The sequence below is a fragment of the Pleurodeles waltl genome, chromosome 6 (assembly GCF_031143425.1).
Source record: "Pleurodeles waltl isolate 20211129_DDA chromosome 6, aPleWal1.hap1.20221129, whole genome shotgun sequence".
In the NCBI taxonomy this organism is placed as follows: Eukaryota; Metazoa; Chordata; class Amphibia; order Caudata; family Salamandridae; genus Pleurodeles; species Pleurodeles waltl.
In genome coordinates this window covers 185,472,211-185,544,299 of record NC_090445.1, presented here as the reverse complement: position 1 = coordinate 185,544,299, position 72,089 = coordinate 185,472,211, and positions in this window count along the sequence as shown.

Genomic DNA, 72,089 nt, shown 5'->3' with positions numbered 1-72,089 from the left:
CCTGTTGGCACGTGCATTTGCAAACACGCTGCAATCGCTGTGAAAACTTTGTGATCACTTTGCGACCTCTGATATACAAATGTATTTCCCCTATAATTTCTCAAAAACTACTGAATGGATTTACACCAACTGGAAACATGGTCCTGACCGCCAGTAGGTTATAAATAGGTGGGGCCCCAACAGGGCATTGATCATGCCCCCATCCCAATATATATGCAAGCCTTTCAGATGGGGTTGTTAATAGCCCATCACCTCAGGCTGAAGGCAATAGAAATGTTTCTTAAAAGCAGGCCTTTCACATATTTTGAACACAACAAGATGCTTTTACAGATGACAGTTTTTTGCCTGCACTATAATATTTTTCTTTTTGCAGGAGAATTGTACCAACAACAGCAGGGCACAGCCATAGGAACGTGCTTTGACCCTAGTTACGCAAATGTATTTGTAGGCTGGTGGGAGAAGTGTGTGGTCTGGGCTGAAGAGAATGACAATTAGGTGGAACAAGTGGCCCTATGGGCCATGTAGATCGATGACTTATTTATAGTGTGGAAGCGCACTCGAGAATCAGATGAAGAGTATATTGCAAGGTTGAACACCAATGATTTAAATTTGTCATTTACGAGTGAAATTAGTGAGGTCCAGATTCCATTCTTAGATTTATTGGTACATCTCCAGGGCAATCAGATTCATACTAATTTATATAGGAAACCCACAGAGGGTAATTCGATCTTACAAGCAACCAGTCAACATCCAGACACCCTGGTAAGGAGTATACCTTATAGAGAACTTTTATGGGTACAAAGTAATTGTTCAATCCCTATTGAATTTGAGAAAGCAGAAGGGGGGGGGGGTTATATCAAGATTTCTCAAAAGGGATATCCCAGGAGATTGTTAGAACAAGCATTTCAGAGGGTATGGAAAATTGAGAGGAAGAATTTAATAGTCACAGGACTGAGAAGTTCAAGGCAGGAAGATGCAGAACAATACCTCAGGATGATCACTAAATTCTCAGAGGGATCGACAGCATTCTTTAAAGCCATGAAGAAAAACTGGGGGATTCTACAGGCAGGTAATATTATTGGCCCTAGACTCCCCGGTACCCCGTGGTTACTTAAAAACAAGGAACCTCATTAAAAGGTTTACTAGTGCATGGTCACTTTTCGGAAATAAGAAATCCCAAGTAGGTGGATTTTATCCCTGTACAGACTGAAAGGCTTGCAGACATAGTAACAAGGTCAAGGAGTTTGAAGTTGTGGGGGAAAGATGGAAACAGAAAATTCACAAAATGCTGAATTGTAATTATGACTCTGTTATATATTGTTTGACGTGCCCTTGTGAGAAGAAATATATAGGTAGCACCATTCATGTGGCTAGAAAACGAGTATAAAGTATGTGAGGCCAATCAAAAACAATGACTCAACTTAATCTGTGGCAAGGCATTTTAATGAAGTTCATCATGGGTACAGTAATTAGTTAAAGTTTTTTTTGCATTGATCAGGTTGGTAGGGATGAAAGAGGAGGTTATAGAATAAGAAAATTGAGGCAACTGGAGTCACGCTACATAATCAAATTATGGACGATGGTACCTCTCCGCCTCAATAAAGATGAGGAATTATAGACACACATAGAGTAGCAAGGGTCCCAGTCTGATTTGTGCCATTGTTGAGAATAAGGTGGACAATTAGCCCATTTAGGGCATCCAGTCTCCTGGGTAGGAAGAAATCAGGGTGAGATAAAGTAAGGTACATCTTTGCCTCCTTTCAAAGATGGTCAACAAAGAGCCACATAAGCTGGTCAATCATGTAATTGAAAACTCATGGTTTATAAATTGTAAGATACAAGGAATGCCCATTCAGGGATCAATTATGACTGTGCAGACTGATGATTATTTGTGCCGCCCCAAATGGGAGGATCAGATTATTTAGTGTGGCGGGCTGTTGAATGAGTATACTTAGCATGCTATTGATTTGTTATTTGTTATTTTTCTTTATTTTTTGTAACAGTGAATAATTTTGAAATTCTTGATGCAAAACTTCAATGGGCACCTGTATAGAATATGCAGTGACAAGACTATTTTGTAATGATAATGGATTATGAGTTCACCATGAACAGACAGTGATAAGATGGCACCCATTTGCGACCAGTGAAACCACATTGTAAAACTGGACAGTCCATTAAATAATCGTAAGGAAGACAAGAAACTTAAATGTGAAATGGTAGCTCGGCATCTCCAGGCATTGAAGAAGACTGTTGCCGAGACGTGTCTGTCTTATCATTAGCATTCCTGATTCAATGGTGGCATAATAAATTGATGAAAATACAATTGGATTCCGCGAGTGCATGGCGGCTTGCTGAAAAATACACACACACACACACATATATATATATATATATATATATATATATATATATATATATATATATATATATATATATATATATATATTTACATGGAAAATGTCACTTACCCAGTAGACATCTGTTCATGGCATGTAGTGCTGTAGATTCACATGCTTTGCATAAGTCTACCATCTAGTGTTGGGATCGGAGTGTTACAAGTTGTTTTTCTTCGAAGAAGCTTTTTCAAGTCACGAGATTGAGTGACTCCTCATCTCGGTGATAGTGCGCATGGCCATCGAGTTCTTTGTTAGATTGTTTTCCCAAAGGAGGGTGAAGTAAGGAGTGAAGAAATGTACATGTACATGTACATATATATAGTAAGAAAGGAAGATGTCCATGCAATGTATATACATATTTACATAAAGTACTATAATGGCTACAGGCTTCCGCAGAGAAGGGAGGGTGCATGTGAATCTGCAGTACTACATGCACGAACAGATGTCCACTGCTGTCTGTTTTGGAGGTAAGGTGATATTGCTGTTAAATGAATTTTAATAGATGAGTATGCAAGATTTGCTTTTAGTAAGTAAAGCAAATTACAGACAATATCCTGTACTGATGCTTTAAGTGGATCAATGTTTTTGGGTTGACAGTAATATACAAAACGTTTCCATTTAACTGCATAGCACTATCTGGTTGTAGGTTTGCGTGCTTCCTTTAGAATGTCCATACACTCTGATGGAAGCTGTAGATATCCAAACTCTATGACCCCAGTAGACAAATCGCCAAGTTGAGCATGCTGGGATTGGGATGCCAGATTTGACCTAGGTCTGGTCTGCTTGGGAACGTGTAATGTGGTATTACAGATAGATCCAATAGTGTTGTGTACCACTGTTGACGTGCCCATGTGGGATATATGAGTATCACAGTGAGGGAGGTGTGACGGATCTTGTTGACCAGAAATGGAATTAGTGGTAGAGGGGGAAAAGCAAATATCCCTGACCAATTGATCCATAGATCATTGCCCTTGGATTGAGGGTATGGGTACCTGGATGCAAAGTTTGGGCATTTAGCATTTTCACTTGTTGCGAAAAGTTCTATGTCTGGTGTTTCCCACATGTGAAAGTACTGTTGAATTACTTGTGGATGAATCTCCCATTTGTGTATTTCTTGTTGCGTCCTGCTTAAGAGGTCCGCTAGTTGGTTGTGTATCCCTGGGATATACTCTGCTAATAGTTGAATGTGATTGTGAATTGCCCATTTCCAAATTGTCTGTGCTAGAAGGGACAATTGGGATGAGTGTCCCCCCCTTGTTTTTGCACATAATACATTGTTGTAATGTTGTCTGTCCTTATTAACACTGTCTTGTGTGTGATCTGTGGCTGGAATGCTTTGAGTGCTAAGAATACTGCTAGCAATTCCAAGTGGTTTATGTGGTAAGTTTGCTGTACTGAGTCCCATTCTCCCTGTATAGTAAGATTGTTGAGATGGGCTCCCCAACCTGTCATTGATGCATCTGTGGTGATTGTGGTCTGCAGCACAGGGTCCTGAAATGGGCGCCCTTTTGATAAATTGGTGTGATTCCACCATTGAGAGAGTGGTAAGTCTGGCAGTCCAACAACACTATGGGGGTCATTCTGACCCTGGCGGTCATGGACCGCCAGGGCCAACGACCGCGGGAGCACCGCCAACAGGCTGGCGGTGCTCCCATGGCATTCTGACCGCCGCGGTACAGCCGTGGTCAGATACGGGAAACCGGCGGTGTACCGCCGGTTTCCCGCTGCCCAAGGGAATCCTCCATGGCGGCGCTGCAAGCAGCGCCGCCATGGGGATTCCGACCCCCTTACCCCCAGCCTTGTTCTGGTGGTTTTGACCGCCAGAAACTGGTTGGCGGTAACGGGTGTTGTGGGGCCCCTGGGGGCCCCTGCAGTGCCCATGCCTATGCAGGGGCACTGCAGGGGCCCCCTAACAGGGCCCCACCAAGATTTTCAGTGTCTGCCACGCAGACACTGAAAATCGCGACGGGTGCAACTGCACCCGTCGCACCCCTTCCACTCCGCCGGCACCATTCGGAGCCGGCATCCTCATGGAAGGGGGTTTCCCGCTGGGCTGGCGGGCGGCCTTCTGGCGGTCGCCCACCAGCCCAGCGGGAAACTCAGAATTACTGCGGCGGTCTTTTGACCGCGCAGCGGTATTCTGCCGGCGGGACTTTGGCGGGCAGAATGAACCCCTATATTGTGAAGTTGACCCTGTGCCTGAGACCATTGTTGCAAAAGACACCGTTGTAGGGGTCTCATGTTTAGACGTGCATTGAGTACTATTGCTATGCACGATGCCATCATTCCCAAGAGTTTCATAATAAACCTTACTGTGTAAGTTAGATTGTATTGTAGCTGAGATATGAGATTGTGAAACGCTTGAATTCTCTGTGGGTTTGGGTAAGCTAATGCTGACTGAGTGTTCAGAATTTCTCCCAGATATGGTTGCATCTGCGCTGGTTGAAGGTGAGATTTCTGGTAATTGATTGTGAACCCTAGACTGTGTAGGGTATTGATTGTGTTTTGTGTGAGTTGTTGACAGATTTGAATGGTGCTGGCTATAATAAGCCAGTCCTCCAGATAGGGAAAGACATGTACATATTGTTTTCTGAGGTGTGCTACAACCACTGATAGGCATTGGGTAAATACCGTTGGTGATGTTGTTACTCCAAAAGGTAGCACTTTGAATTGGTAGTGCTTGCCTGCTATCACAAACCTTAAGTATTTGCGATGTGCTGGATGTATGGGAATATTGTAGTAAGCATCTTTTAGATCTAATGCTGTCATGTAGTTCTGTTTTTGTAGTAAGGGAATGACATCCTGAAGAGTGACCATGTGGAAATGCTGTGAGGGGATTTACTGATTGAGGGGTCTGAGATTGAGGATTGGTCTGAGAGTGCCATCCTTCTTTGGTATTGTGGCAGAATAGAAAATATGCTCCTGTCCCTTGTTGAGTTATAGGTACTATCTCTATTGCACCTTTGAGTAGAAGGGATTGTACCTCTGGTTTTAGCAAAACTAGGTGTTCTGGAGAAAGCTGAGCGAGGGGGAATATTTGGTGGAGTGGAGATGAGTTCTAGGCAATAATCATTGTGGATAATTGACAGTACCCATTGATCTGATGTAATGTTGTACCATCGATGAAAGAAATGTTGCAGTCTTCCTCCCACAGGAGATGTGTACTGTGGGGGATGCTGAGAAGGTCACTGTTTTGATGAGGTGGAGGCACCTCTTGTGGCAGTGGATTTTCCCCTACCTTTAAAGTTGTTTCCTCTATAGGATCCTTTGAAAGACCCTCTAGAGTAATTTTGTTGTCCCTGCATTTGTTGAGACGTAGAGGCCTCTGATGTTGAGGGTTTAAAATCACCTCTGAAGTGGGGCCTGCGAAAAGTACCCTGAACAGGTGTTGCGTAAAGGGCACCCAGGGCCTTAGCTGTGTCAGAGTCCTTTTTTAATTTTTCTATTGTGGTATCCACCTCTTGTGCAAATAACTGCTGTTTGTTAAAGAGCATATTAAGGACCGCTTGCTGTATTTCAGGTTTGAACACTGAAGATCGCAACCAAGCATGCCTCCTGATTATTATGCTGGTGTTTATACGCCTAGCTGCGGTGTCTGCTGCATCTAGGCCAGATCTAATCTGGTTGTTGGACATAGCCTGTCCTTCTGCAACTAACTCCTGTGCCTTTTTTGGTGTTCCAGTGGGCCCAATCGTACCTGTCTAAAAGAGCCTGAGAGTTGGCAATGCTCCAATGATTTGCAGCTTGAGTTGCCACTCTCTTGCCTGCTGCATCACATTTCTGTTTTTCCTTATCGGGGAGGAGTATCCCCAGTGGACTGACTATTTGTCCTCTTTCCTGCTGCACTAACAATAGAATCAGGTGGCAATTGTTGAGTGATGAAGACTGGATCCGATGGTGCATTTTTGTATTTTTTGTCCACCCTTGGTGTCAGTATCCTAGCCTTTACTGGCTGTTTAAAAATGTCATCAGCATGTTTAAGGATGCCTGGAAGCATTGGTAGGGATTTATACTCTTTGTGTGTAGAGGACAGCGTGTTGAATAAAAAGTCATCTCTATGGGATCTTTTCCCCTTGCAATAGAGTTTATTATGGATTATAATCTTGTTCACTAGAGCTATTCATGACAGACTGAAGGAAAGATTTAGGGCCTCTCGGTAGCGGTCAGGGCCGCCGTTGCTGTGGCGGTCCAACCAACCACATATAGACCCTGGCAGTCAGACCAGCAGGGTTCCGCTGTCTCTGCCGAGATTGGTGATCCTGATGAGTTGGCGGTGGGTGGAGGGCACAATCTGCCAGGGCAGCACTGCCCTGCAGATTACAACCTCGTTACACTGCCATGAAAAGCTGGCAGAGAACAGGTGCTGGGGGCCACATGGGGGCCCCTGCACTGCCCGTGCACTTGGCATGGGCTGTGCTGGGGTCCCCCTGCCCAGCACCCTCACAATGTACACTGTCTTCTCTGCAGAAGTGAACATTGCGAGGGTGCTAGTGCACCCTGCAGGTGACAGCATTGCAACAGGCTCAATTTCAAGCCACAGGCAATGCTGCCATCTGTTTCCCATTGGGCTGATGGCCGGAAACCTCGGTTTCCGCCCATCAGCCTAGGGTGAAACTCCTTATAGGTCCGGTGGGGTGGTCACCACTACAGCAGCAGGCCCCTGTCCGGAGTTTGGCAGATAGGTTATCCCCTCCGTCAAACTCATAATTAGGCCCTAAGTGATTATGAACACTAAATTTACTACAGATAAAGGACAACAAAGTCACAGACCCAGTCAAAACAAACTCCTTCAGACAAAAATGTAATCAGTTATACTAGACACTCCCCCTAGAATAAAATGTAGTAATGGAGGTGCTGCGTGAAGTATAGAAACAATCACCTTCTACAGATTCCATTTGACAACTAGCTCAAGTGAATATTTTCCGTTGGCAGTCGTTTTGCCTTTCTAAGGGTAAATGTCAGTAGAAGTAGCCAAGAGGTATCCAGCTCAGTATGATATGAAGTGTCCAGAGCTAATGATTACATTGAACCCACCTGCTAAGATGGAGAAAGCCCCTTTGAAGGCAAATTGAGTTAGAATATAAAGTATCATCTAGGCTTCAGAACAATTTTAGTATACTGGCGGCAACAGAAGATGTAAATTTGTTATTATAAAAATGAATCAAAAAATAATTTCACTTTTGTTCAATTTTAACTCTAGAACCTGAATATTTAAAGCTCCACATATCGATAATAGGACAGTCCTTAGGTACAGCAATCCAAATAAGCAGCCTCGCTTTACCTATTTCTTAGGGGAAGGAGTAGCTGGGACATTCAAGGTAACAATGTCACCCAAGTAGACACCACTTATTAGCCTTGAGTTTTACAGCAGAATGACATCAAACATTCCAATAAAATTTTATAAATCATGGTTATTCAACTTAGAGTGAAGGCCTGCAATATTCAATAAAACAACATTAGCAGTAGAGTGTTTAAATTCAAAGTAAAATTGGCTCATAATACCATACAATTCTGTGACAAAGTGCTAAGAATAGGTCTTCCTGCAGTCAGTTAATATCAAGGATTCCAGTGGGCTGAATCTCTTCAACAGAGAGCATGCAGGGTCAATCAATCAAACAATCATGATTTGTAAAGCTCGCTAATTGCCCGCCAGGGTAGCCATGAGCTTGCTGGTCCCGGAGAAAGCAGTGAAAATGAAAGAAAAGCAAGAAAGTACATAAAAACCAGGGGTGGGAAGCAAAAATAAAGCAGTGAAAACGAAGGAAAACCAAGGAGAATGCACACAAAAAAAGGGGAAGAAGCAAGGAGAAAGTAATGAGAATGAGGGAAAAGCAAGGAGAAGGCATGAAAAACAGGGGGGGGGGCAAGGAGAACAGTGAAAACAAGGGAAAAGCAAGGAGAGGGTGCACGGGGGGAGAGATCTGAGCGTGCATGGGGACTAGTTAAGCACCCACCTGATTTCAGCCTGGTGTCTGGCACTTTACAGCATTCCTTATCCTGCATCCACCAGCACTGGGGGACACTGACTGGATTCTTACTTCACAGCTGTCAGCCTTTTGCTGTCTGGCCCTGTCTGTCTACCAGGGCCCATTTTACATCACAGCCAGATTTCCCAGCCTCCCCCAGAATGCCCGAAAAACTGTGCAATTCTACCTCGGGTAGTGGCAGGGCACACACAAACAGATGGTGAGACAGGGCAGATTACCTTTCTGCTCTTGTTAGCATCAGGCCCTGTTACTATGCCGATCATCATGCCTCCAATGGACACTCCTGTTCAGTCATGAGTTTCACTTCTCTAACTTTGTACATCGCTTTTCATATTCCCATGACCATACCTGTTTACATATCTTGTCATTCATACATCAACACAGGAAAATAGGGATATCGAAACGGGAAAACTTCTACAGACTGGGAGGGCTGTCACTACCACAGATGCTGTGAGACACAGACACTAAGGCAGTTAAACTTACATGGGAGCAATGTCAATGGAATGATGACAATGAGAGAATGATGCATATTAAGATGTGGATGGGGATATTGGCATGACACACTGACACAGGGACGCTGTAACTGGCAAAGGGACACATGGGGACACCGATATGGGATCAGTGCCATTCGAACACACATAAGGGGACATTGACAAATGGACATTGTAACTCAAATCATCACTGGGACAAGCGGTTCATTGACACAAGTCCCTGACACAGGCACTGAAATGTATGCAAGACCACTGGGACAAGAGAACGGGGGGAGACTGAGACATAGGCACAAAGACTAGCCCGGGGGGGGCAGACTCGGAGAAAACATACAGGTAAACCATCGCAGAGGGCATAATATTTGAGCATGCTGCTCATTTGCAATACTTACCACCTTATTGTTGAGATATTAAGGCAGCCTAATATCTTTCTCTCCTAAGGACGTCTCAGTCCTGCCCTAGCCCCAACAGCTGCCTCAGTCAGTTTGAGCTCTCAAAATAGACCTTTTCAGTTTCCAGCCGTGGGAGAAAGCCACAGATGTTTGCTATCACAGTGCAGAAAAGAAGCTAAGCCTGCTGCATGTTGAGATTGTTGAAAACCAAGGCCTCCTGGTTTTGATTGTACCTTATGTCTTCCACCAACTTACACTTCCTGTCTCATTACCTTGCTCTTCTAGTCTCTTTTTAGTTACTAAAGAGTCTTTGTCATAGTTTCCCTCTTTCCATTTCTCCTTCTTTCTCTGTTTTCTGCCGCCTTTAGCCCATGTACCTAAAATTGAGTGCAGAACCAACCAGCTGCACAAATTAAGCATAGGTCTAATACGCTGGAATGATGGCTGAGTAGCTACCTGGCTAGTTTTTGCTCCTCTGACTAGCAGAAGAGGGCCCACTACCACACACTCTGCATGATTTGTGCCCATTTTCTCCCAACACTCCATACCTACCTTGTGTATCTGTCCTGGAACTGTCCCATTGAGTTCTCTCCAATTGGAGATAGGTAGAATCAGCGCAGCATTGACTGCAAGTGGGACCATGTCTTTGTATGCACCATGTCTGTGTATACTATGTGCCAATGAGTCAATCAATCAATCAGAACATTTGTAGAGCGCGCTACTCACCCGCGAGGGTCTCAAGACTCTGGGGGTAGGGGGGCTGCTACTGCTCGAACAGCCAGGTCTTGAGGTGTCTCCTGAAGGTCAGCAGGTCCTTGGTCTGCCGTAAGTGGATGGGGAGGGTGTTCAAGGTCTTGGTGGCGAGGTAAGAGAATGATCTGCCACCTGTTGTTGTACTGTGGATGCGTGGACGAGGTCAGCGGATCGGAGCTGTCGGTTCAGGGTGTAGAAGGTGAGTCGTTCATTAAGGTATGCTGGTCCGGGTTTGTGGAGTGCTTTGTGGGCGTGGGTGAGGAGCTTGAAGGTGATCCTCTTGTTGACAGGGAGCCAGTGTAGGTCTCTCAGGTGAGTTTAGAATGAGTTTAGAACACCCCTTCACACCAACTCATTATCAATGGTTTGTAGGAAAAAAAAGTGCTTAGAAATGCAGCTTTTGCCGCACATTTCCCTAAACAAACACCAAGGAAGAAGTCAAGTTCATACATCAGTACATTTGTTTCCCTTAAGTTTTTCATAAATTTTACACGCCCTGAAACAATCACAGTGTTTCTGGTTCATTCGGTTTTAAAAGATACCCTTTCCTTCTACTTCACAAATAGTTGTAAAGATAGAATGGTACTCATACTTTTAAAATACGTTAATACTGTAAAAAAAACAACAAAACATGTTACGCTCCATTGAAATTTCACTAACTGTGTAATTTAATATATTGTGAGAAAACCACATCTCCAGCCTAAAGATGCTTTTTATGCTATAGTTGTTCCATGGGGCTACTCTGCATATGGGCCTGTCAGGAATGACCCGATACAAATGAGGACCACCTACCACACCACTGATGGTGATGGTTGTAGTCTCAGCTGGTTAAGCTTTACCCACCTGTGGGATACACTCCCCAGGCTGGGTTGACTATAAGGGCAAAGGTGGGGGGGGCAGAAGTAAGGGGGAATAGTGTGTCACCCTTTATGTAACGGGGTCCGGCGAACCTCGAAGTTCTTGCAGTAGTCCTTTGTGCTGCACTTACCACAAAAGGTTTGATGAATGGAGTTTCTCTGTTCACACAAGCTCCTGCTTGTTGTTTTCTTTTGTCCAGCATTGGGGAAGTGGATGGGTGAGGACAGGTAGTTAGAGTGTAGGTTACCTACAAAATTTTAACATACTCTGTTCTGGGGAAAGCCCTATTCTATAATGCATCAGCAAAATAATATGTATTTTAAGTGACGTTTGTCACTGCAGCTTTGAACAACATATGTTATAAGTGATGTTCTGACATGAAGCTTCCTGAAGCCTGACAATGGGAACTTCAATTGTTAATTTTTTGGCTGAGGTCTTCTTATGAACTTGCAATAGGCCATGAGCCAGGACCCTAAATTTAGGCCATTGGTACCACTCGGGGGATGGGTTCTAACATGATTGTTTTTCAAGGTATGGATACATAGAGATGGAAAATATCTGATAGCAAGTCATCACTCTTTGCCTTTTGTCTGATATTATTGGATTAGCAACCATAGCTGAAAAAAATATTGTTTTTCATACTTCTGATAAATAGCATACAAATCCATTATAATAAGTGGAGAAATAAATGTAATTCCACCAGATTGGTTGAATTCAATATAATTTAAAAATAATTATGATTATCAATTGTAATAATAACAATATAATCCTTAAAATAATACCAATAATAAAATGTCATTGTATTACTCATGTATTGATATGGATTATATGCATAATTTTCACTTACAATTTCAAACAACATTAGTTGTGAAATCTTACATATGCAATGTATTTCATGAATGAACGTAAACACAATTTTACCATTTGTTGTCATCATCTTCTTCGGAATAGGTGTCATCATTCTCTGCGTCTGTTTGATTTTCACAGGTGGCAAGTCTGCACATATCAGTGCACTTGAGATCATTTAGAGAGCAGACGCAAGTTGGCAGTTTGCAGGTCCTAATGCAGTTGCAAGCTAGTAGATCTAACACAGCCTGAAGTGCTGACTGCCTTTCCTTCCAGCCCACTACTAGGTGCACTGCTCCCCCATGTTTTTCCAGCTTCCACCCTCTCCCAATTGAACTAGGTGTCTGTGGATCATTCAGAAAACATGTCTTGCTTACATCAGCTTGGTAATTTGCACGTTCAGCATGTTTCTTCAGACAGCCCCTGCAAGGTGGAAGTTGATGGCTGTCTAGCTCACCCATATCTCAAGTCATTCACGTGATGAACAGAAGATTTTGGTGCATATAGCAAGCACGAGAATAGCTCCATTTTGTCCATTAGTTCTTCAAAGAGATCCCATTCATCTCGGAGCTGTGAACATTTTTCCTTTGTATGTCTGTTGGCAGGCAGGATTTTGAATACACTTACTTTTACTTTTCCTGCAAATGCGTTTACTGTGTCACATCCGGTAAATGTGTAGAGACCTATCATAGCTCGATAAACATTTTCACCAAGAGTTGAAGCTATTTACCAAATGTCAATGACTTGCATGCGTATTTTAGTACCACATTTCAGAAACAATTTAGTCATGATTCTGTCATGGAATCCCAAACACATAATGAACTCATCAGCGTCATCTGAGCTTATCATTACTGTCTCATAACCCTCATTAGCAGCATATGCAGTATGCAGCAACAAACGACCATCTGCTTCTTCGTGTGTACTGTTGAAATCGGGCACTTTGTGGCTCCCTGCAGGTGTGATTTTGTATCATTTACCTACACAGTTTGCAAACAGTGTTTTATTCTCAAGTTTTAAAAAATACTCTGGAGTCCAATTTTCTCCTAATATACTTGGTTGATTAATCTATTCCCTGTATTCCTCTGCGTGTCATGAGTGTTTCAAGCCTTTCTGTGAGAGTCGTCACACGTATTACCTATTTGTTAGGAATAACCACAGTTCTAATGTATTGAAATAGTTCATCATATGCTTCATCTCTCATATTTTTGTAATGATCATCAGTTTGAATGCTAGATGCATGATGTTCATCCTTTGCTTTAACCTTTGTGTAGTTTCTATAAGAAGATCCATGATAATGGGCTTCTGCAGCCACTGTGTCCCTACTACAAACTCCTAAGATCTTTGAATCACAATTAATGGTTGCACACTCTCAAAACTCTAAGCTCTAAGTCAACTCTAAGCTCTGTGGCCTTGATTAATTTCTCACGTGTTGATGTTCCCTTGTAGCATTTTATCTTTCCATAAAATATACATTCTTCAGCATACACGTTTGACTTAATGATGTTCCAGCATCATCACTGACACCTCCATCAGCTTTTCGCTTGATAGTCTGTAAATTTCTCTTCATAGTAAATAGGCTCCTGCACATCTTGTGGTAAAATACTTGGGGAACCGTGTTGCTTTCCATATTTCTCACAATGTCTAATAGTGGAATGTGATTCCTTACTTGAGCTGCCTCTAACAAAGTTTTCCATGATGAGTACTCCTGCTGGCTTGTCAGCGTAACTCCATGTTGGACATTTGACCATAAATGAATTATGCACCGGGGATCAAAGGAAGAGGATTTGCTTTTTTCAGTCTTCTTCATGATGCTGCACGGTCATTCACCACCAGTTCCGGAAAAATAAATAAATTTAAAAATGCATACATTTTACTTATTGTACTTAATATAATAATAAATACTATTATAATTATTGTCAATTTATATGATCATGTTTACTGTAATCGTAATTTTTAATAATACATTTCACAATAATAAAAATTATGAGAAAATTTCCATTTACATCAAGGTATCGTGGGGGTGGAGTGGTAACTTACAAAAAGCAAAGGGTTGTGACTTGCTATCAAATATTTTCCATCTCTAGGTATTCATACCTTGCTAATAAATCATATTAGAGCCCATCCCCCAATTGGTACCAATAACATGGTTGGCTCAGGGCCTGCATGGACATTTCTTTCTTTTCAGTCCCATGAAAGAAATCATGCTTTTGATGAGGTTTTAAAGTTATTTTAATTCAGCAGGGACTCTCCAGTTGTAATAATCAAGTGCTTTAATGTCTTAAGGGGATTCCAGAGCCATGTCGGTGCAGTTTGCAGGCTATCAGCTAGCCTTGCACATTACATCCATGGGATGAGCACATATAATACAAAAAGTATCTGCATTAAAACATCATTCTATAGTGGCTGACGATCGTACAACAGCACTTCACCGTAGTTGCCAAGTGGCCCCATGTCAAGAGTGACACTTTCAGTCAGTCCTTTCTTCATAACCAACAGCATGATGCATGCTAGGACTTACACTTTTATATTTCTTGATTCGCCTACAGACAATACCATTGCTTACTGTAGGCCCTGCATCTGTCCTATGCTTACGACTTGTTGGCTTTCTTGCTACTCATTTGATGGCTTTTTTCATCCTTTTGTATTTTTGCTTGGCCTTCCCCTGAAACATTGCATCTTGATTGGATGACTTGTATCCTTCTACTGCACATCAGAGACTGATTTTTCTTTTCATTTTCTGTCCTTCCTGTGCTGGTCTGAAATAAGTCTCTACCCCTGTGCACTCAGTGTTTCCTTACATTGCCCCCCCCCTGCTTTTCTCTGATCAGTTTAAATGAGAAATGTTTCCCCTTTTTTAGGTTGAGCCTGCAAGTGCACGCACTAGTGTACAGTTAAGTTCTTGGAATCCACCTGTCGCTCACCATTTTTTGGCTTGTGTGACACTCTTCTTTACAGCCTTGTGATTCATCAATGCAAGCCTGGCATAATTTCCGTTCCTTGGTGTGGGGCAGGGACCAAGCACTGATTGATTCAACTTAATTAGTGCCCGTACGCTGCTCCTTACATGATCGAGGTACTATTTTGTTATTTTTGACTTTTAGAGCCGTGCAAACAGAAGGCTTGTGACTGCAAAAACGTGCACAGGAGGACAAACACATCTTTCTTTCTTTTATTTTGCTAAGCGGCCTTTTCTCACTTTCCACTCATGTTGTCTTCTATTTTTGCTTGTAGGCATTCTTCTCAATATATGACAACTTGTTCAAGTGTTTCTTCATTATGTGTAATTTCTGAAATGATGCTTTAATACATAATCATGCAGAACACTGCAATCCACCCCACTACAATCCACCTTACTACAATCCAAACCATTTACCCCAATCCAATCCAACCCATGTCACAACAATACTCCCAAAACACCCCGATCTAATCTGCCCCGCTCCAGTTCACCCCACTCTACTCCAAAACAATCTGCACCACTCCAAAACAATCTGCCTCAATCCAATCTACCCCACTCCAATCCAAAACAATTTTTCCCACTCCAATCCAAAACAATATGCCCGACTCGCATCGGCCCAACTCCAATCTGTCCCATTCCAATCTAAAACAATCTGCCCCACTCCAATCCAGAACAATATACCCCCTCCCATCTGCCCCACTCAAATCCAAAACAATCTGTCCCACTCAAATCCAAACAATCTGCCCCACTTCAATCCAAAACAAGCTGCCCCACTCCAATCCACATCAGTCTGCCCCACTCCAGACTGCCCCACTTTAACCCAAAACAACCTGCCCTACTCCTACTTCCCCACTCCAATCCCAAACAACCCACTCTAATCCAAAACAATCTGCCCCACTCCAATCCAATCCAACTCACCCCAATTCAATTCACCCCACTCCATCCCAGTTCACTCCACTCCAATCCACCCCAATACAGTCCAGTCCACCACACACCAATCCAGTCCACCCAACCTCAATCCAATCCACCCCAATCCAGCCCAATCCAATCTACCCCACTGCAATATAACACACCCCACCCCGCCCCAATCCACTCCTGTCCAATCCAACCCACTCCAGTCCAACACACCACACTCCAATCCATCCCACCCACTTCAGTCAATCCCACCCCACTCCATTCCAACCCACCCTACTCCAATCCAACCCATCCTACTCCAATCAAGTCCATTGCTACCCAACGCACCTTACTCCACTCCAATTCACCCTACGCCAATACACTTTAAATCATCCCACTCCAGTCCAGTCCACATCAATCCACCCCTACTCCAGTCCAATTCACCCCACTCCAAACCACCTTAATCTATCCACCTCAATCCAGCACTCCCCTCTCCAATTACCGCACCCCACACCAATCCACACCAGATGACTCCAATCCACCACACTCCAATCCAATCCACCCACTACCATCCACCACAATCCACTCCACTCCATTCCACCCCACCCAAGTCCAATCCACCCCACCCCTATTCAATCCATCCCAATCCAATCCACCACACTCAATACAATCCATGTCACCCCACCCTAATCCACCCCTCAATCCACCCCACTCAATCCAATCAACCTCATCCAATCTTATCCACCTCTCTCTCCAGTCCACTCAATGCCACCCCACCCCACCCCATTCCGATACACCGCAATCCAATCCACCCAACTCCAGTCCACCTCACTCCAATTTAATTCACCCCATATCAGTCCAATCCACCGCACCTCAGTGCAATCCACCCCAATTTAACCCAGCCCAATCCAACCCACCCTTCCCTAGTCCACTTCATCCCACTCCAACCAACTCAACTGCTATCCATTGCGCCCATGTGAATCCATCCCACCCCAATCCAGCCCACCCTACTCCAATCCAACCTAGCCCACTGCAACCCAATTCACTCCATTCCCCTCAAGTTCACTTCTACCCAATCCACCTTACTCCAATCCAAACTACCCCACTCCAATACAATCCACTTTGATCCATCCCACCCCCAGTCCAATCTACTCCACATTAAACCACCCTACTCCAGTCCAATCCACCCCACTCCAAACCACCCCACTCCAAACCACCTCAATCTACCCCACCTCAATCCAGTACATCCCTTTCCAGTCAACCCACCCCACCCCACACCAATCCACCCCACACCAATCCAATCTAATCCACCCCACTCCAATCCACCACAATCAATACAATCTACCCCACCCTAATCCACCCCATTCAATCCAATCTACCCTACTCAATCCAATCCACCTCAGTCCAATCCACTCAACTCCAACCTAATACAATACACTGCAATCCGATCCACCCCACTCCAATCACCCCACTCTAGTCCAATTCACCCAACACCAATCCAATCCACCTCACCTCAGTGCAATCCACCCAAATCCAACCCAACCCACCACAATCTAACCCATCCCATCCCAATCCAATCCACCCCCTAGAATCCACCCCATTTCAGTCCCCTCCACCTGACTCCAATCCACCCCACGTTCCAATCCATCTCTCTACTCCAATTGATCCCAGTACATCCCAATCCACCCCACACCATCCCAGTTCAGTCCACCACACTCCAATCCAATCCATCCACCCCAACACACTCTAATCCACCCCACCTCAGTGCAATCCACCCCACTCCAATACATTACAATCCACCCCAATCCAATACACCCCACCCCAATCCCATCCACCCCACCCCTCTCCAAACCAATCCATCTCACTGCAGCCCACTACACCCCAATCCACCCCACTCCATCCCACTCCAATCCAATCCACCCCATCCCGCTGAAATCCACATTCACTCCAATCCACTATACTCTACTTCAATCCACCCACTCTAATCCACCCCACCCTATCCCAGTTCAATCCGCCCCACTCCAGTCCATCCAGCTCACCGCACCTCAATCCAAATTCACCCTACCTCACTCCAATCCAATCCACCCCACTCCAGTCAAATCTAATCCACCCCACTCAATCCAATCCAATCCACCCCACCCCACCCCAATTGAGTCCACCCCACCCCTATCACTCCAATCCAAACCAGCCACCTCAATCCAGTCTAGTTCACCCCACTCAAATCCACCCCAATGCCATCCACCTCACCTCATTTCGATCCATCCCACTCCAATCCACCCAACTCCACTCAATCCAGCCCACTATATGCCAATCCAATCCACACCACTTTCTCAACACATCCAACCCACTACCTCCAATCCACCGTATTCCACCCCACTCCACTCTATGACACTCTCTGACACTGAACCACTGAACCCTACTCCCTTCTACCCATATCTATGACACTCTACTCTTCCTACTCCACTCTACAACATTCCAACAATTCCACTCAATGACACTCTGCTCCCCTGCTCCACTCTGACACTCCACACCACCAACTTTCAGCCATGCTGAACAGCTGCCACGCTGATGTACAACATGATAAAACACACTGCCAAAGCCAATAGCTCTTGAATAGGCGAGATCTATTGGCTTTCCCAATGCTTGTTAAACAGTGGTGCCCCATTGATCTGCCCCCGCTCAAGCTTTTCCCATCACTTGTCGGCAATAACTCAGTCCTCTGCCATGCACCCCAAAACACATGGCAGTTACTATTTTTTTTCTTTTTGGAAGGCCCTGTGGCTGTAAGGATACCAACCCGTTCTTCTGTCACACAGTATACATTAATTAAAAAAAAAACAAGCTTTGGCCCATTTTGTGTTTTTTTGCGATTTCAAGATGGGCATCAATCATCTTGTAAAGGCACATTTAAATAAAAAACACAATAACTACAGCATTGTTATATTGCTGTACTTATAGGGGAGTTGATAGGTAGCCCAGCGTCAACTCCCCTAAGTACAAATAAATGAGGACACTTGCGCAGATGTGCATCATCATGCTTTTTAATTGTTACCAGTGCTGGTCAGCCTAGGAAATATGGCAATAATTTTTGTTGTTGTTTTTTGTGTTTTTGAGGACGCCGAAGACCATCAGTAAAAAGCTCTGGCAAAGCCAAAATATGAGACGTATTGGCTTTAGCAATGCTTGCTTTCACTGTAATAATTCACTGAAAAGTAGCAGCACTCTGTTCCCTTTAGAGACATGGCTGGGTGAAGGCATCAGACACGGGGCCTTTTGTCACTAAGCAACAGTAAAACTCCAAGCTTTACTACCAGAACTTTTTACAAATACGGCTGCACTTAGCAGATAACTCTGTGTCATCAAGGACACCATTTTTCACTAGCGGGCTTTCCTTTAACAATCTGAAGCATTCTGGAAGTTGTAGTCTTGGTACTATTCAGAACCATCATCATTTATTTCGGATACTAGATCCACAAAACAACAATAAAACATATACGCAGCTGGAGTGCCGTATACAATAAATACATTCTACCGATGAACTAACTTCCTACATTAAAACATCTAAAAGTGCATTAGTGCAATTCATGCAGTTTGACACATAAAACAGAAACGTGAGATTTAAAAAAATAGCGGTAATAGATCTAAAGTGGATATATTTAAATTACCATAATTAAAATCCTGGCCACACAAAAATCCATACCCAGGTCCCTCATATCAAACGACAGGTGACCATAACGGATAATCCAGGAAGCTTGGAGAAATTTGACAATAGCAATATAAATACTTATATCAGTACGCAGAATTCTTAATGCAAGTTCATATTGTCTAAAACCAAGGTGCCGACACACTGGTTTAATCCATTTCCTACGAGGACATGTGTAAAAAGTACAAAAAAATGCGAAGTGATGCAGCTCTAATTTGAAAGATGGACACCAGCTATTACTGCAGCTCAGTCCCCTCCTCCCCCACGCCCGCCCACCACCCCACCTCCGTTTTAAACAGAAGTTCTGCCCAGGTGAAATACCATACCTAAATTTGAGGTAAAGCTGCTCAGCCATACATCCGGGGATATCAAGGAATGTTTCATATTCAGGAATTATTTTCAGATCTAGAAAGTTGTCAGTTAAGCTTCCCAATTTAACTCTTTTTACTTCCTACTCCGACACATGCCTTAAACTGCTCTTTAATTTGTGTTTTAGAAGATCTTGGTGGGACTCCCGACATCCTTCCGTGGCAGAGTTTACAAGTACTCCATTAAGCTGACGGATTCTCACCCATCCTATTTAGATGTATGCCGGCTGAACCTCTGTTCATGTTGAAAGAGTGTTTTCTGTTGCGTAACCACTGCACCACCAACGGTGTGGCGGACTCCTCTGCTGGCTAACGTTACTCTGGCTGTACTCCCTTCAACAGTCGCTTTTGCCTGTGACACCATTGAGAAGGTGTAAAATTCTGGCAGAGACAGCAGGACGTGGACTGACTATTGTCCATGGCCCCAAAAGCATCTAAATACAGCGGGCGGACCACCAAGTAGGCAGACGGATTTTCTGAAGGACAAGCGATGGTGGGACCAATTCCGCCAAGATCTAAATCTGGCCCTAAACTTGCTTCTTCAGGAGATTCCTAAAGACCAATTTTATAAGACATAGTTTTAATATATGCTAACTAGGGAATCTTCTTATGGCCATGTAGCCTCCAGTTCCTCGAGAGATCATAATCTGTGCCAGTACAATAACCGTCTTATCACAGAATGGTTTATCGGATGAACTCCGGTGTCCAGAATTTGAGGGAGTCGGGGAGCATTCTGCAGAAGGTGAAGTATCATCCTAATAAACCTGCCCTGTCGAGTTCATCAATCTTTCCATATCCCTACAGCTCCAACCCATACAATGCCAAGGTTTTTGCCTTGACATTATAGATCGCTATCACGGCTGCCAAGAAATTCACCTGCAATTTCTTAAACATCCTAGTCAAGCTCCTGACTCCTGTTGTAATATTAAAGTACTCTTGCTGATTTGCAGGGACCAATTTAATTTATTTGACAGGATGACTCCCAGATATACAACATTCTGCACCTGTTCAATGGGAACCCCCTGGATCATAATCCTTGACCTCACTTCTTTGTGTGGAGTAAAGATCAAGAGTTTGGTCTTGCTAACATTTAGTTCCAGCCTGTCACTGCAAAAGATTAAAGAACAATCTAATATGGCCTGCAGGCCACACAAGGTTTTAGATATTAAAAGATTGTCATCTGCGAACAAAGAGTAGGCATTTTAGAAGTTCCCAGTTTTGGGGCATCATTATCAGGGAAATCTAGGAACTTTGATAAATCATTAATATACAGCATGAATAACATTGGGGCCAAGACACAACCTTGACAGATTCCCATCTCAATCTTAAAGGGATCAGTTAATTTTGCTCTATTTGCATATCTAACCCAGGCATAATTGGATGTGTGAAGTCTTATTAAAATCAACAAAAGACTGTTAGGGACCCCCATTTGTCTTACCACTTCCCAAAGTTTTGCCCAAGGAATCAAATTAAAGGCAGATTTCAAATCAACAAAAAACACAAATAGGTGGCACGTATTCATCAATACAGTTTTCCAATAGATGGTACAAAAATGGAATATTTGTTCAACCGTACAGATTTTTTCAAAACCATTTGAGCTTGTACCCTGAAAGCAATGATCCATATAAGTCACTGTGAGGTTAATACAAGAAAGTCCACCTAGTTTTGTAAAGATTGACCTTAGCTTTGAAGTTGCCCATTTCATTGTTTCAAATGACCACATCTTGGCTTATAGATCAAACAAAGGGGGTCATTCTGACCCTGGCGGCCGGTGACCGCCAGGGTCACCGACCACGGGAGCACCGCCAACAGGCTGGCGGTGCTCCCTCGAGCATTCTGACCGCGGCGGTTCAGCCGAGGTCAGAAACGGAAAGTCGGCGGTCTCCCGCCGACTTTCCGCTGCTCGGGGGAATCCTCCATGGCGGCGGAGCGCGCTCCGCCGCCATGGGGATTCTGACACCCCCTACCGCCATCCTGTTCCTGGCGGGTCTCCCGCCAGGAACAGGATGGCGGTAGGGGGTGCCGCGGGGCCCCTGGGGGCCCCTGCAGTGCCCATGCCAATGGCATGGGCACTGCAGGGGCCCCCGTAAGAGGGCCCCACTTAGTATTTCAGTGTCTGCTTTGCAGACACTGAAATACGCGACGGGTGCAACAGCACCCGTCGCACCTTCCCACTCCGCCGGCTCAATTCTGAGCCGGCGTCCTAGTGGGAAGGTTGATTTGCCCTGGGCTGGCGGGCGGCCTTTTGGCGGCCGCCCGCCAGCCCAGGGCAAATCCCAAAATACCCTCAGCGGTCTTGCGACCGCGGAGCAGTATTTTGGAGGGGGAACATTGGCGGGCGGCCTCCGCCGCCCGCCAATGTTAGAATGACCCCCAAAAAGTGTTCCACACTAGGACTTTATCAGTTCATGTTTAACACTGTAACTATAAGCTCAAAATCCCAGCACTAATCATCCACTTGACTATTTATTTAGTTATTTTATAATGCACTATGTCAGAGCTAGCATTTACTGAAAGTGTCACATCACTTTGTTTTTTGTTACACGTGGGCTGGGGCCCCATAGCATCTCTAGTAGAAGGTTAGGTCTGCCAGGTCACTCTCACTTATGAGCAGTTCTGATCTGATCTTTTGTGCTACAAGTCAGCTTTCACAGGTGCATTAATCCATTTGGTTTAATAGAAGCAAATCAAGATTACAGTTCTTAATGCACATTACGTACACAGTGTCCTGTAGATCAGGGCTTGTATGAGGCCTCTTTTAAGTACCTTTTCAAATGAAGGTACATATCTTTTCTAACAAAACTACTCAGATAAAGTCCATACAATCCAGAGAACCCTCAGGTTCCAGCCCTCACCACTTCTTCATTGATGGACAGCACCCCATCAGCACAGCCCTCACCCCCAACCATGTGTGACTTAATCATCACAGCCACCTACTAGCATGCCTGGAAACACACCACAGTACTCCCCCTCCTCAAGAAATCTTCAGTAGATCCAAAGACGATAGCCAAGTACATGCCTATCTCCCTGTTACCCCTGTGGCAAAATTCATGAAAAAGATGATAAATGTCTAGTCACCCATCTAAATGATAATCACCACCTGAACACCATTCAATCTGGATTCATGAACATACACAGAACAGAGACTGCCCTCATCACTGCTACAGATGATGTCTGGATGATCATGGACAGAGGTGACACCCCAGCCCTCATCCTACTCGACACAATCTATCATCTCTTCCTTATTCAACGACTGCATGCAGCCAGCATCCAAAAACCTGCACTTCACTGAATTTCTTCCTTCCTGACAGGCCTCACCCAGTTGGTCACCTTGGCCCCCTTCATGCAGGGTGCTGTTAACCTTCTCATGGTTGTGGGAGTGGGAAAGGGTGGCAACTCTTGCTGGGTCACCATTGGTACTGGGGGACCAGCGGCTACTGTTCCCATGTTGGGGGCATGTATACATTTTAACTGTGCATATGCAGTTAAAGAAAACTAGAAATTCCTGGTTATGGGCATTAGGAATAGTTTCACAAATTCTCCCTACTTAAGCTTTGTAAAGTATTAAGTGCCCCAACTTCTGCCCTCCCTAGCTCGTACTGGTGACTGGTGGGAGAAGCCAGTTGCCATAATTTCCTCCATCAGTTTAAATGATCTCATTAGCCCTGCCTCCCTTCACAGTACTTCTCTATCTATGATGTCCATATGTGAAACATCAATCAAATGAACTCGGGACCAGGGAGGAAATTAAAGTAGTCTGCACCATTCCATGGATCGCTCCTGGTAAGTCCAAAAGAGAGCATGATGGCCCGGACAATCTTGTGGGAGGTGTCAGGGTTGAGGGGTGCCAGTTCCTGGGTGGTGGAGCTTGAGTCTGTGTAGACCAGTAAACGTTCCTCGAACCAACCTTTGCATAGTTTTGGGCAGGCTGTGCAGGATGTGGCAGTTAGATGCTGAGCAGCAGCAGTCTTCCCAAATACTCTTAGCTGTTTCTCATTTTGTTAAATTAATACAGCAACATCCTTTACTTGGCTTCCCATAGCTTTAAAATATGTGAGGGGTTGCCTGCTGTGAGGCTAAGAATCTCTGCACACCCCTCTTGTAAACTGGGTAACTGGTTGAGGGGGATGAAACTGAACTCACGCAGCAATCACAATCCTTGTCAGGGTGAAGTCACAAGCCTACCATAAATTAACATGTGCTCAACCCTCGGGTAGCTTGACACAGAGCAGTAAGGCTTTGCTCAGAAGCAATGTGTTTAGCATTTATGCTCCACTTCAAACAGTAATAAAGACAAAACACAAAAATCCCAAACCAATTTGGAGAAATGCAATACATTTTATTAAATATAACAATATTAAAATGACAAGAATCCAATTGGTACAACCGGAGACATGCAATTTTAATGATTTCAGTGAATATAGCGCCAAAATGCACACAGTGCCAACGTGGATATCTGGTTGCGCTACACCAGCCAAAAGTCAGAGGGACAGGCAGCCTGCAATTGAGCACAGACCTGCTACAACCGAATAAAAGTACCTTACAACCTGGTTCTGGAGCATTGCAAGGTCCAGCGTCAGGGATGTGCTGCACAGCCGAGGCACTGCAAGGTCTGGGTCAGGAATGTCACAGAGCGTCAGTTCTAGGGAGCTGAGAGCCTGTGATGCGCAGTCCTGTGTTGTCGCAGTTGATGAGGGGCTTGCAATGTGAGGGCCTGTGTTGGGTATGCCTCTTGCAGCTGTGGTTCCTATGAGGCTGCAGGCTGCGACGGTAATGCAAAGTGCTTGGGTCAAGAAGGTCCATGCAGCAGAGGCAATGCGTTGGTTCTGCTCAGGGTTGTGCCATGTCACTAGGTCCATAGATGGGCTGGCAGAGCACATTCAGACCCACTTCCAAGGGTCCAGGACTGGCACCATTTGGCAGGGTAGGACTCACAGTTGCAAAGTCAAGGTGCTGGTTACAAGATACTAGAACATGGAGTCACTTGGTGATCTTGGGTACAGGTTACATGTACAGTACTTCTCACCCAGACAAGAGGACACCAGGGCAGCAGTGCTTCAGCACAGCATTCCAGCAGAGTGGTTGTCCTTTCAGCAGCACAGTAGTCCTTCTTGCTGGCAGTCTTCCATAGGTCCAGAAGTGTACCGAGGAGCTGGTGTGTGAGGTCCAATATTTATACATTGTGCCTCTTTTGAAGTTGGATAAACTTCTAGAGGATGCCCTTTAAAGTGCTCTGGTGTCCTGCCTCCCCTGTCCTGGCTTCAGACTCATTACAGGGGGTATGCAGTCCTTTGTGTGAAGGCAGGGCCCACCCTATTCAGATGAAAGTGGGGCTGTGCACATCTCCTCCCCCATCCTGCCAGTGATGGCCCATGCAGGCACACATATGCTCTCTATTGTCTGTGGCTGTCGGGGCGGAATACACATAGTCCAACTGCCAACTAAACCTAGTCATGTGACCCAGAGACAGCCTGCAGGCACTAAATGGCTAATGTAGGAAAATGGCAACTTTATAAAAGTGGCATTTTCAAAATTCTAATTTGAAATCCAACTTTACCATAAAAGAGGATTTTTCGTTACAAATCCAAGGTCACCAAACATGAACAGTTCACCTGTTCTCATTTGTAAGTTATCCTTATTAAATGTAAAAATGTAATGCCATTATTATCCTATGGGAGAGGTAGGCCTTGCAATATTGAAAAACAAATGTAAGAGTCTTTGCATAGGACATGCAAAAATTAAAAGTATGTATTCTACTTTTAACTACATTGCAGCCTGCCCTGTGGGCTGTATAGGGCTTACCCTAGGGGTGACATGTTAAAAAGGATGCCACGCAGCAGGTCACAGCACAACCTGCGGCTCACTCCCGTGCCTCCCGGGCATCCCACGTTATAAAGCAGGATACCCTAAACACTTACCTGCAGCCTGGGGAGTCCTATAAGGGGCTGCGGAGGGCCATTCTTTGCCAACCTCGTCAGGTGGGCTGGAGGCATTCCTCTCCTTTGGGGCCGTATTCTTGCAGTTTGTAGTTTCTTCTTCCCAGTATTCCTGAGGAAGGGTTTTTACTTAACCAATCTGTCATGGAGGCTCTATCATGTTTACTACCAGCATTTCTCAATCCATCATGGTGGCCTTGCTTCTTCCTCTACGTCATTTCCTGTTTTTGGGTATATAAGGAGCAGAACTGCTTTTCTCCCTCTTTGCTTTTGGTGGTGTATCTTCACTCCTGCTGGTGCCTCCTCACTCCTCCTAGTGATTCTTGCTCCTGTTGCTTCCCTTCCGAACCTTTCTATTCTCCTGGTTCTTGGCTTTTTCCATTGGCCTTACCTGAGCCTTCTGAGCCTTGCTGCAGTCCTGGTCTTCTACCATCAGTACCAGTCGACATCAGCCTCCTGGGAGTCTCCGATTGCCATCAGAGGTTTTTTCCCTTTATGGTTTTTTCTCTTGGGGGCTCCTTTTGGAGGGCACTATTTGCTTAAACTTTCCATTATCAGCAGCATTGTGTCACCCCTATTTTTGGCAGAGAAGGACAGACAAAAATTGGACTCGTAGAATTTCCACATCACTCTAAGGCTGCAAATAGAAGTCTTCCACTGAGGAATCTGACAAAGGAAAATTTAGGCCTAGCAAAAGGTTAATTCTGCCAGGAGGAAATGGCAGCTTTAAACTGCACACAGAGACTGGAGAGGCTTGTCTGAGAAATGTTTAACCACTTGGCCACCATGGACGTAATGATTACACCCGGTGGCGCAGCATTGAGGCGCCACGGGAATAACCATTACATACTTGTACCGGCCCTCGGGGGAAGCAGGATTGAAAGCATTTCTCTTCCAATTGGTGGGCGGAGACAGGCAGAGAGTCATGAAAGGAAAGGCCTTTCCTTTCCTTTCATGTCTCTCTTAGAATTTCTGCAGCCTGACCGTGAAGCAGTCGGGCTGCAGAAATGCCCACTAGACACCAGGGATTTGTGTTTTGATTATGCAAGCAATAAAGGGGAGCGACCCCTTTCGCAAGGGTTGCTCCCCTGGGGGGAAATTATTTATTAGGCCTTTTCTGCCCCCCATGGGGGCAGATTGCCTATTTTAATTAGGCTGATCTGCCCCGGGGAGGGCAGAAGCCACTAGGCACCAGGGACAATTATTTTTATATTTTTATTTTAGGTAATTTCTGCTCACCTTGGGGCCAGATCAGCCTATTTATCTTAGGCCAATCTGCCCTGAAGGAGGGCACAAACCACTAGACACCAGGGATTTTTTTTGCACCAATTTCACGCAAGAGGAGCAACCCCTTAGGCAAAGGTTGCTCCCCTACAGGGCCAATTTATTTTAGGCCATTTAAGGGGGCAGATCAGCCTTTTGTAATTAGGCCAATCTGCCCCCAAGGGGGACAGAAACCACTGGGCACCAGGGATTTGTTTTAAAAAGAAAAAAGTACAGATGGGGAGGCAAGGGTCGCTCCCCTGGGGGGTAAATTTATTTTAGGCCATTTCAGCCCCTCTTGGGAGCATATTGGCCTATTTCTATTAGGCCGATGTGCCTCCAGGGGGGGCAGAAACCACTTAGGCATCAGGGCTTGGTTTGTGTGTTTTGGGGGGCAGCCCCTTGGGCAAGAGTTGCTCCCCATGGGGGCACATTACTGTTGCCCATTTCTGCCCCCCTTGGGGGCAGATCGGCCTATTTTTGTAAATTCCATCTGCCCCTAAGGGGGTAAAAAGCCCAGCAGAGACCAGGGAAGATGTTTTTTTTTTTTTAAAGATGGTGGTGGGTATGTCCATACCCCCGCCCCAAATAAATGAGGACAAAGTTGTTCTGCCCACCGGTGGGCGGATGGGGCAATTACCACTGATCCACTCGCCGGGGGGGGGGGGGCAGAAAGCCTACTAGATGCCCGGGTATTAAAAAAAAAATAGTGGGGTGGTGGCTACCAACTAGTATGGGCATGGTTATGCCTCCATTCCAGCTGAAGGGGATAACAGTCTTTTAGCTCTCCCCCGCACTAAAAGATCTTATCTCAACGACAAGCAAGAAGACATTTGATTATTTTGGATTTCAATTTACATTTGGGCCATGAGAGCTTGTCTAACTCTCAAAATCGTCCCACTTGGAATGGTGAGGGCTGCACTTTTTGGACTTTGGGACGCTGCCATGTAGAAAAAAGTACGAGACCTAGACACATCTGAAAACTAAACATCTGGGTGAGTCCAGGATGGTGTGCTTCACATGCACCCCCCACCATTTTCTTACCCATAATGCCGTGCAAACCCCCAACTTTGCTTGAAATCACACATTTTTCCCACATTTTTGTGATGGAACCATCTGGAATCTGAAGGAATCCACACAATTCCTACCACCCAGCATTGTCACATGTATACCAATACAAATTCTGCCCCACTTGTCAGCCTAAAAATGTTTTTTTTCAAACTGCCTTTTGGACCCGCTTTGGCCCCCCCCCCCCCTCAAGTTCGACACGTTTTTGGCTCTTCCCTGTCACAGGCACTTGGCCTACCTACCCAAGTGAGGTATAATTTTTATCGAGAGACTGAGGAGAACATTGGCTGGTAGGAAATTTGTGCTGGTGCACAGAAATGGTGGAAAAATTTGATTTTTAGCTAAATTTGAGGTTTGCTGAGGATTCTGAGTAAGAAAACACTGGGGGATCCCTGAACTCCCACAGGTGTCTAGTTTTCAGAAATGTCTGGGTTTTGTAAGTTTTCCTAGATGGCTGCTGAGCCCAAGACCGAACACGCAGGTGCCCCCGCAAAAACAGGTAGTTTTGTTCTTGATCATTTTGATCTGTCCATGTAGTGTTTCGGGGAGTTTCCTGTCGCGGGCACCTAGGCCTACCAACACATGTGAGGTACCATTTTTATCAGGAGACTACGGGGAACGCTGGGTGGAAGGAAATTTGAGGCTCCTCTCAGATTCCAGAACTTTTTATCACCGAAATGTGAGGAAAAAGTGTTTTTTGCTAAATTTTGAGGTTTGCAAAGGTTTCTGGGTATTCTAGGTATTCTGGGTAACAGAACCTGGTGAGAGCCCCACAACCCATCTTGGATTCACCTAGGTGTCTAGTTTTCAGAAATGCGCAGGTTGGGTAGGTTTCCCAAGGTGCTGGCTGAGCTAGATGCCAAAATCCACAGCTAGGCACTTTCCAATGAAATCATCAGATTTCAATGTGAAAATGTGATGTGTCCATGTTGTGTTTCCTGTCGTGGGTATTAGGCCTACCCACGCAAGTGAGGTACCATTTTTATCAGGAGACTTGGGGGAACGCAGAATAGAAGAACAAGTTTTATTGCCCCTTGCCTTGCTCTACATTTTTTTCTTCCACATGTAAGACAGTGTGTGAAAAAGATGTCTATTTGAGAAATTCCCTTTAATTCACATGCTAGTATGGGGACCCCGGAATTCAGAGATGTGCATATAACCACTGCTTCTCAACACCTTATCCTGTGCCCATTTCAGAAATACAAAGGTTTCCTTGATACCTATTTTTCACTCTTTATATTTCACCAAATGAATTGCTGTATACCCTGTGTACAATGAAAACCAATCGCAAGGTGCAGCTTCTTTATTGGCTCTGGGTACCTAGGGTTTTTGATGAACCTACAAGCCCTATATATCCCCGCAACCAGAAGAGTCCAGCAGATGTAGCGATATATTGCTTTCAAACATCTGCCTTAGCTGGAAAAAGTTATAGAAGAAAACGTGGACAGAAATGGCTTTTTTTAACTTCAAGTTCAATACTTGTTTATTTTAGCTGTTACTTTCTGTAGGAAAACCTTGAAGGATCTATACAAATGATCACTTGCTGAATTCAGAATTTTGTCTACTTTTCAGAAATGTTTAGCTGTCCAGGATCGAGCATTGGTTTCACACTCATTTCTGTCACTAACTAGAAGGAGGCTGATAGCACAAAAAAATAGTAAAAATGGGGTATGTCCCAGTAAAATGCCAAAATCGTGTTGAAAAATGTGGTTTTTGATTTTAGTATGCCTGTTCCTGAAACCTGGGAAGATGGTGATTTTAGCACCGCAAACTCTTTGTTTATGCCATTTTCAGGGGGAAAAAACACGTGTTTTCTTCTGCAGCCCTTTTTTCCCATTTTTTTTTAAACAAAATTTTAGCTGTATTTTGGCTAATTTCTGGTCTCCTCCAGGGGACCCCACAAAGTCTGGGTACCTCTAGAATCCCTAGGATGTTGGTAAAAAGGACTCAAATTTGGTATGGGTAGTTTAAGTGGACAAAATGTTATGAAGGCCTAAGCGCGGACTACCCTAAATAGTCAAACAAAGGCTTGGCCCAGGAGGGGGAAGATGTCTGGCAGCAAAGGGGTTAAAAATGCTACTTAAGTGGGTGGCCCAATAAGTGCAGCAGGCCCAATAGCAGCATTTAATTTATTGGCAATAGGTACATGTACTACCACTTTACTGGGGAGTTGAAAGTAAATTACCAATTGTGTAGAAGCCAATTTTAACATGCTAAAAGGAGCGAGCACCCACGTTTTAGCACTGGTTAGAAGTGGTACATTGCACAGAGTCCCAAGGCCAACAAAAACAAAATCAGAAAAATAATGAGGAGTAAGGCAAAAAGTTGACGGGAAGACCAGGCTATGTCTGACAGGTCTAATACCTCTTATTTATTTATTTTTCCACTATTAAACTAAAAAGACATAAGCACATAGTAATTGACAACAATCCTGGGGTTCCCTTCAGTAGTTATAATAATTATGTTATGTGGTAAGTTCTACCACAGTCTTAAGGGAAATAACTTCTTATCAAGATACCCACCTCTTCCATCTCTACCAGTAGTAATGATCACCATCACTATCTGAAGGGCCTTTTTCATATTACATTGAAGTGAAGGTGCTGGAGCATTATGATGGACGTCATAACGTGATGGTGAGCTGCAGTGTGCGCGGGCATGCATGCGAAAGGGAACCTTCATGCACACTCTCATACAGGAATAGAGCAGTGGGCTCATCACAGCATCGCCAGTCCTTCAATGGGTCTTGTGGTGCCCCCTTAAGTGTGGGCATGGACTAATACTCACAAAGCCAGCATGGACAGGCTTTATGACTTTGTCCATGTGCACTCTGGCTACCCTAAGAGAGGTGGACATGGTCTCCACAGCATGCGGACAAGCTCTCCACTAGAGGTTGGACTCCACCTTCCCAGGCCTTGGGTGGAGGGAGGAAGCAATTAGCTAATGTTCACTATCTGTTGGATGGCAACATTCACAAATCCCCGGGCCTGGTTTCTCATATGCATTGTTCTGTAAAGAGAGTGCACTGGCAAATGGCATTTCCATATCTGCATGGGGCATGCCATGTGCAAACAAGGAGTCACTGAAAGGGCACGCACAGTCACAGCTGGGCTACAATTAATATTTAAGGAGTGCCTGTGTGCCCTTCTGTAATATTGATGTTTAGCACCTTGCAGGTTAAGAGGCATATGTTGTAGGGTGGCAGTCATGTAGCCCAGTTCATTGTGCCAACTCCCATTCAATATGTAGGAGGGCAAGTGAGTGACAGAGAGAAAGAGTGTGTAAGATACTTTAAATGTAGTAGGACCAAGAACATATAGGACTGAAAAGTGTGAAAATGTGTGTGCTTATGTGTGTGTGGCTGAGTTTTTTCAACATCTGGGCAGGTTACAGAAACCAGGGTGTGATGGGAAAGTGTGGTGAGAACATCCAATTAGGACAATTGGAAATTTATTTTTACATAATACATGTTTATCATTTCAGACATAGGTGGATTAACAGATTTGCCACAATCTTTTGGTAAAGTGTAGTTGCCAGGGATAGAAATCAAGTTGATATTAAAATGGCAAAGTATCACATATCACTAAGATACATTATCAGCCTACCACTGTGGTGGATCAAATAACTGATTGGCCAGTAGGATTTCTCATCACACAAGCCTAATGTGACATTGTAACAAGTGCTACAGAATACTAGAGAGTTTGCACTCAGGACACATATGCTCCAGTAGCCTCTGATGTGCCAGAGGATACATTGTTCATGAACCTGAACTACACGTCTTCCCACTGCTCCCACTCGTACAATGACTCCGGAACCAGCAATGATGACAGCAAGCATGAGTACACACACTTACCTGTCAGTGTCGCATAATGCCAAGGTATAAACGCACACACAACATACACTTCTTGAACGGGTTGCAATGGCGCACACACATGTACCCCCACACTGACATGCACATTCACACACAGCCACATACACACACGCACAGACATAGTACACACACAATGGCCAACACACTTCCAAAACACACACCAACCCACAGACACACAGCACCAGTACAGTCAAACACAACAACACACAACACTCCCAAACACACAACTCCACAAGAACCGCAGCACCTCAAACACACTGTCAAGCAACCACTATACATACCTCCACCTGACAAAACATACAAACAACACAACTTAACACCAGAGAACCAATACACACAATCACTCAGCCATATAATGAGGCATACGTCATATAACGCATATACACAGTACACAATGTTAATGACATACCGATTAACACACACGCACGCACACAGTACAACCACAGTAGGGCACACAACACTCCAAATAACATATGTCAACACAATCAATAAACACAATATCAACATCAATGCATGTCCCAAACACTTATATGTCCAACACACAATACACAACCATCACTGAGGGACAAATGCAAAGCACACACACACGTGCTGGCCAGACACAAGTGGTAGCACAACCACCACACACACACACACACAACTCACTCACACACAAACGAAAGTTGGCAAGACCATACCAGGGAGGACAAATATGCAACCTTGGAACCAATAACTGGTTGGCCAAGATGTATATCAATAAATAAATAAATATATAAAAACAGAACTATGTACAAAATTAAAAGTCCATAAGCCAGTCCAAACAAAAATGTGCACAATGAACATATGGCACATCTGTGTGCCCCTACATGACGCCTGACTGCTAAATTACCTCCACTGGTAGGGATATCAAGGGGGCAGGCAGGCACCTCAGGGATTGGTGGGATGGTGGGGGGTTTCGGCTTTGGTTTGGGAGGGGGCTCTTTCGGTTTGGGCTTGGGAGGGGGACTTAGGACGAGGGTTAGGGGAGGGCTGGGAAGACTTGGGAGGGGTGGATTTCTTGGGGGAGGGGGATGGGTACTAGCAGGTGGCAGGGGAGGACTTGAAGGTGGTAGGGCTGGACTTGGGGTGGGAGACAGACCTTTCGGGGGCCACACAGGGTGGGGGAGGAGTAAGGAAAAGGGACATCTCTGAGAGAAAAAACTTATTGGACACACGGGGACGGTCATGGCAAAAGGGTTTGGGGGTGGAAGGAGAGGGAGGGTTGTATGAGGTATTTTGGTGGATGTTTTGGGTGCATGTGCGTGCAAAAAATGCTTTTGTATGCTGTGTGTCTGTCGGGTGGGTGAGTGTGGGCATTTATGTGTCTTTGGAGCAGGGGAGAGGAGCTGGGATATGCCATGGTAGAGGGTGACTGTCTGTTGGGGTGGTGACTGCAGGTATGGTAGATGTGCTGCATGTGGGTGTGTCTGTGGTTGTGGTGTCTGCCGAGGTGGTGATTGGGGTGTATGTCTGTGGGTCTGCTATTGTGGTGACTGTGGGCAGGACTGGAGTGGTGTATCTGTGAATGTCGGGGTGGTGTCTGCAGGTGTGTCCGGTGTAGTATCTGTGAAGGTAGAAGTGGTGGGGGAGTCTGTGCAGGTAGTGGGTGTTGGTGTGTCTGCAGGTGGGTGTTGTTTGTGTGCATGCCGGTGGTGGGTCTTGTGGTGCTTGTGTTTGTCAGTGATACCCTTGGATGTTGAGGTGGGTGCATGCTTGTCTGTCTGTGAGCTTTGGCTGGGATGAGAAAGAGGGGTGTGGGATTGGGAAGAGGAAGGTGGAGAGGGGACGGAAGACAAAGGGTGACTGGCTGCCGTCAGTGCAGAGGCCAGAGCCTGAAAGGACCTCTGTAGGCCAGCCTGTGCACCGTGAATGTCCTCCAGGAATGCATTGCTCTGCTGGACTTGAGTTGCTAGTCCCTGGATGGCATGCATGATGGTTGACTGACCCATAGAGATCAACCTCAGGAAGTCAATAGCCTCCTCACTGAGGGCAGCAGGGCTGACAAGGGCAGGGGCCGAGGTGCCTGCGGTGAAGGAGACGCCCACCCTCCTAGGTGAGTGGGCACAGACAACTGGGTGGGGAGCTACAGGGAGGGCAGTGGTAGTAAAGGGGTGGCAGACAAAGATGGTGCTGGGGTGGTCCCAGAAGGGTCCACCACCACCAGGGAGTGTCCACTGGAGGAGGATTCTGAAGCTGATGAAGCAGAAGATCCGGTCTCCCCCGTGGCACTCCCCTCGCCCTCAGGGCCACTGCGTCTCTCTCTGTCGATGGTTAGGTGGTTGAACCACTTCGGGTCCCGTGGCCAGCAACTTCCCCACTTGCCTGTGCCCTGTCTCCTTCACTGGCCAATGCTGATGCACACAAATAGAGTTCACATTCATAGAAATGACAGGATGGTGTCACACATGTGACATTATCATTCGAGCATTTCCACATGCAGTGATAGAGTAGACTTGATACTGGTAATCTAAAAGTACATATAGCAAACCATTATGCCACATCTATATCTGATACCCAGCCAAATGTGGGGACTACTTATTTCCACTAGTCTACAGACATGTAGCACCTACCCCATTGTCACAGAAGGTACAGTGAGACGGCAAGCACCATACAACCAGAGCCAAGTACCAGGATACAGTCAGTACTTTTCCCCTTGTGGCTGCTGTCCTCAAACGCCCATCTGCCAAAATGCGGGCCATTAGGAGGGTCAGGGTTAGACGGTCACCCCTCCCTCATTGCGAGGACTTCCCCAGCTGGCCCTCTGTGATCTTCTGGGCCCAGCATCTCAGGTCCTCCCACTGCTTACAACAGTAGGTGCTACGCTGGCTGTGTACCCCCAGGGTCCACACTTTCTTGGCAATGGCATGCCAGATCCCCTTCTTCTGATGGGTGTTCACCTGCATGGATGACACAGACAAAAGGAGAAAGTCATGTACACATGCACCATACCAACAGGAGTGCTCACTACACATCTGTCATAGCAAGTGCCCACACATACCCATCCTCTCTGCTCACACGCCTTCACTATGTGCCATCAGCATGCATCTACTCCCTCACCACTACACATGCCTGATTCAACATCACACTCAACCCCTAACACACATGGCTGGGGCATTGGACTCACCTGCTCCTCAGGTGCCCCATATAGCTGTCCATAAAGGGGTAGGACCTTCTCTACCAGTTTCTCCAGCTCTTGTTGGGTAAAGGCAGGGACCCTATAACCTGCAGGATGTGGCATGATGGCTCCCAGAGGCAGTACACAGCAGCTCAATTCTTGGAGGTCATGCTTGCAACAGTGAAAGGAGCCAAGTGAGTAAGACTGCAGAAAATGGTGGTCATGGCCGCCACGTACGAGACCATCACCGCCAGCAGTCATCGCCATTGGACGAGTCCACCAAAGGCAGCAATGTTAATCAATGACAAGTTGCACGGTGGTTGTGACTGCCTATCGCCATGATGACTTCCGCCAGCGGACTTAGGTCACTTCCAACTGTCCACCACAGTAGGTCAAGTGGCTGCCATTTTGAGCACATTTAATCTATGGATGTGCTTAATTAAGTGCGTCAGACACTTACTCGCACAAATATCAGTGTAACCCAATATTGGGTTATCATGGTATTGCAACATAATGTGACAATATTGACACAATGACGTGTTGAGGCTGTACATATGTTGATAGCTTTGTTAGTCTACTCGGAGGTACATAGGTGGCATCTATATATAGGTTGATTCCAAGAAATATGTGTGATCAGTACAGGACTGCTCAGTCACCAACACATGTTCAGTTACATCTTTACATATTCCTATCAGACATACATGTTAGCCAATGTGCTGCAATAAGGGTGTAACAGTTGCATATCCAAGATCTGTATTGTACATGTCAGCAGTGCTATGCATCCCCTACAGATGTTAAGTGTGATCTGAAATACCATGTGCTGCTCATGTGTGCCAACTGCATGACTCATTGTACATTTTCTGCTCTCAACATAGATATCCTGCCATGAGGAGAGTGAGGCAACCACCAGTGTACCATCCACTAATAGACATGGCAACCATGGAGGTCAGGCGTGTCATCCAGACATATCGTCTGAATCGTCAGACCATCATAAATCTATGTAGACAGTTGGAGCCAGATCTGATGCCAGGCAACCTCAATCCCTATTTCATACCTCACATTGTACAAGTATTGGCAGTGCTACACTACCTGGCTACAGACTCATTTCAGAATACTGTCACCTTAACAGAAGAGATGTCTCAGATTCATATCAGGTTCCCACAAAGAGCAAATTTGGCATATGTGAAGGCAAACTTTTATGAGACAGGACACATTCCTCATGTGGTAGTGGCCATTGATGGCACACATGTTGCCCTGGCCCCTCCCAGTGCCAATACACAGGTGTACAGGAACAGAAAGAACTACCACTCTATCAATGTGCAGGTGGTGTGTCTGGCAGACCAGTACATCTCACAAGTGACAGCCAAGTTTCCTTGATCAGGGCATGACTTCTACATATTTCAGAACACCAGTGTCCCACACATTGTGGCACAACTACACACAGAGAGGGCCTGGCTGCTTGATAAGTATGCAATTTTATGTGTCTCAATTTTATGTCACCTGTCATCACATACTGGCCAGTAGCTGAATCTCTTCTTTCAATTGTCCAACCATTGTGTTCACAGGTGACTCTGGATATCAAAACCTTCCTTGGCTGTTGACACCAGTGAGGTACCCAGCCATGCCAGGGGAACTCAGTTTCAATGAGGCTTAGAGGAGGACAAGGTGTGTAATCAAGCAAACCTTCGGACTCCTGAAGGCAAGATTCAGGTACCTGGACCTATCTGGAGGTGCCCTCCTCTACTCTCCTCACAACGTTTGTCAAATTATCATTGCCTGCTGCATGCTGCACAGTCTAGTCCTGATACATCAGATACCATTGCTAGTTGATGGGGGGGGGAGGACAGCTGGACCAGTGGCTGAAAATGCTGATCTGGCAAGTGATGAAGAGCCAGAGGAAGAAGGAGCAGCTGACTCTAGGGCAGAGCTCATCAATCAGTACTTTCAGTGACATACAGGTATGTTGAGTGGGCCTTTTGATGTCTTGAATTTGCACATTCTCAAGTGGATTGCTGACATTACACCTCCTGACTTGATTAATCCGTGAGGGTGTAATGAGGCCCAATGCCTAGGTGTGAGTTGTGGAAGCAGACAGATAGAATGTTAGGTGTACAGTAATAGTGATTCAGCTCTAACGTGTTAGTTCAACAGATTTCAATATACACTTCTCTACTGGACTGTCCAGTACTGTGAAATGTTTCCTGCATTCTCCTATTCATTACCTTCCACTGATAGTGGAATTCATTCTGTGGCTCTGCTATCTATCGGTTGAGGTATTAATTGTCAGTAGCCAATGGTAAGTAAATACAGACATAAGAGGTGTATATGAGAGCTGGTGAAATGGATTAAGTGAAGTGCCTATGACAGGTGATGTTTAGGTCCAATTTGGGTGCCCCTGCTTTGGAGGTATTCTACAATGGTCACAACATCTATGAGCTGCATATTTGCTTTGTGTGCCACCATGCCTTCTATCCTGATGGCACTCTCTGTAATCCTCTAATTGCATGTCGGTATGCGAACACTGCCCTGGTGTCGCTCTGGTTTTCTACCTCACTCTCTGACATCAGTCCAGTGACATCACTGTAGTCATGTGTGTCCTGCTGAGAGAGCCTCTGTCTGATAACCATTACACTGCCAGTTCGAATCAGGGGGGCATTACCAGACCACAGTTTGGAAGCATGATATTTTTTGTTGTATCAATAAAGACACATTTACAGTAGCTGTGTACAAGTGTGATTTATTGTGCATTTAGGAATGGTTACAGCCACAAGAAATGTGAATAATAAAACAAAAAGTGGTGAGTGGTGACATGGTAGATGGATTACTCAGAGTAGATGCTACAACAGTTGGTTACACAGGTCCTGTGTTCTTGTGCCATGGGAAAATGGAGTTCTGTCTCAGAACAGTCAACAGGGTGTATCAGTGGCACACAAGGGTAACAAATCAGGAGACGGTCACTTCCTGGCAGTGGGTTATTCCTTGGCATCTGCTCCAGCCGGATGTCTGGGTGGATGTCCACGTTTGTGGGGGATTCTTCAGCTACAGAGGGTGGGGTGTCTGAGGCATGTGGTTCCCCTGGCAGGGCCTCCATTCCACTAGCTGCTGCTGATGTAGCTGAGGCAGATGTACGTTGCTAGTGGAAGGGGCCTGATGGTGGGTTGAGAAACCAGGCAGGGTGGTGTTGATGTCCCTCAGCAGCCCTGCAATGGAGGCCATGGTGGCATTGTGTGCCTTCCACTGCTGCATGACCTCCAGGTGGTATTCCCTCTGCTGCCTTTGATTTTTCCCCAATATGGTGATGATCTAACCCATCCTGTCCTGGGAAGTTTGGTATGCTCCCAGGACTTGGGAGATGGTTTCCTGGTCAGTGGAGTCCTTTGGGGGCCTCATCCTCTGGCCCACACCATCCCTCCCAAGCACCCTGCCCCAGGTGCCTATGCCCCTGTCACGGTGTGTCCACTCCAGGTGTTAGCAGGACCATCATTGTCTGGGATGTGCAGGTTTGACTCAGGTCCCGGTACTGTGGGGCACACAATAGTCTGAACAGTCCTTGGGACACAGGATTGGGGGTGAATGGTTGCCTGTGATGTTGATGCAACAGGGTTGGGTGGGAATAGATGTGGGCAGGTTGAGGCAGGGAGTCGTAGAATGACTAGGTGTCCCAGATGGGCCAGGTAGGTCGTCACTGTCCAGACATCCAGGTGTGTTGTCCTCACTGGGATCTTCATCCTGAAGATGACTGTCAGTGTCTGGTATGCTCTCCATTGTGGCACTGGCAGGGTTACCTGTAGATTGAGTGAGACACAGAGTTCAGTTTAGAAATTGTGTTTGGTTGCCTCTTTGTCAGATGCATACAGTGGCTTAGCATGTGTCCCTGCAATGACTGCACAGCATACCTTGGTGGTACATAGAAGTCTGTGACATGAGTTCCATACTCTATGTTGTGAGCTGTCATTCAGGTTTGGTACATATAGCACTGCATATGGGTTCTGGTTCTGTCTGATACTTCACATGACTGTTCATCTCTGTTACCTAGTGAATAGTCAGGCTTGCTAGATGTCACACAATATGCCAGCACATTTCACCATGGTGTGGCACACAGTATGTGAGTATGCAAGGGTAATAATCCTGTCTCTGGATGTTGTGCATGTGCGTGGAGTCTGCCATCTTACTTTGTCAACCATGGTCAGTCCATTTGAGGCCTGGGCATATGGATCAGTGGCCAATTAGATTAGTCACTGAGCTGTAGCTGTGTTTAGCCTAGGTTGTCATAGTGGTGTGCCATTACATTACTGTCATTGCCATGTACTAGTCCTCAGTCGTACAATCTAGTTGGTGTAGCTAGTACAATAGTCATACATGCATGACATGTGATGTGATGCACATTTCAGGTTTTCATATTGAAGGATTAGTGCATTCTGGGAGTCATAGTGATTGGATCGACCCACATCATCAGTGCCTTTGCCAAGAGCTGTGAGGGCAGTTGGGCTGTGTGGAGTGGTGGCATGCAGGGGAGGGGCATTAGGTGATTAGCAGGTAGGTGTAGTGGGACATTCAGTTAAATAGGGAGGAAGCATGCAGGACACTACAATTGTGTGACATAATGTTGTGGGTTCTTACCAGACTCCAGTCCCCGGGGTATTCTACTCAGGCCCCCAGAATGCAATATGTCCAAGACCTTCTCCTCTCATGATGTGAACTGTGGGGGACGAGGTGTGGGCCAACCGCCAGTCTTGTGCACAGCAATCTGGTGTCATGATGCCATGGAACGCACCTTCCCCCTAAGGTTGTTCTACCCCTTCCTGATGTCCTCCCTTGTGCATGGATGGTTGCCTACTGAGTAGATCCTGTCAACTATTCTTTGCCACAACCCAATTTGCCTGGCAATTGATGTTTGCTGGACCTGTGCTCCAAGCAGTTGTGGCTCTACCCTGACAGTTTCATCCACCATGACTTAAATTTGTCGTCAGTGAAATGTGGGTGCTTTTGTGGGGACATGGTAGTGGTTGTGTTGACTGTGTGGGGGTTGGGGGGTGTTAGAGTGCTGTGTTGGGTGATTGATGGGGTGTGTGTGGTACGTTATGTGAGATAGTCGCTTCTTGTGAAATTTGTCTGTGCTTGTTATGTGTGTTATGTGTTAGTTGTGCTGCTGTGTGGTGTGTACCTATAGTGTAAGGGTGCTCTCTCTGTTTAATTGCCTGCTGTCGGTGTCTCAGATTGGCGTTTTGGTAGCAAAGGATTATAGGTTGTGTGAGGGTGTGTTATATAGTGCAGTGTGTAGGTGTGTCGGTGTGTGGATGTGTGTCAGCTGTGGGGTGTTCAAACTGTCCAATGTGGTGGTGTGTTCTGCCAGTGGTGGGTTCTGACCGCGGTGGCTTGCGCCACCAATGGTTTTCCGCCATGGAAAAATCACTGTAGTGATTTGTGAGATGTAATCTGGTAGGTGGATTTTTGTCAAGCTGGCAGTACTGATGGTGAGACCACCTCTTTTCCATCCTCCAGTGTCCTGGCAGTTTTGGATTTTTGGCTGTTTCTTTGCAGTCTTCACAGTATGAGTCGTAATTCGGCCGTTGGATTACCGCCAACATGGCGGTCTTTTGGTGGCCGCCACCACGGCGGCCTTGCCAAACGAACGCCAAACTGTAATGAGGCCCTATGTCTTCCAATTGTCCCACCGAAAACTCTTTGCTTTTTGGATAAAAAAGATAAACAAAAAAAGGGGTCCTGCCCTAAAAGTACTGAGAAGGCAGGGTTTCTACAAGTGCTACCGCTTATCTATGTGGGCCATGCAGGCTTGATACCCAACACAACATACAGAATCAACGCTGTATAGCACAGTTGTATAACGAAATGTAAGGAGGCTCCACCTGCAAGATAAAGTGAAGGGGCCTCCCACACTCACATCAGTAGGAGTGTAGGGACTGAGGGGCCCCCTCCAGTATGGGTAAGCCTGCCCCCCCACACTCATGCACTACGGGGGCTATGGGGGCTTCTGTTACACACCTGGTAAAGCAGATAAAAAGTGCAAACAGTTCTGCAGTGCAACTTTGCCACTAATGCATTTGGCCAGCTATTCTTAGATGTCTCAATGTTTGGATTTTTATTTTTAGCCTTTTTTGCATTACGGTGAGAGGTGGCCTATTGTGCAATGATTCCTGGACTTTGTTCCCTACCTTCCTGGCTTGTGATCAGGCAAATCACTGACAATCCCTTTAGCGTGCCTGTGCTGGCTGGCCCAGTCAGCTGCTGTCAGTCCTCCCTGTGGTTTGGTGGCCTGCAGTGTGGCTTTTGAATGTTTTGTCAGCAGACATTGCATGGACCTACAGCTGCTTCTGCTTGTGAGGATGCACATATCAGAACATTCTGAAAGCAAATCATATTCAAAATAATCAAAGCAGGTGCAGGCTGGAGGCAGAGCCTAACTCATCTGAGATAGGTAGTACCCAAAACAAACTTTTCAGGGAAGAGACATGGTGCACAATTATGTTTGGTAATTACGCTATCACTTGAACATATTTTTATGTTTTTATGGAATTTGCTAAATTTTCCATTAGTATGTCTACTACTTGGACAGTGAAAAGTCATGTGACATGTTTATACTGTTTTTTTTTTTTTCTCCTAGTAAAGACCTTAACGTCTGAATATTGGTGGTGTTGTATTCCCCTTTCCAGCCTGGAAAGACTGCGGGCCGTGGAGGCAAAGCCAGACCAGATGGGGGCCTGCGGCAAACTCCTCTGGAGGGCGGGACCGACATGGCGAGAGGCCAGGTAGCCTGCGAAAAAGAATAGTAGTGATTGGTGGGCATGATTCAAGGTAAGGGGACCAGGTCGGGTGCCAGGTTCATGAAGGGGCAAGCAGCCTTGTTGGTCACCTTCTGGACCAGGATCATCAATACACCACAGCAGTGGGTGTTGCAGCCATACCAAGGTGTGAGACACTTCGGCAGGCGGGATGGACACTCAGTCAGCACATAGAAGCACAATAGCCTAAAAGGAAGAGTCACTCTGACAGTGCCCTTGAGATGCCTAGTGGCAGGGGCACGAAGGGTGTAGGCAATGACCGGAGAAAGGGAGCAGCAGTGGGTGGACACAGCACTTGCACCCGGGCTAGGCCAGGAGGCCTCCACAGAGTCTTTGTAGCAAGGAAAGCCTAGCCACTGGCATACAATGAAACCCCAATGTGTCAATACACAGGAGGCTGATGACAAGCATATCGAAGAAAAGAGTAAAAGGTTTTCAGGCAAATATGTTAATGGTTTTAACATGGTGCATATGTATGATCGCATGGTGTGATGTTTTATGAACCATGTAAATATGATGCTGTAATAAAAATGTTGAAACTTCCAATAACGTCTCCAATTTGTATTTTATGGAAGAGGGGAGGCAATAGATGGCAGGGAGTGGGGCGATCACTCTCACGCATGGGGGTGGGGTGGTTAGAGATTTACTGCAGTCCATGACTGGCATAAACCTGAAACCTTTGCTATTTCCAGAGTGGGTAATGGTCAGAAAAGAGTTTATGAATGTTCACAAAGTGACATGTTTGCAGGGGTTCACCAACTCACAAAGTTAACCAAGCTATGCAATGCCCACTATCCACCCATCGGTGGGAGTATTTTACACAGGGGTGGCCTACAATTAAACAAGAGCAAAATGGATTTGGTACATTTTTTTTAAAATACCCAACAGACGTAAATTTAGCCATTTTCAGCTGTAATTTTATGCTTACAACTAAAATGGTCTTCGGGAAAGGGTCCATTGTCTGTTGTTCAGAGGTCGGCTGTGGAACCAGGGAACCAAGTTCAAGTCTCATAATCTCCACTAGACCAGACTTAGCCAGTCATTACGACCCTGGCGGTCTTCAGACCGCCACTGTGGTGGTTGGACCGCCACCAATGTGGAGGTCCGGCAGCCACATTACAACCGTGGCGGTTGCGCCACAGTCGGACTGCCTGCACTGACACTTTTCAGACGCCCCACGGCCTGGCGGTACACACGGGGATTACAACCCCCCTCCGCCAGCGTTTACATGGCGGTTGCTCCACCATGTAAAGGCTGGCAGAGATGGGGTGCAGGGGCTCTCATGGCCAGCCACATCACGCTCTTCACTGTCTGCTTTGCCTGTTCGCACCTCAACATTGCCGCTGGCTCAATTATGAGTCGGTGTCATTGTTGTGGGCTGGGTCAGCAGGAAACTTGTAATGGGGCCCATGGGAAGGGGACCGCACTGACAGTAACCTGACCGCTGGAGTTTGATGGAAGGCCTTTTCCATCCGCCAAACTTTGGCGAGGGGTTAAAATGACTTGTGGCGGGAGACATGCTACTCTGGGAACCCAGGTTCGTGGACAATCCAGGGGTTATTCTTGGTAATTAGTTAGTATTGATTATCGGGATTAGTCTTGTGCTATCAAAGAAATGATTTCATGCATTTACTCCTGTTATATATTTACGGGGTATATTAGATTGGAGCTAGATGTAATCATTGGGGGCAGCAGAAATATAATAGAGAGTAGGCTGACAGGTATGAGGCTCAGCGTGGGCTATACTCACAGAGAATAAGACATGCAGAGGATGGAGGGTAAAGAGAGGGTAATTCAACAGAAAAGAATGAAAGAAATGCAGTTGCTATTTTTAAGCCAAACTCAATATTTCATGTTAGGTTTTAGGAATACATAAAAGGCATTTTGAGCCAGCAAGCAATCTGAGGTTGCAAAACTATAGAAAGAAATGGCAATATTTGCATGAAGCAGTACTGAGAGTACAAGAAAATTAACTTCAAATAGAGATGCATTAAAACATAGTTAAATACATTTTGTTAGCATGATGACATAGAAGAAACGTTAAAGATGAAGTACAAAAGATGCAAGATAAATCCAAGTAGCAGGGATTTAGAAATGAGAAACGAGACGAAGTGGCAAATAGAGCGTTTTATGAAGACCTGTCTCTTACCTGAAATCACTGATCAAATGTGATGAGCATGGGGCAACCTATCACACATGTAATCAAATCAAATCAAATCAAATCATTAACATTTATAAAGCGCGCTACTCACCCGTGCGGGTCTCAAGGCGCTAGGAGGGGAAGGGGGGGTTATCGCTGCTCGAACAGCCAAGTCTTTAGGAGTCTCCGGAAAGCGGAGTGGTCCTGGGTGGTCCTGAGGCTGGTGGGGAGGGAGTTCCAGGTCTTGGCCGCCAGGAAGGAGAAAGATCTCCCACCCGCCGTGGAGCGGCGGGTGCGAGGGACGGCAGCAAGTGCGAGGCCAGCGGAGCGGAGGGGGCGGGTGGGGACGTAGAAGCTGAGGCGTCTGTTGAGGTATTCCGGTCCCTTGTTGTGGAGGGCTTTGTGTGCGTGGGTGAGAAGACGGAAGGTGATCCTTTTGCTGACTGGGAGCCAATGCAGGTGTCTCAGGTGTGCGGAGATGTGGCTGTTGCGGGGTACGTCGAGGATGAGGCGGGCCGAGGCGTTTTGGATGCGTTGCAGGCGGTTTTGGAGTTTGGCTGTGGTCCCGGCGTAGAGGGTGTTGCCGTAGTCCAGGCGGCTCGTGACGAGGGCGTGGGTCACGGTTTTTCTGGTGTCGGCGGGGATCCAGCGGAAGATCTTACGGAGCATGCGGAGAGTGAGGAAGCAGGCGGAGGACACGGCGTTGACTTGCTTGGTCATGGTGAGAAGAGGGTCCAAGATGAAGCCGAGGTTGCGGGCGTGGTCTGCGGGGGTCGGTGCGGTGCCGAGGGCCGTGGGCCACCAGGAGTCGTCCCAGGCGGACGGGGTGTTGCCGAGGATGAGGACTTCCGTTTTTTCAGAGTTCAGCTTTAGGCGGCTGAGCCTCATCCAATCTGCAACGTCCTTCATACCCTCTTGTAGGTTGGTCTTGGCGCTGGCGGGGTCCTTGGTGAGGGAGAGTACAAGTTGGGTGTCGTCGGCGTAGGAGGTGATGATGATGTCGTGCTTGCGTACGATGTCGGCGAGGGGGCTCATGTAGACATTGAAGAGTGTCGGGCTGAGCGATGAGCCTTGAGGTACGCCGCAGATGATCTTGGTGGGTTCTGAGCGAAACGGAGGGAGGTAAACTCTTTGGGAGCGGTTAGCGAGGAAGGAGGCGATCCAGTCCAGGGCCTGGCCTTGGATCCCGGTGGAGCGTAGGCGGGTGATTAGGGTGCGGTGACAGACGGTGTCAAAGGCAGCCGAGAGGTCGGGGAGAATGAGGGCGACTGTTTCACCGTTGTCCATCAGGGTTCTGATGTCGTCTGTGACTGAGATGAGGGCGGTTTCCGTGCTGTGGTTGGTTCGGAATCCGGTTTGTGAAGGGTCGAGCAGGTTGTTGTCTTCCAGGAAGGTGGTCAGCTGTTTGTTGACGGTCTTTTCTATTACCTTGGCTGGGAAAGGTAGAAGAGAGATGGGGCGGAAGTTTTTCAGGTCGCTTGGGTCAGCCGTAGGTTTCTTTAGTAGGGCGTTGACTTCAGCGTGCTTCCAGCATTCGGGGAAGGTAGCAGAAGAAAAAGAAGAGTTGATGACGGTCTGGAGGTGCGGGGCGATGATGTCGTCGGCTTTGTTAAAGATGAAGTGCGGGCAGGGGTCCGAAGGGGCGCCGGAGTGGATAGAGTTCATGATGGATTTGGTTTCTTCCGTGTTGATGTGGGTCCAGTTGTTGAGGGTGATGTCCGGGGAAGCGGGTTCAGTGGTGTATGGTTGGGTCTGGTGTCCGAAGCTGTCGTGGAGGTCGCTGATCTTGCGATGGAAGAAAGTGGCGAGGGATTCGCACAAATCTTGTGAGGGCGTGACGGCGTTGGCGCTGGCGCTGGGGTTGGAGAACTCTTTGACGATGCTGAAGAGTTCTCTGCTGTTGTGGCTGTTTTTGTCTAGTCTGTCGGTGAAAAAGTTCCTTTTGGCAGTGCGGATCAGGTGGTGGTGTTCTCGTGTAGCGTTCTTGAGGGCGGTCATGTTGTCAGCGGTGTGGTCCTTGCGCCAGGCCTTCTCAAGGGCACGACAAGTTTTCTTTGATTCTTTGAGGGTGTCGGAGAACCAGAGAGGTTTTTTGGTGTTGGTCTGTCGATGCGTGCGTTTGAGGGGAGCAAGGTTGTCAGCGCAGTTGGAGATCCAGTTTGTGAGGTTGAGAGCTGCGTCGTTGGGGTCGGTGGTGAGGGTGGGTTGGTTGGCGGCGAGAGCGGAGAAGAGTTGCTCTTCAGGGATCTTGTTCCACTGTCGATGAGGGATGGGTTGAGTGCGGAGGTGGGAGGTCTCGCGTCGGAATGTGAAGTGGACGCAGCTGTGGTCGGTCCAGTGTAGGGCAGAGGTGACCTTGAGCTGGGTAGGTCCCAATAAACCAAGATGTTATGCAATGTTGAGCAGACTTGTTAAACCACACTGTAGTTTTTGTTTACCATTGTCCAATGTAGGCAATTATGAAGCTTTTCTTCGTCTATAAAACACAAAGCACCCACTGTATTGACCAAGGTTGTCGTCCAGAGTGCTAGCACAACCGCTTTGTAGTCATTTCAACTCAGGACACCACGCAAAACAGTAATAAGAATGAAACTAGGAACTGTTGGCCAAATCAAGGCACGTTTCCCTCAAGATTTGTCGAACTGAGTATTGTTTTACAAGTCTTACTAATGTATCCCTCCATGTATGTGTCACAGAAATAAACAGCTGCTGCCCCTCCATGGCTCGTCAAAAACAGCAAAGTACAACATATCTTCCTGGAGCTGCGCCTAATTAAAGTGGTCCTCATAGTAGACACGAAACTTTTCACGTGAACCTCATTGATCTATGGAATCTCCCTCCTGCGCTCATGCAGAGTTTGAACTGCACACTACAAATAAAATACGTTAGTAGTGTGCGGGGGCGATGCTTTTCAGTTATTCAGGACTGTTGTCCCTGCTGCATTTGGCAGTGCTGGGAAAGTAATCTGAGCACCTAGAATGCTGGTAAAGTTTATCTTCAGTGGCATAAGTTGACATTAGTCATGTTAACAAAATAGGAACACTGACACTTTTGTTCTCTGAGAATCCGCGGGACTTCTTACAATATAGAGCTGCAAAGCCTCGTACAAATCAGGCTTGGAAGGAAATAAACTGGCAACATTTGCTTGCTCGGTGTGCTTCTGTTACAGAAGTGCTGCTAGTGTTCCACAGCGATGACATTTTAAAGCTGCAAAGGAGTCCTCACTCCACTCTCCCTACAAAATCGTCAGAGGAAAAGGTATAACGAGTACTGACGATTTTGGTGAGGTAGAAACTAGGACAAACTTCTAGAGGGACATGCCGAAATACTTTTATCTGACATCTTTCTGAGGTATGCGGGGGTACTTACATGGCTTGGCATATAAATGGGGAATTCAGAGGTGTAGGCTGCGAAGATTGAATCCAAAATATATATTATTATTCGGTCCGCAATATTGAGGGACAAAATATCAAGAGGCAAGGTTCTGTGCATGTTCTATACCTAATTCCACATATACATACCTTGGTGATATAAATCTTAAAGGTACGTATATGTGGAGTTAAGAATAGTCAATCCTTACCTCCCTCTGTGCACTTACTTGCATGATATTTGTCCCTCGATACTGTGGTCACGATATTGTGAGCAGACATTATTTTGGATTCGATATTCCCTACTGCAATTGTTTATTATTATGGCTGCTCCAATTAAATTGATAATTACCTTCATTCTGATACATAAGATTTATGTATGAATGACACTTCAGAAATAATCTTTTATTGTCAAATTCCAACACCTTTGTCTATTCTTTCTAGGGGCCATGATGGGGAATCGTAACTATACAGAATAATCCACCTGCAGATGAGAGTTACTCTCACAGGGTTATCTAACTACTAACACTTTTTATCTGTATGAGTATAACTCATTGTGGTGAGGTGTGAGGCATCTGTCCATTCTCCCTTTCTCTGAAGAAGGTACATAATGTATTACTCACCTTGGGACTTAGAAGATCTTCTTTGGTGTGCACCCCCCCACCCCCAAGAACTGGTATTGACAACACTGCAATATATTTCCATGGACACAACCCAGAAGGCAAATTATCATATCCCCTACTAATGCATAGGACAATTACTTTCAACAACAGATAGGGATCATTCCATACTTCTAACACTACTAATGTAGTGTGGCTATTGAATGCCTATAAAATCTCCTAGTGGTAGACAAGACATCCAAAAGCTGACCACCTAAGTGAATACTGCACTAATAGATGAAGAGATAATTCTAAACCCGCAGTGCAACGCTTCTCTGAACAGAACTCTATACTTCCTGTGGTTCATAGTTTTTGGAATAAATCTACCCTAGCGTGACAGGGATCATGAACATGATTAACTTGTGAACAATAATGTGTATATGTTCTGAACACCACCCACGAAAGCGTAAGAAATCACAGTGAATGGTACAGTAGTATATAAAATTAAATTACTTTTTGGATGTTGTTCACTGCTGATCGTTCTTAGTCACATTCCCTTTTTCATGGTCATTCATGTGACTTACTGCTTCGCACTCTTAATTCTATGATCATCAGTATGGCTTTTGAAGTTACATGAGCAGCAATACACGTCCCTGCTAGGTCCCCACCTATTAAAACCCAAATCTTGGGCAGGCAAGTAACCAGCACTGTCACTGTGTTTTTGTGCTTTTCGCGTGAGCAGTTGGTTAAGTCTTAACCTACCTAGATATACAAATTACCAGCATCCACAGTCCTTTTCTGCTAGTTCTTATACAGTTTCGAAACATTGTATACTTAATAAGCTACCAGGTGTGTCTCTTAGTGGTCTCTTTTTCACATATTTTAACCTTGAGCTGGGTAGGTCCCAATAAACCAAGATGTTATGCAATGTTGAGCAGACTTGTTAAACCACACTGTAGTTTTTGTTTACCATTGTCCAAACTCCCTATACAAAGGCAAGCCTGCACAAATTATCTTAAGTCTTTGGAAAGACTAATGCCAAACTGATTAATTCTACCCTTGTATCACATTACGGGTTCCTCATCTAAAGACACCAGTGCATTAGCTACTTCAAAGCCAGGAGGCTGACTTTTATTATTCTTTAATACTTATTGCAATAATTGTTTGTCTACATGTTTGTCAGTAGTCTTATTTTATTACATCCAGCTCAAGGGCGTAGCTTCCATTGGTACAGCAGGTGCAGTGGCACCTGGGTACAGAGTCCTAAGGGTCCCACTCAACCCTGATTATTGCTGTATTTCAGAGTTCAAGCAGTGGGCTAGGGGCCATTTCCTTTTATGCCCTAAGGCCTATGACACACGAGCCAGGTGAGGTTAGTAATATAGATATCCTTTTGGGGCATCGCAGACAGGGCGACTGAACGCTAGTGTTTTCTGAGTGCATTCACATAATATCCTACACTATATATGTCTGGTAACGATTTGTCATTATTTTTTGTTTTGCTTAAAATATATTAATTTTCAGTGCATATACAAAAATATAAAGAATGATTTGTCACGTTAAGACCAACCATGGTTAATGACGCTCACTTTATGTTAGCCATAGTTAATGTAGGCCCCACTTTAAATGACTCACACTAACTTGAAAATGCATTTTGACTGCTGTGGTTGTGGGAACAGAACCCAACACCGATATTTAATGCACCTCAAAATATAAATGTCCAAGATTTACCCTAGAAGTTTCACTCCATCACCCCTGATCTTGCATTAAAGAACACCCTCCTCAACATCAGGCCCAGCATCAGTTTAGCAAAGTTGGAAATAATTAACTGAAACCACTCAACAACACAGTTCTAGATTAAGCAAAGTTAAAGGGTTTTATTAACAAAATCTCAATTTACTCAGTATTGAAAAATATAAGATATTGCATGAAGTCTCAAGTTGAGTGTACAACATCAGTTAATCAGAATTATTCTAAGTCTGAATAAACAGCAGAATCATAAATTGAATGGACAGAAGTATCCATAGCTGTTCAGGATGTCTATTTAATTCTGGCTCACCCCAAGAATCACGGGGTTCTTATACATAAATTCAACATTTCAAATTTGCAATTTAGCAAAACCATAGTTTCAAGTTTCAGCATGGCATGAACCCATGTATCATTTTCTTTTAACAAATCAGAGAAATGCATATAATAACGTTACACTATCCCATTTTCTAAGAAAACACTGAGTAGTTTCAGCAACACATCATAGTAAGAAGTTCGACTAAATGCAGTACGTTAAAACAATTAGTCAAACACCTGCAGAAGAGTGCAAAGACAGCAACAGTACAGCAACACAACAGAAAGACATTCATGTGTTACAAGTTACTAACAAACACAGACAGTTCTTTTACAATACATGCACATTAGAACAATACACTTTGATATCAGCTTGTCTCTTGTTCCCCAGAGCCTGTGGGGAGAGAAGACATTGCAGCAGAATGGGATGAGATGGTGAGAGCAGGAGTAGAATGAACTGCATCTCTATTAACTAATATGGTGAATTTATGAAAATGTGGCACAACTAAACTACATTAATAAATATACTTTTGCACAGCAAATTGAAACAGTTTCAAGTACAGTCATTTTATTGTGGTACCGCAATTAAACCTAACATAAAATCCTTATTTATTCACGAAAACTATTTATGTCTGAAACACTACCACAACTTCCCACCTTTGATTATTGCATAATCACTATAACACATTAACAAAACCTTATTAATCAGAAAATAATTTATTCGAAATTTTCATAATTCTATGCTGCATTCTTGAATTTTCCTTTGCCATTGTCATCTGGTTGTAGACATGATCCTCAAGCTCGAGCTCCAAATCTAATGATCTTTTCCTTTTATCCCATTTTCGCTGTTACCTTTATATTTACATCTACTAATCATACACTCAGAAATTTCCGCAAAAGAAACAGAATAGTTACACAACCCTTTATGGACCCAGCCAAATGCAAATCAGTCTTGGCCCTGTTCCCTACTTGCTTTCCTTATAAATACACATTCTCCAATCATTTTGTATAAATATTATCCTTAAATCCATTAAGCACATTTTCTTTATGCACTAGTACATCATGTTCTTATTCATTTTTAATAGTAGTAAACTCAACTTTATTGTGATTTGAAACATATCCCACATGAGTACGCAGGCACAACAATCCCACTAAAACTAGTAATATTATTATTAACACTAGCCCTACAATTTGACAGCATTAACTGTATTCCATCTTCTTCCTGAGACAAAAAGAATTACAGTAAAATTCAAAACATCAACAAAAAATGTCTTAAAACTATAATATTTTCTTCTTTTCACCTTATTTTAATAAAACACTAATCAAAAACAAAGTTCAAAATATTTTTCTCAATTTCTTTATCATAAATTGTTTTTCAAAATACCATTTCAGGCTTCTTTATTCAACAGCAGTTTCAAAACAAATTTTATCTCAAAAAGTCTATTTTTTCTATTCAAGGTGGCGGTGCTTCTATTTTAAACTCAGTATCTGATTCACTCTCAACCTTAGCTGGCATTGATGCCCCAATCAATGTGGAATGTGCAATACCATTTCATCATCATCTTCTTCTGAGACTGTAGTTAGGTATTCCCATTCAGGCGAGGCATATTTTCCGTTTGATACTCCCCTTCTCGTTGATCTTTTGGCTACTGGTGATTTACTTCAACTAATTTGTGAATCTAGTTGTCACTCAGGTTACTTTGCTGGTTCACAGTGTCCTCTTATGCAAGTTCTTTTCCTTGGCATATTTCCTTCAGCTAGTCTTTGTTGAGCATCAATCTTTATCAAAGTCTGTTTATTCTCCAGGGAGCTTTGACTCTAACTCCAGCTTGAACTTTTAACAACTTTGTGTGCTCTGTTCACTGTGAAATTCTTCTTTCTTCTTGGAGCCTTTGTAGCTTTGATTTTCATTGTTTTGAACTACAGTATTCATCATCAGAATTACTTGAAAAGGACCCCTCCACCGCTTCTCTAAGCAAGCTTTTCTGACATGTTTTTCAATTGCAGTCTAGTCATCTGGCCTTAGATCACGACAGGGAATATCTCTTGTTTCTTCTGTTGCCACATTCTCCTAACGAGAGACAGATTTCACCATTTCAGCCGGACATTTGCAATAATCTAGTACAAAGTAATCAGTTATTGATACTAGTGCAGCTGAACAAACACATGCAATTATCATTGCTCTTCCCATACTAATCTCATGGGGCAACAAACTGGTCTTTCTGTCAAGAGTACTTCTCTTGGTAATCAAAACAAGAGGAAGGGCATCAGGCCACGTTAAAGGTGTTGAAGCACAAATTTTCACCAGTGTATTCTTGAGTGCCATTGGCCTTCTCCACAATTCTTGAAGAACCTGTTCAGTAACTATAATGGAACTTCTTGTTGATTTCAAACGCTGTCCAGAGAATTCGCAAAATCTAATTTCTCAAATGAGTTCTACAATCTGTTTCAATAGAAGTAGGAAGACCAAAACGTGATAACAACTCCCTCAACAACAGCTCTGCAACTGCAAAACTATCTGATCTCCTGAGGCTTCAATTAATTTAGAAAACAAGCAGATAATTGCCAAGTTATACTTCATACCATTACAATTTGGTACCTCAATAAAACTGTCTTGGAGTCTTGTAAATGGGCCCTTTGATTTGCCAACATGATTCATGATAGTAACTGTCTTTTTTAATATTTGTACAATACAATCTCTCCCTGTATTTGATCTGTTGTGCAAATACTTGCACATTGGGTACAACATGGAATATGGTAACACATTTATGCTCAGCATTTCCATGCAAATTCTGATAATTCCTCTTCTAGTCTAGTCTTTCCCATTTTCTTTTCTCATCTTCTGAGGTATCATTCTGTAAATCTCTCAGTTCACTCAAAGAAGTCTGAATGGAATTAATATAAATATATAGGTGTTTTGAATTTTGTGCTAAATTAATTCTCAATTCACCATTTTCACCCTTTTGTACAACTGTCACTTCCTGCAATGCACAATAGTTTGCTATTTGGTCAGCATATTTTTTTAAGTGTGATCAGGTCATTTCCAGCCTTATGGGCAACACACTGGACCACAGCAATCTCTCTTAGCAAATCCAATATATAAGCATTATTTTAAATCAGAGCTCCTGAGAATGTCATAAAACTCCTTTCAGACGAAAATTGACCCTACTGGCTGTCTGTATAAATCGTCACATCCAAATTTTCAGACAAGCAGCAAGCTTGTGTAAATGCAACCAATTCTGCCCCTTGTGCTGAAGTGACGTTTGGCAGAGAAGATGTTTCTAAAGTTTAAGAAATAGAACATACTTCATAGGAAGCTTTTAATTCTCCATATTAGTCTCTTAAACAAAAACAATCTACTAACAATGTCAGGTAAGCCATTTCCAAACGTGTCTCATTATTGTCTGGTCTTGGTTTTGTACATAATTCAGCAAATTCAATCAAATTGTAGTCTGGTCATCATCAATCTCGTCATTTTCCCAGTCTTAACAACTTCTGTCTGAAACAGGAAGCAGTATTGCTGAATTTAAGATATTACACCTCCTAATAGAGATGTTCGCTGCTGCAAGTATGACTTGCATATAACGAATCAGCCTGCTGTTAGTTATATGCTGCGTCCTTGTGGTCAAATGAATTTCAACTGAATGTGGGACGTATACGTTTAAAGTATGGGCCATCACAATTCCTCCACTTTGTTCAATGAAAGTGCAAACAGCTGTAACCAATTTCTAACAACCTGGAAGACTTACAAGTAAGCGACTGGGCACATTAGATCACCATGTTTCTATGTAAGTATCAAAAGTGCACATCCACTTTTCTCATGACAAAACAGAAAAAACTTCAGACTGTAATCAGGCATCGTAAGTGCAGGCGCATCACAAAAACTTGCTTTAAAGTTTTCAAATGCACCAGAGCATTCTTTGTCAAACGGTAACAGAATCTGAACATCACTACATGTCAACCCTACTAAAGGGTTTGCAATGAAGGAAAAGTTTGGAATCTATTTATGACTGTATTCAACAACTCCAAGAAGCATCCAAACTTCCCTCTGAGTGGTCAGCTGGCTCGGTATCAGAATTGCAGAAACGGATTCTTTCAAGAGTTTCCTCACACCTTTTTTAATGTGGTGTCCAAGATCAATGACTTCCTTCTTACAATACTGCATTTTGTCTGGGGGGGTCTTTTGCCAATTTTCAGCTAGATGATTCAACAAGACAACTGTATCAGGTTTACTGTCCTTCTTGGTTTTAGATGCGATGAGTCAGTCATCAATATAATAAACTAAGAACAAATTGCATCGCAACCTCAAACTCTCTGCAACTTTCTTCAGGTTATGGCTAAAATTCAAAGGACTTTCTGTATACCGATGTGGAATTCTACATCACAAGATCTCTATTCAAGAATTGAAATGCAAAAGGGAATGGTGATTTCTTATGCAAAGGAACTGAACAGAATGCTTGGCATAAGTTGATATTCTGCATCTTGATAGAATTTGAAACAAAATCACTACTGGATTCAGTATCACTAGCCAACCTCAGCAACAATATTGTTATTGTTTTGGAGATCCTGCACAATTCTCCACTTGCCATTCAGCTTTTTATTCCCATCACATGAGAGTTACAAGGACTACCAAGTACCTCCTGGAGGATTCCTTGCTCAATAATTTTTTCAATCGCTGGTTCATTCCTTCTTCTGCCTCTTCGATAAACCTATATTGTCTAATTTTAAGAAATATTGCATCTGGTTTTACGTTTATTTTAACTGGCACTGTTCTTTTAATCAATCCAATGTCTTTTTCAGTGAAGTCCCGCCCCTCACATTTGACAGTATATCTTAAATCCAGAGGAAGATCTTCACTTGTTAAAACTGGGAATAATTCAACTCTCAAATCTGGTGAGTTTATCTTAAACATTGAATCCTCATCTTGTATTTCAACTGCAACTCCATATGGTGTGCAGTAAATCACACAATTCATTTTGCACAGCAAGTCCCTTCCTAATAAGTTCACAGGATTTGAATCACACAAAATAAATTGGTGCTTGTTCTTCATCTGACCAGTTTTAACTGGGACATCTGCAGTAACCTGATAAACAAATTGTTTATCAATGATCCCCACAACTTGAACTTCTCTCCCCAAGGGTGGAAGGTTTGGAACTTGTACAGAATGAACTATAGAATGAGTAGCTCCAGTATCGAACACAAATTAAATGTGATGGCCATTAATGTCTTGTCGACATATGGGCCACTTTGATCTACCTCTAGAACTGCTCCAAGTAAGCAACCATCCTCCCCCTCATGTACCATTATTGTGAATTGCCAACTCATAATTCAGAATCAATACATTCTGTTGGTACCCTACATTTTAGGGCATCTTGTTTCTCATGTTTTGCTGGGGCTGAAGGCATTGACATTAAAAATGATTTCTCACTCTGCACCCTGTTCAGAATTTTGAATATTCACAACCACTATATATTTTCTCTATATTTGTGGAAGCCATTCTACATTTCCCTGAATCCTATTAGGATTTTGATGACACTCCCTCTTCCAGTGCCTGATTTTCGCATAGAGGTGACAAGCTGTGTTCTTTTTCATTATTTCAACATTCACGTTTGTACTATTACCTCTACCAACATCTGCATTTGATTCACTCCATTCATACCAGACTGAACAAAATTCATATTTGAACCAACTCTATTCCAAGACCTTTTTTCCATTTGCCATGTCTGGGCAATAATTAACTTATCCTTAATTCTTTTCTGCTTCACATCCATATAATCACTACTATATTTCGCCAGAATCTAGATCTAATCTACACTCTTTGCTTGCCAATACAATTCACTTCACTGGATGTGACTCTGTGCTAATCTCTAGCGTCAAACCTATCATGAAACCAAACACAAATCCAGTGATACCATCTTTTTCTGGGTCATCAACTATGTTATGTTTCTTGAAAATCTGCATTAGCCTCTCATAAAAAGCATGCACTGACCCTTTCAGATCTTGGGGAAAACGTTATACCAACGTATATCCTTCTCTGGAACTCATTTTTTTAAATACTCAACCACATTCTTGTATTTAGTAGATACTTCTTCAAAAGGAGCACTGCTAGGCATATCCCTACTCATTTCTTGTACAGACCATCCAACAACAACCTTACATTCAATCTACAATCTCTAGGAACCACAACTTCAAACAGCAAATTTAAATCTGTAAACAAGATCTGAGAAATGTTTATCAACCTGTGTGCCTCTTTATACCGTTTTCCTGGTCTCCCAAATTCAGGAAGTTAGTAGTATATGCACATACATCACTCTGGGTCAAATGCACATACACAAAATTACTTCCAAGACTTTCTCTCAGGGGAAATTCCCAAATGTTGAGTCACTTGCCACACCTCTCGTACTACCTTCAGTCCTTGTCATTCTCTTTTCATTTGCTGTCCCATTCCTCCATGTTTCCAAACATTTCTTGAAATCACTCCATTCTCTGGTTTTGTCAATTAAATTCATAATATGGGCTCTCAGTGTGTTTAAACCTATCCCTCTATCTTTGTCAGGTGTCAAATCTCTTTTGTAGTTTTGTGTCGCATTTTTCACCTATCATCTTGCTGATGTCAAAATGCTTCCAGTATATCATGTGCTTCATTTGCACATCTGGCTGCTTCTTTGATCAAGTATTTCATTTCATCGGCATTATAAGTCAACACTCTAAGTCAACACACCCCTGCTACATTTCACCAAATTCAATTTTTAAAATATATTAATTTCTTTAGGAGCCTCTTTCACTACCACTGTTCCTACAAGTGCTGCAGCTTGAATCTGTACACCTGATTGCATATCTCCACTTGTGCTAGGCACAGTTGTAATCACATTCTCGGTCGGTGCACATGGTGCCACCACAGTAGTAGCTGAACTCTGTGCAACTGTACCACCATCTTCCCCAGCACCCTTATCAGGTTCTGAGCTACTGTCACTTGTCCATGCTGGACTTGCTGTATATGGAGGAGGTCCATCCTCCTCATCAGAATCATTATACTACTTCCCCCTTTTATTTGTCTAGTCTTTATCAATTGTTTCTTTAACTATGGCAGGAAACATCTTTACACATTCAATCAAATCCTCCCTTGAGCATTTCTCATGTTTGTCCCACTTGTTCTCGGCCCACTGTGGTCCTTCACCTGCTTTGTCATTTGCGTACTCTCTTTTTCTGTCGCCATTTAATCCTAGCTATTTAGAGATTCAAATTGTGTAGGCCTGACCATCGGATTCATATCATACACAGTCTAAGGAAATCTAGCTTCTTAGTATTAAAAGTACCCTCTAAAGGAAACTGCAAATCTTCGTTAGAAGCAGTATCATGATGCCATTCGGAACTCCAGGTACATGTATGAAACGCAGTGTCTATCATCATTTCAAATGAAGGTGGCCCTTCTGCACGCATTTTCCTACCCTTCTTAGTAGGTACAACTGAAACCTTAGGCTTTTTCAAAGTGTTTCCCATTATGTCTACTTAAAACAAACTCAAGATCACCTCAAAATCACAAACAACCCAGCAAACAAAACGCAACCACAGTGTGGCTCTGTCGAAGGTCAACCTGTTACAGTGTGGTTTAGTCAGCAACCAACCAGTCACAGGACAGCTCTGTGCTGACGTCTCACCAATCCCAGTGCGGCTCAGTGGCTGACTATGCAAAACCTCTTTTAAACCAATAAACTAAAGAAACCCTTGTCTCTTTATCCTAGATACAAAGAAAAATATACCAGTAAGTCAAATAAGACAATTCAAACCAACTATAAAACTTCAGAAACAAGAATAAAATTCAAAACCAAGAACAGAAAATCCAGTTTAAACCGCAATTCAAACCGCTCAGGGGTAATCCATCCTAGTTAGTGCCTTGCTCCTATGCACTGAAGAGCAAATTGCACCAACCTAAATTAAGCACACAACCTAGAAAGGAAAACTTGTTAGTTCAGAGTCCCTGTCTATGTGTATGCAGCACCTCACTTTACACAAAACCATATACAGACAAGTAAAATCAATATATCTTGAGATCGTGGATTTCTACAAATCTGATAACCAAACCAACAAATACAACTTTGAGTGTGATTTACAAATATGAATAATACATCAACACAACAGTGATTAACCCACCAATTGAGCCTACGTTTATCATCACATATCCAAACAACTCACAACAGAAGCAGAAATCCAATCTTCAAACACGTACTTCAACATACCTCACAAATACATACACAAATGCATTCACCCTATTCATACCTGTACTCCAAATAGCTCAGGAATACACTCTCTGCACTTCTCAGAAGTCTCCCACGCTGACGGAGAAACCTGAAGGAAATCTTCTGGGGAACCCCTACAAAAAAAGGAAGTGCTCTTGCGCAACTATCCTCTGCTATATGTTTTGTGGGAACAGAACCCCAACCCACAGATTTATTGAACCCCACAATTTATATAAACAAGATTTACCTTAAAAGTTCTGCTTCATCAACCTTGAAAATGCAATAAAGAACACCCTCCTCAACATCATGCCCACCATTACGTTAGCTAAGTATTAAATACATATCTGGGATCATTTAATAACTGAGTTCTGGATTAGGGAAAGTTAAAAGGTTTTATTACAGAAATCAACATTTAAATGGTACGGTCATCCCGATGCGGGACTTTGGCCGGCGGCCTCCGCCGCCCGCCAAAGTCATAATGAGGCTGTAGATGTCTCACTTTGCTCCTCCTCAAAGAATTAGACTTCTGAGCAAATCCATTCTCATTTACCTGACAGTATATTTATTTGATTATGCCGTTTAGAGGCTTTAATTGCTGACACTATCTGCTTGACTTCTCACATGGATTTTCCTGATTTCCTTTTGTTTAGACTATGAAGGAATTATCCCTTCATGGGAAACATAATTTGCTCAATTTCGCTCTATGATAACTATTAGAATTTTCCTTTGTATTTGCTATATTTTAATCCCTTTGATTTATACTGAAACAACACAATCATATAATGATCATCGATTTAGGATGATGATAATTGAATGATTTGAGATTGTAACTTTGCTAACCTGCTAATAAACCTTAATGGTTTGCAAATCTACTACTCTCTGTCATCCTTGTGGGCCTAATGTGCTTCACTCTTACTGCTGCATTGTAGATTTGTTGAATTGAAACCTCAGCCCAGAACTAAAGGTCCATGTGTTTGAGTGCAGCTTGTGCTTATGTTTGCACCAACAATCTGCACGGTGCAAATCCCATCCCCACTGCAGCATTTCTATCAACCTTTCTATACGGGCAGCACTCTGAAAAGAAGCAATCCCAATTCTGCAGAAGTTTCCCTTTTGAAAATGGGACACAATGACTGAAAAGAGAATGTAGGTAACTGATAGCTCTCTGGCCTATGATCAGCCCGAGATAGTGGCAATGTGGTGCTCTACTAAAGCTGAAGCAATTGCGTACTTGTGCAAAAAGGTGGAGCGTTGTTCTGATTTGCTTCAGAATGAGAGGGAACAAAGCAAAAGGTATGCAAAGAATGCACTACTCTTAGTCTGAGTAATGAATTTATTAAGGCACTTCCCAAGTTTCATATACACGAAAAGAATATCATGAGCACTTAATATGAATCCACCAACACACGTGCAACTCTTCAAATAATTACAGCAGTGGAATAATAATGAAAACAAAATGCAATACATCATCAATGAATACAAATAGTGACTACGTATATTTATGCATGCACACGGTAAAGCTAGATATCAAGAATTAAAAATGCATCACCATGGGGCTTGAATCTAACATCATCCTTTGTCTGCCAACGTCAAGCAGTGGAACTCGTGACAGTTCAGACAGAAGAGACCACCCCAATAGGATTACTTTGAGCACAAAATGGAGTCAGTGGTCAAGATGGAGTCGGGGTTCAATATAGATTGCATTACAAGTGTGCTGCAGGGCTTTGCGTAGATCCTGGTCAATTACAATGCATCAGGCATACACCATTATCTGGAGTAGCCTGAGAAAAGCCCAAGCTGCGAGGCAAAAATGAATAATGACAGAGGGCCTGATATAGATCTTTGCGGAGGGGAATACTCTATCACAAACATATCGGATATCCTGTCCACCATATTACAATCCCATTATATCCCATGGAGATCGTAATACGGGGGACGGTATATCGGTCATGTTTGTGACAGGGTTTTCCATCTACCGAGATCTAAATCAGGTCCAGAGTCTGCCTGGACCTACAATACAAAAGGTGCAGGGTCATGGCTCCACATAGTAACAGGAAAGGTTTGCAGCCCTGTTTCGAGGACCCACAACAGCCTGCTACGTAATTTTGCCCAGAAACAGCAGATCAATTAGAGGTTGTGTCTGATGGGACAGGAGGCTCCATGCATCCTGCAGCCTCGAAAGGTAGAGAATTTAAAAGATGAAACATCACTGATATACGAAGTGAGACCATTATAAAACTGGTCCCCTGGACACTGGAGATTTGAGATATGTCAATCTATCTAGAACATATGAGCACCTCAACATGTAAGTCATCTGTTAAAACCGATCACTAGAAATCCTATTCCTCCCATGGAATGTGAGGCCATTACGCTTGTCAGAGGCACAAGTACTATCCCCGGATGGCTCCTGAGATAAGATGTAAGAACCAGGCACCTGTAAATAGAAGTAGAACCCCTGAGTGTGCACTGCCATTGGACTGAAATGGCCCATCAGTTGACTAAATTACTAGGCCATGGGATTCTCAAACAGACAAAATATATCTAACCAATTACATAAAACAGTCTGCACAGCTCCAGCTTGTTCTGTGTGAAAGGGAATTCAGAACAATAACCAACTGTTCCAGACAACAAAATGATGAGAGCTTATTCTGGCTCACACACACACACACTTAATCTTCCTTCTTGCCATTAAACACATGTAAATCTCCCTGAAAAACAAAAACTGATATTGCAGCTCTGGACTTGGGTCCTCTAAGGGGTAATTGGCAAAATGTTTCTGCTCGAGTGACAGAAGCACATTTCAGGCTTACCTCAGTGGGACCTGAGGTGCAAGAATTGCATAAAAAGAAACAAGAGACTTTCAGGAATGGGTCTGCTGCTTGCAATATAAGGAGACAATTCTGAGGCTACTTCAGAGGAATCAAATTACTATTGGATTGTCAGAAAAAGTTGAATGAGAGAATAGAACTATACTTCGAGGCCTGGTTCGGAAAACAAAATGCATATAAAAACTTTACCTACATCTTTCACGCAGGAGAGGTCCAAAGAATTCCCACTGGCAAAATAAAACAAGGGTGGTGTTCGTCCGATTGTTAAATTATAGTGATTGTGACAACATATTACAGTGAGCCAAACAAAACAGCCATTTTCAAGTGGGCAGCTATGAAGTTTTAATTTTTTCTGACTTTACATCAGCAGTGCAGTGCTAGTGCAAATGTTTTCTTGAATTCAAAAGAAGATTCAGAACAATTTATACCAAAAATATACTAATCTTCCCCTGTGAAACTCAAAGTGATTGCTGGAAGAAAAGCAAACTTCAACGAGCTGAAAGAGGCTTGGGACTGGGCAGACCAGTGGGCAGTCACAAATGACAAGAAAGAACAGGAATCACTGGGGCAAATTTAACACGAGACAAAACAGGAGAGCACACAAAGGAATGTCAAAACCTACTTAGAAACACATAGGGCCTCATTACAACATTGTAACCGCCGTGCGGCCGCCAATGTGGCCGCACTCCCACGGTGCCCATTTTGACATCCCCGCTGGGCCGGCGGGGATGTGGGCCGCAACATCGGAGCCGGCTCCAAATGGAGCCGGCGGTGTTGCGGCCGTGCGACAGGTGCAGTTGCACCTGTCGCGCTTTTCACTGTCTGCGTAGCAGACAGTGAAAAGCCACATGGGGCCCTGTCAGGGGCCCCCAGGGGCCCGTGACTCCCCGTACCGCCAGCCTTTTCCTGGCGGTTCAAACTGCCAGGAAAAGGCTGGCGGTAGGGGGACTCAAAATGCCCCCCATAGTAACTAGAAGAATCCAGTATTCATCTATATTGGTTGCAAATTCAAATATTATCACACCTGAGATGGCATGGGATGAAGAAGAACCACAGATGGCAAGACGGGCACCACCAATGGCTACTACAAAGACTGCAAATATTTCATGAGCTGGTCCTTTCGAAGCGCTATGGGGAAAACATTTGAGTGCAAGCACTTATGACTAAGCACCGAAGCCAGCCCAAAGACAGAATCCTTGAGACAAGGTTTGAGAGCATATCTACTGAGCTATGCAATACATCCAAATTTGTATTTCTGGTTATTTGTAAAAAGCGCATTCAGACCAGAGGTATTGAAGCACTAAGCAGGTAAGAAGAGGCTGAAGTGGAGCAGCCACCTATAATGCGAAAAGCCAAGTCTTTAGATGCTTTTGAAATGTGGGGAGGGATGATATCTCTCTCATTTTTGGAGGGAGCGAGTTCCGGAGCCTGACAGCTGCCATTGAGAAGGCTTTGTCCCCACAGTTAGCTTTCTTCCTGCCTGGGCCAGCCTAAGCCCAGCTGATCTTAAAGGGCGGTTGGGAGTGTACCAATTAATGGCAGATTGCAGGTATCCTGATCCTTCAGAGTGGAGGGCCTTATGCGTCAAGCACAATGCCTTAAAGCTAATGCAGTTTCTGATGGGAAGCCAGTGCAGTTTCTTCAGACCTTTTGTAATGGAGGAGAATGTCGAAAGACCAAGCACTAGTCAAGCAACAGCATTCTGTATTACCTGCAACTTGTGAAGGGATGATAGGTTTATATTTAAATACAGGGGATTACAGTAGTGCAGTCTGGAGATTCTGAGGGACAGCACCACTGTCGCCCTGCGGTCTGTAGGAATGAATGGCAGAACTTTTTTGAGAATTCTAATTATCCAAAGGCAGGTATTGGGAACTTTATTTATCTGTGAATTGAAAGTCAGATCTGATTCGAAAATGACTCTGAGGTTCCTGGCTTTCGGAAATCGGAGTGGGAAGGGTCCCACAGATTTCAGGCAACCAGCTATGATTCTAAATGGAGGTGTTTGCCACAAAGATGATGACCTCCGTTTTATCCCCATACATTTTCACCCAATTATGGTTCATCCAATTGCTGATTTCTTTCATGCAGGGTCGAAATCTGTCTGCCGTGATCTGTATATCATCATGAACATTGACAACAATTTGGGTATCGTCAGCGTATGACGACACCTGGAAGCTAAAAGATCAGATGATTTTAGCCAGAGTAGTCATGTACAAATTAAAGAGGACAATGGGGCATAGTTTTTTAAGGTTGTCCGGTCTGCCTCCAGGTTTTTTCTTAATGGGTGCGATTATTGTTTCCTTCCAAGTGGGTGTTAACACCACGGAGTCTAGAACTTCTGCAAAAAGTGTCTGCAGTGGCACTGTGATAAAGTTGCTTACTAATTGGAGTACTCTGGGTAGGCAGGGATCTCTGGCCGACCCCGAGTGAATTCAAGCTAGAAGGGAATTAATTTTGCTGGTACCTAGAGGAGCAAATTATGTCAGTATAGGGCCTCCATCCATTTAATCTCTGGTGCTGGGGCAAAACGTATGGAGATCTATGCTTGGGGGAGAAAATATGGAATGAAATTTTAGGATTTTATCTCACACTAACTCGCCCACTCTATTGCAGAAAATTTGTGAGTTTTCTAATGCCTGAGAGGAATGGGGTGCAGCAAGTGCCTTAACCACTTTCAATGATTATTTAGGGGTGTTGGAAGCACATCTGATTTTCTGGGAACAAAAACATGATTTGGCAGTTCTAATGGCCCCTTTGTAAGTTCTCCAAAGCTCCCTAAGTTTCGCTTTTTCCAACGGACCATAATCTAATTTTCATTTTCTTTCATGTTTCCTACATTGCCTCTGAAGGGCCTTGAGATCACCTGTGTAACAGGGGGCTAATGCTTTTTTCTCTGTCTTTATTTAAATCTCCCCTAGTGGTGCAATTTCCTCAATGGCTTCCCTTATCCAGGAGTCAAAGTTCTGTTCCTGTGAACCCTGTTCCCCTTCAAGTCTCTCCTGATGCCTCAGTAAGGCCAGACGCAAGTCTTCCTTTTTGACTCACCCCCAATTACGACTCCAAATATTAGGTTTGTCCTTGGGGTGCGGACAAGTTTGGTGTGTAATTCTGATGGGGCTCAGACAATGATCCGACCATTCTAGCTGCTGGCATTTGCCCACTGTGACCAGTTCCTGTACGGAGAACACCCCATCCAGTAAATGACCTGCCTCATGTGTGCTTGAGATGACCAACTGACTCCAGCCAAAACAAGACATGAAATCCAGAAGGGATAGAGTGTCCTTATCCTCTCTAGCCTCCAGGTGGAAATTAAAATATCCCAGTATCAAACACTGTTCAAGCAAGAGGAGAGGCTCAGTGATTTGAGGCCAGTTCTCTAGGAACTTTTTCTTGGGACCTGGTGGGCGGTAAACTAGGAGTCCTTCCAGCCTTATCAGATTTCCTTGTTTTAGTTTAAAATAGGCTCCTTCGAAGATATCCGAGGGAGTACCTAGGGGATCGAAATTACAGCATAGGCTATCTCTAAATATAGCTGCCAACCCTCCACCCCTCTTGTGTTGTCGATCTAGCCTTTCCACTCCATATCCCACAGGAAGGGCAGTGACAAAGTCGGGATCAGAGTCCTCTCTAGCCCAGGTTTCTGTCAACAAGAGAAAGTCAAGCCCAAAATCCAAAATGTTTTTTTGTATGTCTGATTAAGGAACAGGCGTTTAACAGCCCACATCTAAGGGGGTTCTGCGAGCCCAGCAGTTCTATCTGAGAGGATACTCCCAAGGTAGATTCTTTAGGCCTGGTTGAAGAGCACGTGTAGGTCTTTTACCTGGGGCTCCTACCTGCATCTCCAGGACCCACCCTCTATTGGGGGAAAGGGGAACACATCCTGTGCCTCGCAAGCGGTTCTAGGGAGAAAGTTAATGTGTAATGTACCCGGGGGAGGAGTCCCTTCCCACTGGCAGCATCCCTGGCCCCTGGGCCCAGTCGGGTGCAGATGGGTGCCCACGGGCTTGCCTTAGGTGCGCCGCTGCGCGCCTCTGCGGCTCGACCGGCTTAAATGCCATCTGTCAGTACATGAGGAGGTAGGGGGCGTGTCCCAACGAAAGAGACTGGTCCGCTTACTACATGCTCAGTCCCCATCACACCAGTACACCTAAAATGGCTGCAATAGAAATAGAAGACAGGGCTCAAACTGGCCCATTAACCCCTCATGAACAAGCGCAACAGTAAGGCATACAGGTTAAGATTGACACCAATCCCCTGTATAGTGGCCTCAGTTACAGGATGGATCTGACTGCTTAATAGAAGGAACAGAGTTTACATTAAATCACAACACATTAAAGGTGAGGTGAATGGGTAAGACACATAAGAAAGAGCTACCCATCACCTTGCACTTCGCACCCATGACGTGGGTTGGAAATGCAATCTGCTATGGTTCATTAGGTCTGTCTGGGACTAGATTTTGGTGAGGCCAATTTCTTTTTTGGGAAGTTATGAAAGCAGGATCCAGCTACATTTGAGCAGCACTTTATACAATCTACCTACCTTAATTCTTACATGACTGTCTGATTATCATTGCTTAGAACATCCTACAAGTGTGAGATTTATCATACTCATGTGTCTCCCAGTAGGGAAACAGCATATGAACAATCTCATATATATCTTTGGTGACTCATTTAACAAGATATGCATTCCTCCCATTGAGCTTTAGTGGGTTGAATAGCACATTCAACAGGCACAATATCGATATTCCTTGACTACAAGAAACACAATTAACTAAGGATACTCTTTGTTCTGCTCATACAATAAGGAGATAACAATATGGATTAGGCCAGGGGTTCCATATGTGACAAGAAAGGTAAACATTGATCTGCAAAGCACATATGTGATTGTAGAGAACCATCTATCCAGATAGAGACCCATTGTTAATTATATGCTTGTATTTTACAGGTTGCAGCCTTGGAACTTTTTAATAACCAGATCACAAATCTGGTAGGTACCTCCATGATTTGTGGAGAGGACCTTAATTCTGTTCCAAGTGTAGACTAATTATTCCCACCTCAGCCCACAACTATGAGGTTAGTATCAGCCATATTAAGCAGAATTATTGCACAATTAGTACCTTCATCTGGAAGGCTTTACATCTCCAAAGACAAATCTCCATTCTTGGCTGACCTGTTCCGTTGCACTGCACACTTGAAGGAAGCATTTCACAAAGCTGAATATCTGGGTAAGGCACTTTCAGATCATAATCCACTACTGTTGCACAATTTATTTAGGGACAAATGAGTGAAAAGCATCCCCACTTGAAGAATGTGGGCGTGGTCCCTTTGACATGGAGCATTCAGTGGCCATCAATCAGGAGAACATTAGTGTTAAGTGAGATAGTAAAAACACAGTGCGTGTTTATTTTGTGTTTTTAAGGATGTAAGCTTCTTACCAGCCTCCATTTTAAAACCACTCTTGCTTTTCCACAGGTATCTGTTCACTGCATCAAATCCCCAAACCTCAGCACCTCACCAATGGCCTATTTAAATGCACTCCCAGCGGGCGTCAGGTGTGAATTAAAGCACTTGGTGGCCTCATCAGCGGAGCTAATTGCCATATAAATTCAACAATTCTATGGAATTTACCATTTTATCCTCATCACTTTCTAGGCGGAGTTCAAGGAAGAATATGTAAATAACTCCGAGTAAAATTCAGGGGTTTCCTCTCTTAACATTTCAGCAGTCCACTGTGCTTCAATATACGAAGCCAGCTAAGTTTCCTGCACTAACTCTGACGTTGCCTCACGATTCGTTTCAAGCAGTTCATGCTATTTGCATTGAGTTATTCTTACATCATGTACATGTCCGGTAGTGCGGTCCTTCACAGGAAACCCCTCCCAGAAGAAGACAGACATATCACGCAAATAGCATCCCAGCCCAAACAGGTCAAAAAGCAGCAGAGTTAGGAGGAGGCGTGTCTCAGTGTGGTCCAGAAGGTGGAGCTTAAGAGGTCACCACCTTTCTCTGCTACTCAGTAAGACCCCTGTTGGTCACATAAACCGTATGCACAAGAGAGACGATATGGTCTAGTGTCCAGAAGTTGAAGCATAACCAAACGAAATCAAACGAAATCAAACTAATGAATCGTGGTGCATTCCTGGTCCGAGAGTAAATGGAACACAAAAGTAACAAATATAGTTGAAAAATAAAGAGAAATCTTTCCCAGCCTGAAACAAAAAGGACCATAACTATCAAAATTATTTTAATTAAAAAGTAGTAACAATGAATTCCTGCTCATTTGTCTTTTGCTAGTGGCAAAGATGTGGGCTGTGAAGCCAGGAGATCTGTTTTTTTCTTTAAGTTTAGAAGTGTTAACACTTTATTGTACTTTATGTACCACGTGTGCAAGCTGGATGTCTAGTAATACCGGAGCTAAACGTCGGACTAGTATATGTGTAAGTAAACAGTTTATATTGGTTTGTGACCACCGCAGATAATCCTGTATTCTCTGCATCTTGTAGGAATAAGTATCAACAATTTATAGGGTCTATAACCTCAAAGGATGGCTCGACTTAATCTTCCATTTTGGTAAATCTTTTTAACATTTTAAAGCGATTAACATAATCTGGTGCTCTTGTTAAGCGCTCTAGTGCCTTCTGGAGAACCCATCCAGATTTGAGCTTGAGACCAATAGGTCAAATACATACCTGGGAGAGGTGCGTTTGCTGACTGAGCCACAAGAGTTGGCTTTGAACACCACACAGCATTTGTATGTTACTAAGAAAACATTACCAGTATTCTGACAAGTGGTTATACCCCTTCTGGTGTATGCCTCTGCCCATTCGGCAGTAGAAACATTTCCATGAGTCCCTTCGCTTTCGAGAATGGCCCAGCCTTACGTGACCACAATATCAGTGGAGTTCATGTCTCTTCCCAAACCTGCTGTGGCAAATACTTTTTTTCTTGGGCCTTCCCATAAAAGCAGAGTTTTAGTTAACTGGATCTTCACATCATCATTAAAAGGCAATGTTAATGGCGTTCATTCCAACTAAGATAAAATTAATTTATAATGTGTCTGAAGGTGAAGATTAAAGTGTTAATGCAGCTGTAAATGTCAAGACCAGAAAGAACATTTACAACATGCACAGAGCCTGCTCTGAGTTTTATGTTGTTTATCTGCCTTACTGCTGGAAAATGTTACTGTTGCTTTGGTTGGTCCAGCTTAGAAGAGGAGGCTAATCACAGTCTATTCACCCGACTTCTCCATTTGGGTCTTGGAAACCAACACACAAATCTTAATGGTCGGTAAAAGAATAACTACCTGCAGCATGCAACACTCTTTCTCAGAATGATGCAACAATGAAGCAGTCCTGCATAGGACTCTATTAAATAATGGCCAACTTGGGATTTGTGCGACTGCATGTGGGTTTCTACTTTTTATGCAGGCAGGTGAAATGGGGATGTTTCTCGCAGGGTGGACGGCATGGCTCCCCTTACCCCACTGCTAGTGAATATGTCATCGTTTCTTTTGGAACAGCGCTCACAAAATCCTGTGAGCACACTGAAGACTGAGATAGCTACGGAAGCATAGAAGGTAAAGAGACTGGGCTGCTTTTAGGAACTCTATGAGGCATATTTACAAGACACTGGTGCATCAGTGCTAAAGCGCCAGTTTTCTTGTGTCACCTCTGCCCCACCTAACAACACCATGGGTGCGCCGTATTTACAATATGGCACACCACGGTGCACGTTAGACCAATAACGTCAAAACATTTTACGCTATTGTGGTGCTTTGCTGCACTAAAGTAAAAAATTCTGACGCTAGTGCAGCAAACTCCAAGGAGGCCCATTGATTAAAATGGGTGCTCCACTTTAACACCTGCTTTGAGCAGGTGTTAAAACTTGATGCCAAAAATAGCACAGTGAAATCTTGTAGATTTCACTGCGCCATTTTTGTGGGCAAACTAACACCAGAACATCCCCCTTGCATACATTATGCCTGATGCAGGCATAATGTGGCGCAGGGGGTTGCAAAGTGGTGCAACACATGCATTACGCCACTTTCTAGATATGGCACAGTGAAAATTGCCTCCTTGTAACATATTCGCTTTAAAAACAAATTATGCTAGTGTGGCACAAGGAGGCGCTAGGGCCTTGTAAATCTGGTCCCTATGCATCCTATTTAGAAACAATTAGTAATTAATCCTTCTTGAGCACTACCATAGGGGTGATGGTAGGTACATGGGGGTGAGTCAGTAAATTCAGTTGCTTGAAGCAGGGAAGTTTCTAGGAAAGATCTGGGCTTTTTGCCTTTCCTTGAGTGACCACCCAAGAAGGCACATGACAGCCAGGTGCAGGTCTTCAAAACTTACTATGCTCATATCATAGGGGAGAGGATGTAGTGTAATGACCAGAGCTGACAACGTTGGAGGTTGGAAGATAGGCTTGCGTCTCGGCATTAGCTCATCAACCTGTGATACTGGACAAATCACGTAATCTCCCATCCCTGCTCAGCAAAAAAAAAAAATGTATCAGTGGGTCATGTAAAGTGCTCTAATGAGTCGAGTTTGTGTTAGATAAAAACTGAAAAACAAAGTTATATGTTCTCCTGCTTGTAGCTAGCATTATCACTGGCTATGTTAGAGCCATCACCTTACACAAAGAATTGTCTTCAAAGAGTGCAGAAAGAAGATGAAGTTATGATAAGGAACCACCCAATCCGTTTCCTGAACTGTAGACAATAGATCCACACTCACTGTCTGGAAACAATATATAAAAGTGGAGCCCAGACAATGCCAGGCAAGGCTGTGAGGGAGGATGCGAGTTCCGATGGAGCGATGGACTGACCTGGGGGCAAGTGGACCCACTGAGAGAGGAGTGAGGCCTGCGTCGCAACATCCTGTGTGGACAGAACTGTTGGCCCTTACTTTGCCTATTGTGGCTCAGTGCCACTAGGAGGCGATAGCAACTGACATCCAGCCGCTGCCTCGAATAAGTGAGTGGAGCGTGCCTGAGATGCCGGAGTCTGGCAGGCCGAGGCCACAGGGTGGTGCAGAGGAGAACTTAAACCCCGGGGGTAAGGAGGCTGAACTGGGGCTTAGGCGGTTGACATGCAAGGCTACCCCGGAATGGTAGAGTTGAACAGGCCCATGAGGACAGAGTCTGGCAGGCGGGGGCCCCAGACCAACATAGGGGAGACCTCGTATTCTGGCAGTGAGAAAGTATTGTTGCACGATGTGGAAAACACAGAAAGTTGGGGCAGAAGCATTATGCCAGAAGTACTGAGACTAAGAAGTTTGGCTCCCCATCTCTCTCTGCGGAAACACACCTACACCAAAGAGGGGCAGTAATCTTGAGGTGGTGCAGGGTGTTAGTGTGTTAGACCTTAATAAGTAAACTTACAAGGAGACGGGAATAGGCCGATAGACCTTTTGACTGCGCTTCAAGTTTTTCCCACCATGAACCCCATACCAATACAAATCAATAACCGCAACAATCAATAACATCAATAATCAATAGGAGTCAGTAATTTCAAGACACCATGACCTCGCAGCCATGAATAACCACACCTTTATGTAAACGTTAGAATGTTTATTTCGATACACTAACAATGCTAAAGTCACGGAACTAAGGGCCAGATGTAGGTACGTGGCAATGTGCGACTTGCAATTTGCGAGTCAGAGCGACTCGCAAATTGCAACTCGCAATTCGCGATGCAGAAAGGTGTCTCAGACACCTTCTGCGACTCGCTATGGGGTCGCAAAGACCCTCCTCATAAATATTCATGAGGTGGGTCGCAGTTTGCGACCCCATAGCGAGTGTAGGCACTCACGGGGATGGTGGCCTGCTGAAGACAGCAGACCACCATGTCCGTGACTGCTTTTAAATAAAGCCGTTTTTTTTCTTCTATTTGCAGCCCGTTTTCCTTAAAGGAAAACGAGCTGCAAATAGAAAAAATACCAAAACCTTTTTGTTTCGGTTTTTTTCAGAGTAGGCAGTGGTCCATGGGACCACTGCCTGCTCTGAAAAAATAATTTTGTGAGCATTCACAAAGGGGAAGGGGTCCCATGGGGACCCCTTCCCGTTTGCGAATGAGTTACCATCCACTTCAAGTGGATGGTAACTGCGAGTTGATTTGCGACCACTTTCGCGGTCACAAATCAACTCTACATCGCAGTGCGACTCGCAAATAGGAAGGGCACACCCCTTCCTATTTGCGAGTCGGAAACACATTTTGCGAGTCGGTACCGACTCGCAATATGTGTTTCTGCATCGCGTGAGGGCATTTGTGCCTCGCAAACAGCGTTTTTCGCCGTTTGCGAGGCGCAAATGCCTTCCTACATCTGGCCCCTAATCTCAAAATCAAATGATAAGCATATAGAAACAATACTGGCTGACCAAAGCGATGAAAGAATCACAATCTAATCAAGGCATGAGCCACTACACATTCTAATGTTACAGTACAAATTAAAAGCAAGAATAACTGCGCAAACAAAATAACATACATTTAGATTCAGCAAAGAAGAGACATCAACTGTTGTTACATGTAGCGAGCTTAATCAGTGAGAACCCTAACTAACATCAGATCAGAATAGAATGTCTTGGCTTCATGCAAAACAATGTAGTCAACACAAATTTGGAAAACATCTAGCTATGGCTCTATCCAAAGTAGTGTTTGGGACCTAGACACAAAAGTGAATAGACATAACAATCAGTATCATAGTCTTTATACGTGTCCTCAATATGGTTCAGCAAGCTGTGACAGTCTTCGTCAATAGGACATCAGTTCAGTCAGCAAGGCATCAGGATTCAACATCAAAGTTCAAGCAAAATCTTTTTTAAGCAATAAAGTTAAGCACGTCTCTTCTCTGGAAAAATCCTCTCAGTGCAGTCTGGCTAATTTAGATTTCCTAAAACTACTTCCCATGTCCCTATTGGTTAAAGGATCAAATTTTTGCATTTAGTCCAATGAAAATAATCCCCCAAATCTACACTTCTTACTAGTACATAGTCCACATGTTGATAATTGGCTCCTCCTCTCCTGTTCCCATAGCTGGGCTTGTCAGGTATCAATATTGTTGCAGCTTATACTACAGCCAGTGCATCCATTGTCTTCTCCTGGGAAGGTCAGTCTTACACATACTACATTAAACATTGTATCCT